General features: G+C 37.9%; 1 pseudogene; it reads right to left on the bottom strand.

Moving 5' to 3' along the window:
• Positions 1–30343: 30343 nt before the first annotated feature.
• Positions 30344–65915, bottom strand: LOC119522496 (annotated as a pseudogene).
• Between the last annotated feature and the right edge of the window lie 6174 nt (positions 65916–72089).

Raw genomic sequence — 72089 nt, 5'->3', positions numbered from 1 at the left:
AAAATTTCCTAGAGGAGTACTGGGAGCGGGCAGAAGAAAGAGTCAGTGAAGTTGAAGATAAGGCAATTGAAATTATTCAGTCTGAAGAGCAGAAAGCGTTAAAAATGAAGAAAAGTGAACAGAGCCTAAGGAACCTGTGGGACACCAAGGGCACCAATATACACATTGTGGGTATACCAAAAGGAGAAGAAAGAGAGAAAGAGGAAGAGCAAATATTCAAGGTTATAATGGCTGAAAACTTCCCAAATTTAACAAAAGACATTAATGTACACATCCAAGATGCTCAGTGAACTCCAAACCAGATAAGCCCACAATGCAACATATTATAAACAAACTGTTGAATGCCAAAGATAAGAGATTTCTGAAAGGTGCAAGAGAGAAGCAACTTGTCACCTATAAGGCATCCTCAGTAAGATTAAGTGTCAATTTCTCATCAGAAACCATGGAAACTAGAAGGCAGTGAGATGAAAAATTTTAAGTGCTGAAAACAAACAAACAACAACAACAACAAATTGCCAAGCATGAATTCTATATTTGGCAAAACTGTCTTTCAAAAATGAGGGAGAGATCAAGACATTCCCAGATAAACAAAAGCTGAGGGAGTCTATCACCTCTAGACTAACCAGCCCCCACAAGATATGCTAAAGAGAGTTATGTAGATTGAAAGAAAAGGACAATAGACAATAGATCAAAACTGCCTGAAGAAATAAAGATCTCCAGTAAGGGTAATGACATGGGTAAATATAAGTACCAGTACTATTTTATTTTTGGTTTGTAACTCCACTTTTTACTTCCTACCCGTAGGAATAGGAAAACGCTTAAAATGTAATGATAAATCAGTAGTTGGGACTCATAATACGTAAACATATAATTTGTGACAAGAACTACGTAAAGGTGTGGGGACAGGAGGATAGAGGAACATGGTTTATATATGCTATTGAAGTGGATATCAAAGCAAATAAGATTGTTATAGATTTAGGATATTAACTCTAAGTCCCATGGTAACTACAAAGAAAATACTGGAGAATATGCAAGCTCATAGAAACAGAAATTAAAGTACAGCTTCCCAGGAGAGGGAGCAGGGAGAATGGGGGAGTTTATGCCTCATGGGTGAAGGGTTTCTATTTGGATAGATGTGAGAGTTTTAGTAATGGAAGGTGGTGAGGGTACTGCAATATTGCAACTGTGATTAACCCAATTGAAGGGTATGTTTGTGAGTGGTTGAAATGGGAAAGTTTATATTGTATATAAGCTCCCACAATTTAAAAACAGAGCAACTAACAAGACAATGACAATTAATTGTAATACATGATGTTGACGGGATCTAACAAGGGAGGAAAAAACCTCAAAAGGACATTATTGGGACATACAAAAATATTGGAATGTAGACTGTAAGCTTTATATCAATGTTCAATTTCTTGAACTTGAAAATTGCATTTATGGTGGTTATGTAAGTGAATATCCATGTTCTTAGGAAACATACATGGCAATATTGAGTGTTCAAAGCATATGAAGTATACAATCTACATGTGAGTGTTCAGAAAATGGATTGATAGACTTATTAAGACATATAGATTAGATAGATAAATATATTATAGATAGGTGGATAGATAGATGGACTGATGGATGGATAGTTAGGATAATAAGGCAAACGTGGCAAAATGTTAAGACTGGTGGATCTGAGTATCTGGTAAGATAGAGGTGTGTTGGAGTTCTCTCTATGGGGTTTGTACTATTTTTGTAACTGTCCTGGAAGTTTGAAAGTATTTCAAAATAAGAAGTTAAAAAAAAAAATCAAGGAGGCAAGAATCGCCAAAGACAAGCATATTGCAAGTCTCTCTCCACTGGTCATGGGCATGCTCAGTGGACTTCACTTAGAAAAACCAAGTTCATGGATAAAATAATTAAGAATTTCAAGATGGTGACAGCAGAGCATTAAACCAAGCATGAGACCTAAATACAAAGTAAGTGTGTTATGGATGCCAGATGGCAGGCATCGCAAATGATAAGTGCAAATGCGACAGCACAGAGCAGCAGCAGACGCATATATTGCGTGTCTCTCCTCTGCACAGGTGTATGTTCCATTTTCTCATAAGACTTACTTACAAAACACAAGCTCAAAGATAAAATTATTAAATATTTCAGGATGTCAACAGCTAGCATTAAACCAAGCATGGGGGACCTTCTGAGTGTGGGGCCCTGTGTGACTACACTGGTCACATGCTCAGGATGCCAGCCTGGCTCAGCCCTATGTTATCCATATGATCTTGGGAAGGGATCTTTGCTAGTGTGGGCCTCGGTTTTCTAATTTGGCATACAGGGATAATATCTACTACTGCATAGTTTTCCTGTGAACATTAAAAGAGATAGTGTACTTGACTTGGTTCCTGCCACATACTAATGCCAATACTAAAATTAATACTAATAATAATAACTACATTTATTGTATGCTTAGGATACTGTCATTATTATGGACACTACTAGAAAGTCTTTATGAGCATTTCAAAACCCAAATCACGTCAGGACCAATGTTATTAACTTCAAATGAACCATCAATGTCACTGTCTTATTAACCTTCATTATCACATCTCTTCAATGCCAAATGGTAAAAGTTGCGTCAAAATTAGACAGAACCATCAAGAAATTCTGATGGGTAAGTTATTCCTGGGGAGGCAGTGCGGTGCCCCCCAAAATGCTGAAAATAAATTTGCCTTCTGAGAATGAACACAAAGGCCAGAACAGGTCCTGAATGAAATAATTAACAATCTCATCTGAAGGCTAGGCAGGATATGGTCCTCAAGTGATATCATGAACAATGATTTCTACAAGTGTTGTTAAAATAAAGAATTAGAATCTAAGATTACTGTTCCTTTTTTTGTTTGTTTAGCTTTGTTTTTATTTCATGCTCTAATTAATGCAATATGAACACAATTATTTTCTAAGACTATAAACTCCTGAGGGAGCATAGACAGTAATCTACTCTTGGCTTTAAAAAATTCACATAAAACATGGTAGTGATGATAGTTTTTATGCACATAGCTTCCTATAGTTTATGGTTCACTTTAATATATATTTATTTGCTTATCCATTTGTTCTAAGCTCAGAAACTAGAGCCACCAGTCAGTTTTCTTACAAAACACCATGAAATGAGTAGGGCAGTATGCCACAGACAGCTAGTTACCTAGTCAATATCCATTTGCCACTTTTTGTTTTTAGTAATAGAATCCTAATTTTAATCAGTGTGCCCATCTAAAAGATTACATTTCCAGCACCCCTTGCAGCTAGTTGTGACCATGTAACTAAGACCATTCTAGTAAGAGATAAGCAGAAGTTGATGGATGAGACTTCTAGGAGGAATCCATAAAAGTGAGACAATTAACTGAGACCCATCCTTTTGCCTCATTCTCCTCCCTGCTTGAAACATAGATGTGATGGCTGGAGCACAAGCAGCCACAAAGATCAGTTTTCAAACACCAAAAAAAAAAAAACCTTTGAATTTATTCTTGGTGATGTAGTGATGTAGTAAAGCTGCTCTAATGGTAATCAGCTTATCTTTCATTCCCTTTGAAAAACATATTCCTTAATGTGGACTTCTCCAATTTTCAAATAATTCTAGAACTAAAGAAGAAATTACAAATGCAATTATAACAAGAATGCTTCAATAAATATTTCAGGAAAAACAGGTTGTGTTCATAATTTTTCAAATCCTTTTGCTGTAAGAGATTTCTGAACAGAAAGGCATTTGCTACACAAGCATTTTAATTCACAACTTTGCTTATTCTCTTTGACCAAATAGTCATAATCTCTAAATTTTTACTATTTCAATGGATATGTGTGTACGTTTGTGTGTGTGTATTCACACACACACACACACACACACACATTGGGAGCAATAATTAATGCCCTCTTCTCAGAGGTCTATGACTGACTAATCCTACTCATGAGCTCTCACAGTATTACTAGTAGAGGTGAGAGTGAATGTTCTTTTTAACTTGCCATGAGTTGATTTCAATCCCCTTGGATTTGAACAATCTATTTAGGGAAACAGTCAATTCAAAATTCAACTTTCTAAAAGGGCTCTCCTCCCCACCACTACCACCCGCCTCAAAATGGTATCCAGGTAAAAGGGAAAGAACTTGTGTGCTCCCACACAATGAGACATGTAGCGTCATGTAGATCCTTGTAAACCACAAGCAGGCCAAGGCGATGAAGGTGTGCTGACTCATGCTTATCTATCCAAACACCTCCCTCTACTGATGCTGCATTATTATTCTTTTCACATCATGTTGGACATGGCACTGAGCCAAAGCTGGACATCTCCAGGATTTCAGCCTCCAGTCCAGATATTTCTACAGTGATGCCCACCCCACTCCACTTTGGGCTTCCATTCTGAAAAGGGCACAAATGAACACATGCTTCCAACATCTTTACCCTACTTGAGATTTTCTTTTCGCTCCTACAATCTTACAGGGTCAGAGGGAAGGGATGTCTTGAGTTCTCTTTATGCTTGGCTTATAATAGTAACCTTCATGTTCAAACAGCCAAGCTTGGTACTTGATTGGAAGGTTTGGGGGCAGATGGAAACCAAAATCAGGAATTACGAAGGATGAAAATATATTGGTTTCATATGCCAAAATAGTATCCTCCTTAAACGTATGTCTTTAAAAAACACAGAGATTTTATATACAAACTTAATCTCATGAAACCTATAAAGGTTTTTAAAACCTTAGCATAGTGCAAATCATAGGCATAAAAATTTGTCAAGCCATTTTAGGGGAGAACATAGAGCAGAAGGAGGTCAGAGAGGTGATAGATGACAAATAATGCAAGATGAGATATGAAAAAGGTGTAAGGCAAGAGTGGGAGTTAGAGCCAGTTAAAGAAATGAAAAAGAAAGTGGGATGAAAAAAAGAAGAGCAAGTAATACATGCAATTTTGAGAATATATAAAGTATCACATTTGTATTAAAATGCACTGGTATGGGCAGTGCTGGATGAAAATATTCAGAGATATGGTCTATAATTTTTGAACTTTGTAATTGAAAGTGTTTAAGCACATGTGCTTCTAATGGGGAAAAGATGTTATATCATGGTTCAAATACATGGGGTACATTTCAGAAATCAAAATGAATTTAATTTGGCAGCACCTAATTACTCATTTAATTCACAGACATGACATTCACTTTTGAGAGAAAGTTAACATTGTTACTTCAATTTGGCAGAATTGCCAATATATTACTATGATATGAGTGACATATTGGATGGCTGGGACTACTTCCCAAATTAGTTTATGTTTTCAAATAAATGACAATCCCAGACCAAAGAATCTTTCCACACTGGGGTATTATTCAAATGAACATTAGCATGGGCAGTCTTTCTTCAAAACAGATGTCCTTTGTTCTTAGTAGTACATCAGTATACCTATTATCATTCTCTTCTGGAAAATGCATCTCTATTATGTATAATTTCAGACACTACAGATAATGCCATTATATTTGTAAAGGACACAGATGTCAGATTCATCAGGTACTTTTAACATGGAATAAATTGGAACTATCTACAGTAATGCCTCACTTAGCCAGGGGTCAGCTACCCAGTAACCTCAACTATGGAGCAAAAACAAAAAAAAAAAAAAACAAGAATGGCTTCTTTGCAAACCAAAAGGTCATCACAATAATTTAGTAAAGAGAGCAATTTGCTAAGGGAAAGGATGATTTTCCTAGTGATAGTATATTGAGACTAGGGAGATGTGGTGGGTTGAAGCTGTATGTACCCCAGAAAACCATGTTCTTAAATCTAATCCATTCCTGTGGTGTCAATCCATTTTAAGTAGGACCTTTTGATGAGGTTACTTCAGTTAAGGTGTGGCCCACTTCAATCAGGATGGGTCTCAATTCTATTACTGGAGTCCTTGATAAGCAAAATGAAAGTCAGAGAGAGAAAGTCACAGGAAGGAAAAAGCTGAACATCAACAGAACCTAGAAAACAAGGGAGAGACTGGGAGATGCCACCATGTGTCTTGCCATATGACAAGCTAAGGACCAAGAATTGCTGGCAGCCAGCCCCAGAATGCCACAGTCTTTAGGAAGAAAGCATTGCCTTGATGATGTCTTTATTTGGATTTTTCCCAGCCTCAAACTGCAAGTGAATAAATTCCCATTGTTTAACCTGACCTATTTCATGGTATTTCCTTCTCAGCAGCAAAGGAAACTAAAACAGGAAATATGACAGGTATGTGAGAGTAGCAAGAAATGCAAAATATAAAAAAAATAAGACAAATAATTCACTATGTATAATTTGGGATATAATCTTCTACATCTATCATTGTGCTTATCTCTGATTGTTTCCTAAAAATGGATTTCTAGAAGTATGTTTATTGGTAATAAAATAAAGTATGTTAATTTGGTAAAAAAATAATAATTTTAAAGAATGTGATACACATTGCAGGATTGTACCTTTCCACCAGCAGCACTGAAAGGACCTATCTCTCTGCACCCACCCTTGCCAGCATGGGTATTTCCACTTATTCTAGCATTTGCACTTTTATTCAGTCTTTTGTAATATAATTTGGAGTTGAAGACAAAGATTATCTTTTGTAAAATTATTATGGTATAGTACACTTTCACATATATTTCTTTTTCAATGACCCTTTTTAACATTTGCATTTAGTTTAATAACCGGTTTACAGCAATTTTAATTGAATTATTAATTGGTTTTGATGTTCATTAATATGTCTTTTTTGTACCATCACGTCCATTTTTGCTGCCTTAATCACTCAGACAACTGAAGAACACCTCTATACAATTTAAAAGAAAAGAACATGTGATTGTGGTTTAATTATGGGGTCCTTTCATCCTTGAAAATATCTTTCCTTTTTGTTTATTTGCAACACACGTTAAGCTGGCTGAAAATAAAATTCTTAAGTCTACTATTTTTCCCGCAATGTAGTTTTTGCTGTTATTTCCTTGGCCTCCTGCATTTTGTGCTGCAGAGGAGAAATCAGAAGTCTAGCTAATGATTATTCCTTTGTACAAGTTAATTAGCATGCTCTTTCTTGATGCCTGCAAAATGGGTCTAATATGGGTCTCCTTTCACTGACTGTGGCTAGAATATAGGAAGTCCTTTCAATCTGCACAATGTGCACATTGTCTCCACAACCACACCCTCACACACACACACATACATACACACACAAACAGCCCTACACACATAATCCTCAGAGAGAACTCTTCAATTAAAACTACAATTACCTCCCCTCTTCCCAATTTTCTCTTACTTTTTTTTTCCCCTCTCCACTTTAGGAACACCTATCTATAATCCTTGCACAGAATCTCATTTCTTTGACCTCTATACCTATGACATTTCAATCTCTCTTTATTTCTATTTCTTTGTATTTTTTACCTAACATTTGGGAGTGGGTACTCAAGTTTTATCTTGCTATCATTGATTTTATTCTTCAGTTTTTCCTTCCCTCCCTATGCTCTTTAAGGACGTTAAAATACCATTGAAGATGATGAGTGGATGGATGAATTGTGATGTATACATACGATGGAATATTGTGCAGCTGTAGGGAAGGAATGAAGTCCTGATGCATGCAACGACGTGGATGAACCCTGAGAACATTATATTGAGCAAAATAAGCCAGAAAATGAACCCTGAGAACATTATATTGAGCAAAATAAGCCAGAAAAAAATGGACAAGTATTGTATGGTCTCACTAATGTGAACTACAATGGGCAAACTCTGGAAGTTAAATTTGAGATTATAGCTTATCAGGAGATAGAAAGAGAGTAGAGATTGGGCAATTGATGCTTAAGGAGTACAGAATGCTTAATAAGGTTGATTGTAAAGATGTGGACATGGATAGCACAATACTGTGTGATGGCAGCACAAAACTATAAGTGTAAGTAACAAAGCTGAGTGTGAGTACAGTTTAAAAAGGAAGGCTAGAGTTGTGTATATTACCAAAAAGCTAAAGGATAAAAACTGCGACCATATAACTTAGCAAAACTTAGAGAGGACAATGACCTTGGTTGGTACAAATATAACAAAATTTTTACATGAACTGAAACAAAGTCTCATCACTATTACAAGGTGTTAATAATAGGGCGGTATATGGGAAAAATGCAATTAATGCACCCTAAGGGCTATAGTTAACAGTAACATTGTAGTATTCTTTCATTAATTGTAACTAAGGCACTATACCAAAGCTAAATGTCAATAAAAGGGGAAATAAGGGGTATGGGATTTTTGTGTTTATTATTTTTTTCAAAAGAAATGAGAATATTCTCATATTGATCATGGTGGTGAATGCATAACTATGTGATTATAGCAAGAGCCATAGATTGTACACTTAGGATGGATTGTATGGTGTGGGAATAAAACTATTTAAATAAAAAATAAAAAAATACCATAGGGGAGGAAAGAGTTTCCCAGTAGCTAGGACTTCTAATAAGGCCACCCTTCCATATATTTTTTAGAGTGGAAGAGGACAGGCTCGAAGCAAATAGATCCAATATTTTTTTGATACTACCGTAATCACCTTTCCTTGAAAATATAGCCACTGGTGCACAAATAAATCAGTTTCCATTAACACTCTGTATCAGAATAGTTTTTGCTGGTGGAGACAGGTGTTTTATAGTTAAGATATTTATTTCCTTATATGCCTCTAATACTTCTATACTACAACCGGCAAACGTTCATTTCAAACACTCAAAAAATTGGCTGGCTATTGCATTTGAATCAGTATTTCTCAAAGTGTGGGCTACAGACCACATGCTTCAGAGTTCTGTTCATGCTTATTAAATATTCAGATTCCTGGGCTCTATCCTATACATACTGATTCTGATTCTCTGGGAGTAAGATCCAGGAACCTGCATTTTAAATAAGCTTTGAAGTTGATGCTAATGCCCACTAAAATTTGAGAACCCCTCTAGACCCTGTAACTTTCTGCCTAGATCTCTGTCCTAAAACCTTGTTCACACAACTGGAGCCATTTGATCACATATATATGTTTGGTCCTTACTCTATGAAACCAATCTTGTCCTTAGTCCTGGGGAGCTTAAAGAGCTCTCATTCTATATTCAAACAACAACGTGTCAAGTCACCTTGCCCTAAGTAATCACCTAAGTGACTGTGATGGTTGGGTTCATGTGTCAACTTGGCTAGGTGGCCCAGCTGTCTGGTCAAGCGGGCACTGGCCTGACGATTGCTGTGAGGATATTTGAGGCTGGTTAATAAACCAACGGGCTGGTTTGTCGGATCATCAGTCAATTGACTGCAGCTGACTGATGACTCATCAAGGGGCGTGCTTCCACAGTGAGAGAATGCAATTGGCTGGATTTGGTCCAGGTGATCAGTTGGAGGCTTATAAGCGGGACGGTTAGAGAACCTTCACTTCTTCAGCTGCTCAGTGAAGCTTTTCCTGGGGAGCTCGTCGAAGTTGCCAGTTCGTTTCCTGAGGAGTTCGTCAAAGTTGTCGGTTCGTTTCCCGAGGAGTTCCTCGGACGTCTTCCTTGGAGTTGACAGCTTGTTGACGGCTCTGCAGAATTTGGACTCGTGCGCTCCCGCAGTTGCGTGAGTCACTTTTACAATTTGATAATAAGAGACATCTCTCATTGATTCTGTTTCCAAGGAGAACCCTAACTAATACAACTTGGTACTGGAAGTGGTTCTTGAGAAACGGAATCTTAAAATGGGCTTTTACAATTTGTTTTCTACTCTGATTAGATTCAGAGGCACTAATGACTCTATTTCCAATAATCAAGAGGGTACTAACAGTCCATGGCAGGAGTTGGCAAAGGAAATATGCAAAATAGCACCATTTGATTCTCCTAATTGATTCAGCCACTAGAGCTGCCCCTGCCTAGCAAAGTAGTGAACCAGAAGCAATACCGGATTCCTGGAGGGATTGCAGAGATTAATGCCACTCTTAAGGACTTGAAGGATGCAGGGGTGGTGATTCCCACCACATCCCCATTCAACTCTCCTATTTGGCCTGTGCAGAAAACAGATGGGTCTTGGAGGATGACTGTGGATTATCGTAAGCTTAACCAGGTGGTGACTCCAATTGCAGCTGCTGTTCCAGATGTGGTATCATTGCTTGAGCAAATCAACACATCCCCTGGTACCTGGTATGCAGCTATTGATCTGGCAAATGCTTTTTTCTCAATTGCTGTCAGCAAGGACCACCAGAAACAGTTTACATTCACTGTGCTACCTCAGGGTTATATCAACTCTCCAGCCCTATGTCATAATATTGTCCGCAGGGATCTTGATCATTTCTCCCTCCCACAAGACATCACACTGGTCCATTATATTGATGATATCATGTTGATTGGACCTAGTGAGCAAGAAGTAGCAACTACTCTAGATTTGTTGGTGAGGTATTTGCGTGGCAGAGGATGGGAGATAAATCCAACAAAAATACAGGGGCCTTCCACCTCAGTAAAATTTCTAGGTGTCCAGTGGTGTGGGGCCTGTCGAGATATTCCTTCTAAGGTGAAGGATAAGCTGCTGCATCTGGCCCCTCCTACAACCAAAAAAGAGGCACAATGCTTAGTTGGCCTCTTTGGGTTTTGGAGACAACATATTCCTCATTTAGGTGTGCTACTCCGGCCCATTTACCGAGTGACTAGAAAAGCTTCTAGTTTTGAGTGGGGACCGGAGCAAGATGAGGCTCTGCAATAGGTCCAGGCTGCTGTGCAAGCTGCTCTGCCGCTTGGACCATATGATCCAGCTGATCCAATGGTGCTGGAAGTGTCAGTGGCAAATAGAGATGCTGTTTGGAGACTTTGGCAGGCTCCTATAGGAGAATCACAACGCAGGCCCTTAGGATTTTGGAGTAAAGCTTTACCATCCTCTGCAGATAACTACTCTCCATTTGAGAAACAACTGTTGGCCTGCTACTGGGCCTTAGTAGAGACAGAACGCTTAATCATGGGCCACCAAGTTACCATGAGACCTGAGTTACCTATCATGAGCTGGGTGTTATCTGACCCACCAAGCCATAAAGTTGGGCGTGCACAGCAGCACTCCATCATAAAATGGAAATGGTATATACGAGATAGAGCTCGAGCAGGTCCTGAAGGTACAAGTAAGTTACATGAGGAAGTGGCCCAAATGCCCATGGCCCCCACTCCTTCCACCTTACCTTCTCTTTCCCAGCCCACAGCTATGGCATCTTGGGGAGTTCCTTACAGTCAGTTGACTGAGGAAGAGAAGACTCGGGCCTGGTTTACAGATGGTTCTGCACGATATGCAGGCACCACCCGAAAGTGGACAGCTGCAGCACTGCAGCCCCTTTCTGGGATATCCCTGATGGACAGTGGTGAGGGGAAATCCTCCCAGTGGGCAGAACTTCGAGCAGTGCACCTGGTTGTTCACTTTGCTTGGAAGGAGAACTGGCCAGAGGTGCGTCTGTATACTGATTCCTGGGCTGTTGCTAATGGTTTGGCTGGATGGTCAGGGACTTGGAAGGAACATGATTGGAAGATTGGTGACAAAGAAGTCTGGGGAAGGGGTATGTGGATAGACCTTTCTGAGTGGGCAAACAACATGAAGATATTTGTGTCCCATGTGAATGCTCACCAGAGGGTGACTTCAGCAGAAGAAGGTTTTAATAACCAAGTGGATAAAATGACCCGTTTGGTGGATACCAATCAGCCTCTTTCCCCAGCAACTCCTGTCATTGCCCAATGGGCTCATGAACAAAGTGGTCATGGTGGTAGGGATGGAGGTTATGCATGGGCTCAGCAACATGGACTTCCACTCACCAAGGCTGACCTGGCCACGGCCACTGCTGAGTGTCCAATCTGCCAGCAGCAGAGACCCACACTCAGTCCCCGATATGGCACCATTCCCCAGGGTGATCAGCCTGCTACCTGGTGGCAGGTTGATTACATTGGACCACTTCCATCATGGAAAGGGCAGCGATTTGTTCTTACTGGAATAGACACATGCTCCGGATATGGGTTTGCCTTCCCTGCACGACATGCTTGTGCCAAAACTACGATCCGTGGACTTACAGAATGCCTCATCCACCGTCATGGTATTCCACACAGCATTGCTTCGGACCAAGGAACCCACTTCACAGCAAATGAAGTGGGGGATGGGCACATGCTCATGGAATTCTGTGGTCTTACCATGTTCCCCATTATCCAGAAGTAGCTGGGTTGATAGAACGGTGGAATGGCCTATTGAAGACTCAATTACGGCGCCAACTAGGTGGCAATACCTTGCAGGGTTGGGGCAGTGTTCTCCAGGAGGCTGTGTATGCTCTGAATCAGTGTCCACTCTATGGTGCTGTTTCTCCCATAGCCAGGATTCATGGGTCCAGGAATCAAGGGGTGGAAACAGGAGTAGCACCACTCACTATCACTCCTAGTGATCCACTAGGGAAATTTTTGCTTCCTGTCCCTGCAAGTTTAAGCTCTGCTGGTCTATAAGTCTTGGTTCCAAAAGCAGGAGTGCTTCCACCAGGAAACACAACAATAATCCCATTGAACTGGAAGTTAAGGCTGCCACCTGGCCACTTTGGGCTTCTTATGCCTCTGAATCAACAGGCAAGTAAGGGGATTACTGTACTGGCTGGGGTGATTGATCCTGACTATCAAGGGGAAATAGCACTGCAACTACACAATGGAAGTAAAGAAGAGTTTTCCTGGCATACAGGAGATCCCCTGGGGCGTCTCTTAGTACTACCATGCCCCGTGATTCAAGTCAATGGAAAACTGCAACAACCCAATCCAGGCAGGACTACCAATGGCCAAGAAACTTCAGGAATGAAGGTTTGGGTCACCCCACCAGGCAAAGAACCACGGCCAGCTGAAGTGCTTGCTGAGGGTAAAGGGAACATGGAATGGGTAGTGGAAGAAGGTCGTGATAAATATGAACTACAGCCACGTGACCAGTTACAGAAACGAGGACTATGATGATATGAATATTTCCTCCTCGTTTTGTTATGATTATGTTTGTATTTGTCTGTAAAGAAAATATTTTTGCTTTCTTCTCTGTCTTATCCCCTTATCATATGGCATAAGCTGTAACGTTCATTTTGAAGATATGGTTTTAGGTGATGTGTACAACTGCCAAGTTGACAAGGGGTGGACTGTGATGGTTGGGTTCATGTGTCAACTTGGCTAGGTGACCCAGCTGTCTGGTCAAGCGGGCACTGGCCTGACGATTGCTGTGAGGATATTTGAGGCTGGTTAATAAACCAACGGGCTGGTTTGTCGGATCATCAGTCAATTGACTGCAGCTGACTGATGACTCATCAAGGGGCATGCTTCCACAGTGAGAGAATGCAATTGGCTGGATTTGGTCCAGGTGATCAGTTGGAGGCTTATAAGCCGGACGGTTAGAGAACCTTCACTTCTTCTTCAGCTGCTCAGTGAAGCATTTCCTGGGGAGCTCGTCGAAGTTGCCAGTTCGTTTCCTGAGGAGTTCGTCAAAGTTGTCGGTTCGTTTCCTGAGGAGTTCGTCAAAGTTGCCGGTTCGTTTCCTGAGGAGTTCGTCAAAGTTGTCGGTTCGTTTCCCGAGGAGTTCGTCGGACGTCTTCCTTGGAGTTGACAGCTTGTTGACGGCTCTGCAGAATTTGGACTCGTGCGCTCCCGCAGTTGTGTGAGTCACTTTTACAATTTGATAATAAGAGACATCTCTCATTGATTCTGTTTCCAAGGAGAACCCTAACTAATACAGTGACTCATGGAGGAGTCTACATTCCTGGCTCAGTGGAAACATTGCCTGCTTTTGCTGCAAAACATAACATCTTAGTGGTGCATTTATTTTACATCAACTGGCATTTGATGACCAAAGGTAAAATAAATTGGAGCGATTTAATTATGCATTCATTGTGATGTCCAAAGCAAAATGAGAAAAGCAAGAGGGAGTAAGATCAAGAGATTGATCCCTCCTTTTCACTGTGAGAAGGTAAAAACACACACTCAGGATACTGGATTAAGCTACTCCTAAAAAGTTAGCAGGACTCTGAAAACCAGAGAAGTAGAGACGTTAGTTATGACCCCACAACACCAAAGCAGATGTTACAAATGAAGGAAGGGAGAGAGAAGATTTGTTACTAGGAATCCTATTCCACTGTGGCACTAACCACCTAAACAATCCAAGCCTCTCTACTCTAAATGGGATCCAGAGCCCAGCAGCAGGGGAATCACTTGAGAGCTTGTTAGAAATGAAGAATCTCAGGCTCTGCCCAAGACCTCTTGAGCCAGAGTCTACCTTTTAACAAGCTCCTCAAGAGATTCACAGACACATTAAAGTTCGAGAAGCACAGCTCTATGAAACTGATTGTTCTAAAAGGCCAGAATTCATAAATTGTTTTCCATAGTCTGGCAGAATAGTGACTTTCAGGTAAAAGACTAAGGTCTTAGAGCTTTAAAATCCACCGAGAACTCTCTCCACCTGGGCTGAGGGGCAGATCAGTAAGGCAGCAATGATTGAAAGTCTTGCCACAGAGTTGCACTGCCATGTTGGAAAAGCAATTATAGTTGGCTCAAGGCCGGACTCTGACATTTATTGGCTCTGTGAGGATGAGATGGTCACTTAACCTCTGTGCATCTCAGTTTCTTCACCTACAAAATAAGACTTTTACATAATATCAAATGAGATAGCATACGTATTAGGACATTGTAAATTCTTATATAAGTATTTTTAGTATGTAAGTGGTTCTCAAAGCTGTGTTCCTGATCTGAACTCCTCCATAAAGTTAAATGATAAATTTACAGCCACAATGAGAGGCTTAACGGGAATCAATTTATAGGCTATGGGAAAGAAAACCAATGAAGCTGTAAGGAAAAAAAATATCGGAAGCAGGGCCCAGAAGACTACATTGGAATTAGAAAGAATGGTAGGAAAGGAAAAAGAACACAGGAGATCAGAGTCACATTTTCATAGAAGAGTAAACAAAATTTTATAAATCAAAATCAAGAACAGCAAAGATAATCCCACTCAGAAGGGAAATGGAATTTAGCATCACAGTGTTTAGTAAACAGTAAATGCTCAATAAATTGAATGTATGAATTCATATATGAGAGATTCTCACTCCTACAGCTAATAGACTTTAACAAGACTGAATTAGAGATACAAATCATGGAAGGCCATAAATGGCTTACTATTCTATAGTCCTGGTTAGCCATAAGACTGGTTAACAGGTTAATGCAAGGGCTATAAATGCTGCCTGAGCATCAGAATCACCTATGGAGCTTTGAAGGTAACAGAAGCATTTATCGTTTCAATGCAGAAAAATGAGCACAAGAGTGCAGTTGCAAAAACGAGCAAGTGTGTGTGGTGGGGGAGAGAAGCTCTTTTGACTAGAGGTGTCAGACTGGCCAATAGTTGAATGAAGTACATCAATATTAAAAGAGTAAATGGAAGGATGGCATTAGGTTCTTGTAAAGAGAATTTTCAACAAGTTGTATACAAGAAGAAGTGAGTAAGAAGTCAAAGTTGACTCAGGTAATTTTCGAAGGTAACGTAACTAATGTGTTAGTAAGCAATTTAAAAAGCTGTACTTAACAGTCATGGCATCTAGAGGGTATAATGACATTGACATCTTCTCAACTGAACTCCAGAGAATAGGGTGAAGCATACAATTCACTAAATAAAAAATGAGCAATGATAATCTATAAAATGTGAAATTTTGGTCCACAAACCATATTTGAGATGTGAATACATAGGAATATAAATTATTTTTACCCAAGAAGTCAAGCAATCACTCCCATGTTAGAGTATGGTTTCAATGATTAGCACAAGAAAATGCCATCATTTTCCTGAACAAGAAAAAATGGATGTGTGCCAAGACCATGAGTTAACTTCCTGTCTCCCTAGCAACTCTCATTTCCTTTGAAAGAGCAAAATATCCAAAGGCCAGAGTTTCTAAAGAGGTAAGATTGACACAACTGGTCAGCTGATTAAATATAATCCCCCCAAAATTACATTTGTGGGCCTGTTATCATGCACTCCCAGGAACAGGAAATTGCAATTGTTTTATGATGAACATAAACCATTTCTGACATATTTATGTGACTGGGCTATCAGGAAGGGGAAGGTCTTTAAAATGTGAACTCATATTCTCCACTTAAATCCTGATAATCAGTCACATCAGGTCATCACTGATCCCAGACTAACATCAGAACTCATGAATGTTAGTACCAGCCGAGTTAGAATCTTCCTAGAGCAAACTGGAGAACCTTTGGAATAAATTAAATAAATGATTACAACTCTTGAATAATAAACTATTCTGTGAATACAGAAAGAATTTTTATTCAGACCTTGGCTTCACAAAGCTAGCAAAACTATATTGAATTATTTACTTCCAATGGGTCCTCCTTTCCATATAATTTATCCATCACAACATGCAATGAAAGGTGATTAAAAGTTTATAACATAGGGCTCTGTCCACCCACAGAAGTTTTGAACAATCAGCAAATACTGGCAGAAACATCTTTCTCAAAGATCCAGAAAATAGTTAAAGAACTTCAGTTACAGAGCAAGCATCAAATCAAGAAAAAGACTACTTAAAAGTGGTAGGATCTCATAGCACCCTGGTTGGCCTGTCCCTCACCCATTGTGAGCTTGGGATGAAGCCAGTCTATGTACCCAGTGCTGATTCCTAACCCAGTGCTGATTCCTAGTCCTGGCTCTGGAGAGAGCATAGTAACCCTCATACACATACTGGCCCAATCTTCCTGAGGGATTCACTGCCCCAGAACTTACCCTGCATGTATAAGGCAGCTCACAGAGCTCTCCTTCAGTACACTCAGGAAGAGTAGCTAAGCTGTGCTGCCTGGGGCAAGAGATTGCTGGCTGAAGACAAACAGTGCAGTGCATGTGACTATAAGGAAACAGTTTTTTAGAGAAAAGGGGACATTCATATCCATGTAAACAGGAGGATTCCTAGGACTACACCCATGTCCAAGAGAAGATGCATGTGCAGAAAAGATCAGGGAGGCCACTACACTTTCACCTCAAGCTATTCTTTAAACTCATTGTAGGGATAAGCTCTGAAGGACAATACTAGCACAGATCAATCTGCAAAGACTGGGAATGATGTTTTCTCTCTTTTTTTTTTAACCTCTTGGCATTCAAGGAAAGCTCTGTCATAACACTAACTGGATTCTACATTAAGGAACAGACACATCAGAGTCAAATTCCAACTATGACACATTGAAGTCTCAGGTTTCAACAAAAGATTACAAAATAGAGAGAGAACTGGGAAACAATTACCCAGGAAAAGGAGAGGATTAAACCATCAGAAATCATCAGTGAGGAGGATCAGGCCTGGGACATTCTAGACAAAGACTTGAAAAATGGTTCTAAATAAGCTCAAAGAGCTAAAGGAAGATATGAACAAAGAACTAAAGGAAATCAGGAAAATGATAGATAAATGCAAACAGAATTTCAATAGACAGATGAAAATTATGGAAATAAACATACAGAGCTCAAGAACACAATATAACAGAAATGAAAAATTCCCTACAGTGGTTCAACAGCAGATTGGAGGTGGCAGAAGAAAGCATCAGTGAGCTTGAGGATAAGACAATTGAAATAAATCAGTCTTAAAAGGAAAAAGAGGAAAGATTAAAGAAATATGAACAGACCCTGAGGAACCTGGGGAATACCATCATGCATACCAATATACACATTGTAGGAATCCCAGAAAGAGAAAAAAAAAAGAGAAAGGAGAAGAGAATATTCAAAGAAATAATGGCTGAAAACTTCCAAAATTTAATGCAAGACATGAATATACACTTCCAAATTGCTCAATGAACTCCAAACAGGATAAACCTAAACAGACCCACTCTGTGCCATTTTATAACTAAACTGTCAAAAGCCAAACATAAAGAAAGAATCCCAAAAGCCTCAAGAGAGAAGCAATGGGGAGATGATGTCATCAACATTTCAATGTTAGACATACCCTGAAAAAGCCTCCACTGAGATTTAACAAATAAAAGGACAAATGTCACTTGTTTAGAACTCTGGAGGATGGTAGAGGCTGGAGAACAACTCCACAAATGCTGAATCAAAAAACAGAGAAATATCAGGTAGGAAAATTCTGTCCCAGAATGCCAGTCTGTTCCCAATCCCCTCCTTTCACACTGACCCACCCAACTTGGGAGTTCCACAGAGGCAGCATGTGCCAGGTCCCTCCCACTACAGACAGAATGCAGAATGACTCAGGGCAGCCAGTTAGAAGTACATGCATATCCAGGCACAGGAATTAAGTCTGTAGGGACCCAGGGCAGAACACAAGCTGCTGCATACAAAAGGACCCCCGGGGAGGGGAAAACACATACACACAGAGAGATACCAAGATAGAAAGGTTGGTAAGAACTATTGGGCCCTCACCCAATACAGTTTAAATTGGCTGGACCATCTCACAAGCTGTTGCATACAAAAGGGCCCCAAGAAGGAAAAAAAAAAAAAAAAAAAACAGAGAGAGAGATACCATGATAGAAAGGCTGGTAAGAACTATTGGGCCCTCACTCAATACATTTTAAGTTGGCTGGACCATCTACAGGCAAAACAGATTTTTTTGAGGTGACCCACCTTTCTGGATTGATCCCATCTGGCACCCTGGGGTGGAATACCATAATGGGGAAGAAACCAGAAGCAGAAAAGCCTCATGAAAGAAGGGTGGAGGGTTATACTGAACTGCTATAAGACAGGAGGACCTCAGAACTGAAAAGTATAAGGAAAATGAGGCACTGAGCGACAGAGAAAATTTAAACAAATCAAAGGATCTGGGGAGAAAAATCTTCACAAAAACAAATAGAACAGATCAAGATTTCTGGTGAAGGAAAACAAGAAAGGAAGCTCTCTCCTGGAGGTGAAACAATTGCACAAAAGTGTAATCTAAAAATTGCACTGCATAACAAGGGCAAGACACAGATGAAGAAGAGGTGAAAAAATCTGAACAGTAAAATATGGTCTTTTCTAAAGGTCTAGAAAAAGTTAGACCTAGCATCAAAGAGCTGTAACACAAAGCAAATCAACCATAAAACCCTACATGAGAGAGAACCAGATCTTCAGAGTTAATTCATCAAGATAATCAGATGCCTAAACATCAGCAAAAAATTATAAGCCATATTAAGAAACAGGAAGATAGGGCTCAGTAAGGAAACAAATTAAAACTCCAGAGGAGACTCAGAAATTGGAACAACCTAGTCAAAAATGTTCAAACAAACCCACTAAATCAATTCAAGGAGATTAAGGAAAATATGTATAAGTAGATAAAGGATACTAAGAAGATGATATGTGAGTATAAAGAAGAATTTGAAAGTATAAAAAGAAAAAAACACAAGTTATGGGGAAGAAAGGCACAATAGTTGAGATTAAAAATATACTAGAGGCATAAAACAGAAGACTTGAATGGGCAGAAGAAAGAATCAGCAAACTAGAAGACAGGATAATGGAAATTATACAGTCAGTAGAACAGACAGAGAAAAGAATAGAAAAAAAATTAAGCAGCATCTCAGGGATTTGAGTGGACAACATGAAGAAAAAACAAACATACATGTCACAGGGTTCCCAAAAGGAAAAGAGAAAGAAAAAGGGGCCGAAAGAATATTTGATGAAATAATGGCCCAAAATTTCCCAACTCTTATGGAACCCATAAATCTACATACCCAAGAAGCACAATGTACTCCAAACAGAATAAATCCTAATAGACTGACTCAGAGAACATACTAATCAGAATATCAATGACGAAGATAGAGAGAGAATTCTGAAAGCAGTAAGAGAAAAGTGATTCATCACTTACAAGGGATCCTCAAGTGCCAATTTCACATCAGAAACCTTTGAGACAAGAAGGCAGTGGTATGATATGTTTAAGGTACTGAAAGAGAAAAAATGCCAGCCCCAAATTCTTTAACCGGTAAAACTACCCCTCAAATAGGAGGGAGAGTTTAAAATAGTCACAGATAAAGAGAAACTGAGAGAGTTCATTAGCAAAAGGCCTACCCTACAAGACTTGCTAAAGGGAATTCTGTAGGGTGAAAGGAAAAGACAGAAGAGAGGGACTTGGAGCAGTGTGAAGAAATGAAGATCAGTAAGGGTGATTAAAGAGTAAATGCAAAACCCAATAGTAATGTGTCCTTAATATACAACTCTACTCTTTAATTCATAGAAGAATCAGAATACAATTGAACAAAAAAAGGCATATTCCCTGATAAGGGACGTGCAAAATATAAAGTGGTAAGGTGGAACAAAAACAACATAAAGAGGCAAAACAGAGGGATATGGGAGAAGAGAATGTGTATGCTATTGAAACTAAGTTGGTATCTTTCAAAATTAGTAGGTTGTGTTGTAGGCTGTGTAATATAAACCCTAAGGTTTATACTATTTAAGAAGCATTTAAAAATATATGAAGAAATAAAAATGATATGGGGATCAATCAGATACATTACAGAACATCAACTATACAAAAAAGGAGGTTTCAATAAAGGAAAGAGAGACAAAAATTATATATGACACACAAAATCCACAAAACAAAATGGCTGAAGTAAGTACTGCCTTTACATGAATAACACTGAAGGTTAAAGGATTATACTCCCCAATTAAAAGACACAGGCTTGGCAGAATGGATTAAAAAGCATGATCTAACTATCTTGTCTACAAGACACTCACCTTAGACCCATAACACAAACAGGTTGAAAGTGAATGGGCAAGAAACAGTATTCCATGCAAATATTAACCAAAAATAGCTGGTGTGGCTGCACTAATATAAGACAAAGTAGCCTTTAAGTGAAAAGCTGCTATAAGAGAAAAATAAGGATACTCTAGATTAATAAAAGGGATAATCAACCTAAAGAAATAACAATAATGAATATTTATGCACCTAACCATGGTACCCCAAAATACATGAGGCAATCACTGCCAAAATGAGAGAAATAGACACCTCTACAATAATAGTTGGAAACTTCAATACAACACTCTCATCAATAGATACAACATCCATACGGAAGATAAATAAGGGAAAAGAGAATTTGAATAATATGATAAATGAACTAGACCTAACAGGCATATACAGAACATTGCACCCAGAACATCAGGATATACATTTTCAAGTTCATGTGGCTTATTCTCCAGTGTAGACCATGTTATGTCACAAAACAAACCTCAATAAATTTTATAAAAATTGAAATCATACAAAGTATCTTCTCTCACCATAATGGAATGAAGTTGGAAATCAATAACAGGTGGAAAACTGGAAAATACACAAAATATGGAAGTCAAATAACACATGGTTCAAAGGAGAAATTACAAGGGAAATCAGTAAATATCTCGAGACAAATGAAAATGAGAGCACAGACTATCAAAACTTATGGGATACAGCGAAGGCAGTGCTGAGAGGAAAATTTATAGCCCTAAATGCTTTCATTACAAAAGAATAAAGACCTAAAATCAAAGACATAACTGAAGACCAGGAGTGACTAGAAAAAGAACAGCAAACTAACCCCAAAGGAGGAAAGAAATAACAAAGATTAGAGCAGAAATAAATGAAATAGACAATAAAAACAATAGAGAGAATTAACAAAACCAAAGTTGGTTTGTTTAAAAGATCAGTAAAATTGAGAACCACATAGCTAGACTGACAAAGAAAAAAGGAGAGAGGATTCGAATAAATAAAATCAGAAATGAGGGGAGGTGTTACTATTGACCTCACAGAAATAAAAAGTTCATCAACTGCATCCCAACAAATTAGACCACCTACATGAAATGGACAAATTCCTAGAAACATGCAAACAAACTGCATTGACTCTCCAAGAAATAGAAGACCTCAAAAGACCAATTACAAGCAAAGAGATTGAAATAGTCATCAAGAACCTTACAACAACAACAAAAAACCAGGACCAGTTGGCCTCACAGATGAATTATACCAATCTTTCCAAGAAAGCTTAACATCAATCCTGCTCAAATTCTTCCAAAAAATTGAAGAGGAGGGAATACTACCGTGCTGGTTTGAATCTGTTATTTACCCCCCAAAAAGCCATGTTCTTTAATGTAATCTTGTGGGGGCAGACCTATTGTGGGTGGGACTGTTTGATTAGGTTATTTCCATGGAGATGTGACCCCACCCATTCAGGGTGGGTGGGTCTTGATTATTTACTGGAGTCCTTAAGAGAGCTAAGAGTTGACACAGACCCAGATGCCTGGAGATGCAGACAGAAAGATGTTTGGAGATGCTAAGCTAAGAGATGAAGTCCAGTGTTTGCCCTGGAGAAGCTAAGAGAAGACTCCCCAGATGTTTAGAGAGAAATGCCCTGGGAGAAAAAGCAAGGATCCACAGGAGCTGAGAGAGAGAGAAGCTAAGAGAGACAGAAGCCCAGAGACATTTTGAAGAAGCCATTTTGAAATCAGAACCTGGGAGCAAAGGACAGGCAGATGCCAGCCATGTGCCTTTCCAGCTGACAGAGGTATTCTGGACACCATCGGCCTTTCTTCAGTGAAGGTATCCTCCTGTTTCTGCCTTAGTTTGGACACTTGTATGGCCTTTGAACTGTAAATTTGAAACCTAGTAAACCCCCTTTATAAAAGCCAATCCATTCCTGATAGTTTGCATAACAGCTGTTTTAGCAAACTGGAACTACCTAACTCATTCTATGAAGCCAACATCACTCTAATACCAAAGCCAGATAAAGAGACTAGGAGGAAAGAAATTTACAGAACAATTTATCTTATGACTATAGATGCAAAAATCCTCAACAGAATACTTGCAAGTTGATTCCAACAGCACATTAAAAGATTTACACACCATGATCAAGAGAGTTTTATCCCAGGCATGCAAGGGTGGTTCAACATAAGAAAAATCAATTAATGTAATACACCACTTTAAGCAAACAAAGGAGGAAAACCATATGATCATCTCCATCAACAAAGAAAAGGCACTTGACAAAGTCTAGCATCCTTTCTTGATAAAAACACTTCTACAGATAGGAATTAAAGAAAACTTCCTCAACATGATAAAGGGCATATATGAAAAACCCACAGCTAACAACACACCCAATTGTGAAAGACTGAACGCTTTCCCTCTAAGATATGGAACAATACAAGGATGCCCACTGTCATCACTGTTACTCAGCATTGTACTGGAAATTCTAGCGAGAACAATTAGAGGAGAAAAAGAAATAAAAGGCATCCAAATTGTAAAGGAAGAATGACCTGATCCTATATGTAGAAAGTCCCAAAATATTGACAAAATGCTAATAGAGATAGTAAACAAATTCAGTAAATTACAGGGGAGGGGGCTACATGACCAACACATAAAATCAGTAGTGTTTGCATACACTAGTAATGAGTAAGCTGAGGAGTAAATTAAGAAAAAATCCCATTTACAATAGCAACTAAAAGACTCAAATATATAGGAATAAATTTAACAAAGGTTATAAAAGACCTGTACATAGAAATCTACAAAATATTGCTAAAAGAAATCAAAGAAGACCTAAACAAATGGAAGGACATTCCATGTTCATTGATTGCAAGACTAAATATCATTAAGATGTCAATTCTATGCAATATGATTTACAGATTCAATGAATTGCAATCAAATTACCAATAGCCTACTTCACAGAAATGAAAAAGCCAACTATCCAATTTATTTGGAAGGGTAAGGGGCTCCAAATAGCTAAAAACATTTAAAATGAAGAACAAAGATGGGGTCTCACACTTCTTGACTTTAAGCATATTACAAAGCTACAGTAGTAAAAACAGTATGGTACTGGCACAAAGATAGATATATCAACCAATGGAATAGAATTGAGACTTCAGAAATAAACCCTCAAAGCAACGCCAACTGATTTTTGACAAGGCTACCAAGTCCACGCAATTGGAAAAGAACAGTCTCTTCAACAAATAGTTCTGGGAGAACTGGATACCCATATGCAAAAAAATGTAAGAGGACCCCTACCTCACACCATATATAAAAATTAACTCGAAATGGATCAAAGGCCTAAATATAAGGGCCAGGACTATAAAACTCCTGGAACAAAAATGTACAGAAGCATCTTCAGGATATTACGTTAGGCAATGGTTACTTAGACTTTGCACCCAAAGCACAAGCAATGAAAGAAAAAATAAATAAATGGGACCTCCTCAAAGTTAAAAACTTTTCTACTCCAAAGACTTTGTCATGAAAGTGAAAGACAACCTACTTAATGGGAGATAATATTTGGAAACCACATATCTGACAAGGGTTTACTATCCAGAATATATAAAAAAACACTACAAATCAACAACAAAAAGACAAACAGACCAATTAAAAATGGGTAAAACTTGTATAGACATTTATTCAAAGAGGATAGACAGATGGCTAAAAAGCACATGAAAAGATACTAAACATCACTAGTTATTAGGGAAATGCAAATCAAAACCACAGTGATATATCATTTCACACCCAGTAGAATGGCTACTATTAAAAGAATAGAAAATTACAAGTTTTGGAGAGAATGTGGAGAGATGGTGCATTCACCATGGAAGATAGTTTTGCAGTTCCTCGGGAAGCTAAATATAGAATTATCTTATGACCTGGAAATCCCACTACTAAGTATATACCCAGAACAATTGAAAGCACAGACTTGAACAGACAGTTGCACACCAGTGTTCATAGTGGCATTATTCAGAATTGCCAAAAGATGGAAGCAACCTGTTCCAGTTTGCTAAAGCTGCAATTTTGCAAAATACCAGAAATGTATTTGCTTTTATGAAGGGGATTTATTAGTTCTAAGGCCATAAAAGTGTCCAAACTAAGGCATCAAGAAGAGGATACCTTCACTGAAGAAAGGTCGATGGCATATTGAACACCTTTGCCAACTGGGAAGGCACATGGCTGGTGTCTGCTGGTCCTCTGCTCCTGGGTTCTGGTTTCAAAATGGCTTTCTCTAAAGTGTCTCTGGGCTTCTGTCTCTCTTAGCTTCTCTCTCTCAGCCTCTGTGCATCCTTGCTTGTTCCCCCAGGGTGTAGCTCTACAAGTGTCTGGGGGTCCTCTCTTAGTTTCTCTGTGGCGAACTCTTAGCATCCCCACATATCCTTATGTCTGCATCTCCCAGCATTTCCAAGTGTCTGCATCTGTGTCAGCTCTTAGCTTCTCCCAGGGGCAAACTATGGATTACATGTCTTTGTTTCTCTCCAAAATGTCTCTCTAAGCTTCTCCGAGCTCCTTGTTTCCATGAGCTCTCTTAAAGGACCCCAGTCATCTGATTAAGACCCACCCAGAATGGGCATGGTCACATCTCCATGGAAATATTTTAATCAAAGGTCTTACCCACAGTTGGATGAGTCACATCTCCATGGAAACTCTCATTCAAAAGGTTCAACCCAACAAGATTGGATTAAAAGATCATGGCTCTTTTGGGGTCCATAACAGCTTCAAACCAGCACACAACCCAAGTGTCCATCAATCAATGAATAGATAAACAAATTATGGTATATAAATATGGTGGAACATTATTCATCTGTAAAAAGGAATGAAGTCCTGATGTATGTGACAACATGGATGAACCTTGAGGACATCCTGAGTGAAATAAGCCAGACCCAAAAGGACAATTATTGTATGATCTCACTGACATGAACTAAGTATAATAAGCAAACTCATATAGTTGGAATCTAGAATATAGGTTACCAGGTTGTAGACTGGGGATAGAGAATGGGGATCTGATGCTTAATTTGTACAGCCTTTCTATTTAGGTCAATTGTAAATGTTTGGAAATGAATAGTGGCGATGGTAGCACATTATTGTGAATGTAATTGATAGCATTAAATTATGTTGTGATTGTGGTTGAAAGGTGAAATTTTAGGTTGTGTATGTTACCAGAAGGAAAGTCAGAAGATAAAACATGTTCTGAATGATGAAATGGGCTTAAAAGAACAAACCTACAAATGTTCTTTCAGGAATTATAACAAATGTACAACACTAATGCAAGGTGTTAATAATACATGGGAAAAATACATTTAATGTAAACTATGGACAAGAGTTAGTACTATTTTAATATTTTTAATATTCTTTCAATTGTAACAAAGGTACCACACTAATTCAAAGTGTCACCAATAGGGGGGTATATGGGAATGCTGTGTTTTTTACATGACTTTTCTATAAGCCTATAACTTCCCTAATTTAAATACAATAATAATTTTGAAAACATTAGGTTAAGTGAAAGAAATCAGACACAAAGTACTACATATTGTATGATTCCACTTATATAAAATACAAAATATAAATAAATCCATAGAGACAGAAATAGATTAGTGGTTATGCAGGGCTGGGGAAGGATAGAGGGATTGAGAGATGACTGCTAGGGCTATGGTGTTTTTCTTTTTGGAGTAATGAAAATGTTCTAAAATTGTGGTGATGAATGCACAACTCCATGATTATACTAAAAGCCATTGAGTGTATACTTTAGATGGATTGTTTGGTATGTGAATATATCTCAATAAAACTGCTTTTTAAAGAAGACAAGACAGAGAGAGGCAACATTGTCATATACAAGTGAGCCTCAATAAAATTAAGTGCCTATTTCTCATTGGAAACCATGGCGGCAAGGCGACAGTGGGAAGACATATTTAAAAGGCTGAAAGTAAAAAAATTGGAACCAAGAATTCTATATCTGGCAAAGCTGTCTTTCAAAAACAAGGAAGGGATTAAGACATTCCCAGATAAACAAAAGCTGAGGGAATTCATCACTACTTAACAGACTCTACAAGAAATGCTAAAGGGATTTCTGCAGGTTGAAAGGAAAGGACACTAGAAATCAGTTGAAGCCTCATGAAGAAATAAATATTTCCAGTAAAGATAATGTGATGGGTAAATATAAATTCCAGTAGTATTATATTTTTATGTCCAACCCCACTTTTTACTTCTTACATGATCTAAAAGTCAAATGTAAAAAATGTTATGATAATTCAATGATATTGGACTCATTATATATATATATACACACACACACACACACATCTGTGTGTGTATGTGTATAACAACAACTAGATAAAGGTGGGGGGATGACAGGGTATAGGAACATAGTTTATGAATGGCTTTGAAGCTAATTTAGTATCAAAGCAAATGAGATTGCTATGGATTTAGGATGTTAAATTTAGGCCCAAGGTAATCAAAAAGAAAGTATCAGAGAGTATGCAAACTCAAAGAGACAGACAGTAGGGTACAGGTTGCTGGGGGCGGGGCAGCGGAATGGGCAGTTAATGCAAAATTAGGGTAGGGTTTCTGTTTGGAGTAATGGGGAAGTTTCAGTAATGGATAATTGTGAGGGTACTGCAGCATTGTGGATGTGATTAACCCCACAGAGAGGCATGCTTGGGAGAAGTTGGGATGGGAAGATTTATGTTGCATATGTTTCCACAATTTAAAAAATAAAGAAAAAAGCTAAAGAGATTATGACAATTAAATGCAATACATAATACTGGATGGGATCTAAGGAAGAGGAGAAAAGGCTCAAAAGGACATTATTGGGACATAAGAAGAAATTGTAATATAGAACGCAAGCCTTAAATTACTTGAACTTGATAACTGCACTTAAGGTGATTACATAAGTGAATATTGCTGTTCATATGCAATGTACATGGAAGCATTATGTGCTCAAGGATTATGGTTATGCTCTCAAAAGTTCAGAAAATAGGTAGAAGATAGACAGATAGATAGATAGAATGACATGCCTAATGTGGCAAAATGTAAAAGTTCATAGATTTGGGTATCTGGGATGGTTGGGGGTATGTTGGATTTCTCTGAATGGGTTTGATTTTTTTCTTCAGTAATTCCTTATTTTTATTCTCCTCTTACAAAAAGACATTTGGAACAAATAAATATAAAATGGTATATGTCTTATTTAGCAATGGGCAAATACAAGTTTTCTTGTATTCTCCACAGTAATACACTAATAAAGTTTTCACAAGCACTCTCATCCTACCTATGTCCCACCCTCTTGAAAAAAAGGTCAATTCTTTTAATCATCTACAATTTTTAACAATGGATTCTCTAAGTAATCTAAGACTGACTCAGGAATTAAGACAACTGAATCAACAAGTTTAGAAAAATTATACACACACACACACACACACACAAGATATGAAGTAAGCCAGAAACTCTGACTAATGAAAATTCTTACAGGTTTTCATTTTTTAAAAACTTGCAAGAATAAAGAGTGTTCTGTCTCTATTCAAATCTTCATGGCAAATAAAATAACACAGAAAGCTGAGTACCATATACATAATTTCCAGTCCTAAGAGAAAATATAGGTATGTTTAATATATACTGAACATGCCATTTTCTTAAAGCCAAGAAAATCCTGATTTAAGATACCTTGAAGGTGATAAAGCAGAAGGCAAATAAATGCCAAAACCATTTATGATCAAATTTAGCTAATTTAGCTGATCACATACACCGTGCCTGTTTGGCTCACAACAGTACACTAGTTTGGGCAGTGACAAATATTCAAGAATTTGTGTTTCATTAAAATTTATCTTCAAGGTAATTCCTGAAGAGCTTGGCTAAAACCTTCAATTAAACATTCCTGTTTAATGATTTACCCATTGAGGGGAATTATGTACAACAGCTATTTCCAACCAGAAAAAAAAGTGTTATGTTTTCCCCTACACTTTATCTGGTGCCTTATAACCACTGTCCACCTTATGAAGACCACATAGAAAGGGAGAAAAGGATATAAAATGTTTAAAGGGTCATCATCAAAATAGCCAAGTGGATTTTAAATTTACTTTTTGTACTTTCTGTAGTATCTGTCTGGGTCTGTGCTAATTAATTACAATTTACTGGGTCCCTGTAATGTTAGAAACATGAATATTAAAAGAAAAACTGGCTTTTATATTTTAAAATAAGTCCTGTTAGGTTCAGAGCCGTTCAAGAATCCACACAAATGCAGCGAGTCATGGTTTAAGTAGAGAATTTAAGGTTTATTAGAGGAAGAAAGCAGAAGAAAGCAGGTGGGAGCCATCAGAAAAGAAAGAAAGGAAAAATGGCTCCGGCCCTCTATCTGAGAGCAGCATTTTTTAAAGGAAAAACCCACGTTGGGTATTGAGGGGGAAGGTCCTGCTGAGTGTGTTCTGGGCCTGGATTGGGTGAGTGCTTATCAGTTTTTGCTGACTGGTTACCAGGGTTTTAACACACTACTCTTCTTTGATGTGCACTATATTATCTATGTGGAGGAAGCAGGCCTTTTGGCTTGTTTGCGGTCATTCATCTTTATGGGGATATCTGATCTTGCCTTGTCTGCCCCCTGGAGTCTAGGTGCCACTGTGACTGGGATTCCTAAAACAGCCTTCAACCCTTAGTTTATGGCACACTTGGTATTTATGAGATAAGCAGCAGGGCCGGTGGATCAGACATTCCTTCTATATGTTAGACTCTTTTTCTGGGGCCTGACAAGTCCCCTCCTCCACACCTACTCCCTAAGTATTTTTAGCAGAAAATCAATCTGGTTGTTCCAGGCGCTGGTGTAATATTTCCTAACAAAAAAAAAAAAAAAAGAAAGAAAAAGAAAAAATCCCTATAAACCTTTCAAAACTTTTAGGACCAGTACCAAATCCAAGGGATTTATTCACTCTGAGGTTTCATGGAAGGTGGGAGTACAGAAATGTCAGTACAAGAGGAACCAAATGTAAGAAAAAGCACCTAAAGGTGGAGGGAAGACAGCTCTGCAGCTGACATCCTGCCTGTCAATGGTAAACCATGCCCATGTGTTTCTACCGACATAAAATCTTAAGTTCTCCAAAAGAACTGGTTATTTTTTGTTCTATATCTAGAACTTGTTTTAATCTTCAAAAGCCAATTAAATTTAAATTTAGGAGCATAAGTATTAAAGAAAATTTGTGGGTGATGATCATTAAATTATGAGATCAGCTTCCTAGGAGGCAAGTCACGACTCTCCAGAAGTAGGAAAAACATCAGAAAGTGCGAGGCAACACAGGAAATTCAATGAAAGCCACAAGGTGTTGCAATTCAGGGATTTAAATTAACTTCCTCATGGTAGAAGATACGGTTTCATGATGGAAGTAGAGTATGCCCACTGCTCATTGAGATATGCACAGATCACTACTGCTTAAGGTACCACTTTAAGACAATAGAGAAATGCAAATTTAACTCCAGGAAATGTAAATCTGGTATATGAATTTGAAGATAGACAGTACAAACAGCAGTTCAGTACAAACAGCAGTAAGTTGAGTAGTGCCTACCAGCAACAACCTTTCATTATTTTTCCTTTAAGGCTAGAAAAAATCCACACATAAACAAGACAATTAATTCTCATAATAAAAATACCTCAGTACTAACAGCTAAGGTCTCCAGTCAGATTCCATGGTGGGTATATGTTGTATCACATTCTATTCCACAAGTGTACTTTTGGTGAGTCTGCAGGGTTAGGATGGATTCTTTCTGGAAATAGCTTCTCACAAACGGCCTCTTTTCTTGGTAAATATTTCGCTATTTCATTAGGTTGCGTGAAGAAGGAAGGTGAAACATGCATTAGATTAGCAATTTTGCTCTCTCGTGGTGTATATTTTGTTAACACTATAGGTCTTGCCCGCCTCATGGTAAAGTCTCATGCCATTCATCCTGATAAGCACCCCATCAATTCTCAAGAAAAACCCTATCAGCAGGAAAAAGCTGGAAGGCATTACTCTAGCTTTCACACTCAGGCTCGAAACTCCATGATCCTGAAGTTCATCCTCCAATAGGAGAACTTCAAAAACTTAATCTATTCTCTGACTTTCAATTTCTCTGTATTTGTATGATCTGTTGTAGGTACAACCTGTAACTTAAGTGATTCTCCAAGTAATGTTCCCTTACAATCGGTTGTATAGGTCCAACTGTATGGTTTAGTAATGTCTTTGGAGTGTTCACCCTCCGTCCTGCTTTCCTGCCACTCTTCAAGCTGAGGCTAGTTTGAATATTCCTTGGTAGTTGTTCACACATCTTAACGCATCTGTAGCTTTGTACTCAAGCCCAAAGCCAGAGCCAGGCCGGATTCTTAAAACGTTGTTTCCAAACATCATTTTAGGGCCCGCGGGGCAGGCCCGTGGGGGCTACGCAGAACCAACTGGAAAGGAAGCAGCGGTGGCGGCTGCGGCTGCAGGCACTGGTTCCTCAGCCTCCCTCAGGCCCAGTCACCGAGGCCCCTGAGCTGTTACCAGGGGTGTCGAGCCTCGCTCCGCCCCCTTCCGGTGGACTTGGATGCGGGGCCCTCCTTCCCGGCTTCTATCCGCCCCTTAGTTTTTGCTTCCGGGAGCAGTTGTGCATTATTTTTGAACCTGTACTGTAAGTTTGAAATAATTTCAAAATTAAAAGTTAAAAAAAAATCAGGTGGCAAAGAGAGGGAATTGACATTGGGCTAGAAAGCTTTGAGACCCTTTTTAAACAAATTCTGTCATCAATGGCCATGCCACAAAGGTATAGTGTGGAAAAGAATCATTGCCTCTGGGGTCAAGGATTTGAATCCTGATGCTGCCTTTAATTAGCTGCATGAATATGGGCAATTCCTTAACCTCTCTGAGCCTTAGTTTAATTGACCTAAAAAATGCAGATGAATACTTCACTTAGTCAAAGGATGTAACAAAAAAATAAGGTAATGAGTCAGTACTCTGATAAACGAAGATGGGGAGGGAGAAAAATTGCCTCTGGATCCTGCTACAACACTTAATGAATGGAGATTAAGTGTCACAACCTCCTGCTGAATACAAAATGCCCTTGAACATGCACAGATTCTTACCTCAAAAGAAACAATGAATTCACATGAGAAATCAGATGATTAAACCCTTCTATTTGCTTCTTCAAGTACATAGCCTATATTTTAGACAGGGTGTCCCACTGTCCCACAGACTCTCCAACATCATGTAGTTCCAAAGTGACTTTTCAGAAACAGAATTAAAAGCAGTATCCCGTTCAATTACATTGTTTCTACCAAAAACCCTTGCTCCTTTTGCAAATCTCTATGTTGCTCCTTTCCAGTTTCTGTGTGAAAATAAATGCTGTTTTATATTGTTAATATGGCTTAATAATACTTGCATCTATATGTTTACATAGCACGTATAATATCAGTATAATCTAACAGTGTATATGTGATTGTCTATGTGTGTACATACACACATTTTTTAGGTAACTCAATAAATCCTTCAGAGTGAACTGAACCAGATAGCAATACACATTATTAATACAGCATATTGTGTCTCAGAAGATATGATCTGAATTCCATTTAGTTAACAGGAAAGCGTTTTTCCCATAAATCATTTTGGATAATCCTTTGTTTGCTCAGAGAGGTCAGAAGGATGGAATGCTTCTATCACCCCTCTATCTTATCATATTCTGCCTTGTGACTCAGAGCTCACAAGTCAAACCTTGTATTAAGGCCTCCACCTTCTATCCTCCAGCAAGATGCTTCCCCGGAGCAAATTAAATCCAGGTGACATGACAGTCCTTGCCACTTCTTGAGGCAATATGTCTTGGAGTTCTTTGGTAATTTAGAAATAAGGCTCAAAAACTTTGGAGGTTACCTTCTTTCAATGAAGTGCTTTTATGTGTAAGACATTCCTCAAACACAACTGCAAAATTTCATCTACATTTGACATTTAAGAAATACTTTTTCTTTGATGGTTTTGTAATGACTTTTTAGCTTCAAAGATGCAGAGCTAGACATAAACATTTCTTCATCATTATCTATTCATCAACAAAGCTGGCATTGCCTTGGCAGAGCTATTGTACCTCACATCAGTACACATGTATACCAGCATACCTCCATAAGACATCCAGAATAGCAAAGTTAACACTAATAGAAGTAACATCAGCAATGCAAATTTATGGAAATATTTGAAATTATGATGAATTCATACAAAGCAATCATAAAATGATTCAGATGCAGGTAAGTTTCAAATAAAACATTAGGAACTCTACTTTCAATTCAATAATCCAAGATATACACTGATGCAGATGGCTGTATTTTATGGCATATAATTGTTTCATACTCAGAGCTAGTTGCAGTGTTTATCACATCAACCAAATAGGCAGAGATGATGCAAATTGTAGGCATTAAAGGAACAGGATTTTGGATTCACTTTCTGAATGAAGGCCTTAGAATCAGGAGTATAGTGTCAGTCAACATTTTACTTTCATATATAGTAATCCCTGGAGTTAGTTACCTGTCCTATCAACGACACAGGTCTTTGTAAAGTTGGTCTGGAGACAGTTATCCAGGGTTCCTGGTAAAGTAACTAGACAATCAGTATTATTTTGGGTGTAGAAAGCTCCATGAGATTTCTAGTTCTTAGATAATCGCCAGTGTCCAACTCACATGGTATCATCCTCACTGAAGGCTACCCAAGAAACAGATATTCAGATGCTAGCTAAAGTTGGCATTATTAATATGACCCCACCTTCCACCCCTGAATTTTAGGAATTTCCTGATGGCAGGAAAATGGCTTTGTCTAATATACTAGAGACATGTTAGAAAGCCTAGAATGAATTTCAATAGCATAAAAATCCAATTGGGGGCAGCCTCTTCAATCTCAAAGGGGATCATGTGCATGAGGTGGCTTAGATGCTTGCTGATAAATGAGGATGATAAGGAGTGGAGTTAAATTGGCAATTTTGTGTCATTAACCTTACATGGCTATGGCTTCCTATTGACAATGTTAAATAATAATGTTAAGAAATACATTATTAATTGTCATAAATTATTACACTGTGGCATTTGGTAGATATTACTTGTGATCATCAAGCACATGGAAGACCACAGCAATCACCTTCCTGTTGCAGTTGGCAGAGTAACATGAATAGTTCTAGCCAATGAAATGTGAGCAGAAGGGGAATGGTTTCCTCTGGATGCAGGCAGTGAAAATACTCCGCCTAGTCCTCTAATCAACTATTCCCCTGCTGCTTCAACTTAAGAGGTCACGTGCTGCAGATGGTGTAACCACTACCAGCTTAGATCATTGAGATACTACACGAGGAAGAGCTGCCCTGAGGAATCATCTGAAATCACAGGGATTCAGGAAAAGTGAAAAATAAACATTTGTGCTAAATCACCGAGATTTGGGGGTTGTTATTTAACCAACCACTCCGAACAGGGAGTGGAAGGAGGAAGACCAGAGATGAGACAGGTAATCACTCTCCATGGATTCAAGGGTCTGTAACCTTGGCTTCTGTGTAGAGGCAAATTTTTGCAGGTAAACCAAGTAAGACCTTGTCACAAAGACAGACTATAAATAAAATTAGTCACTTATACCAAATCGGAAGAAGACTCAAGGGTGACTATCCACAAGAAATGAAAGGTAACCAGACTTCACAGGTGACTGCTGCCCAAATGCTAGCCAAAAGATTCCTAATTCTCAAAAAATAGGAAAAACAGAGTGATTTTTCAGGATCTGTAAATGGTGGTTTAGTAGTGACTTTTGTCTTGGAATATGAATTTGGGTTTCGTAAATTTGAGAAGATTCAGGGTGTTTCGGAAAATCCATACGGACCAGGAGAAGAAGGAATAAATGACAAGATGGAAAGTGGAGATGGAGAGAAAAGAACAAGAAATATCTGTGTCCCATTGGTACCAGACCTTGGTCTCCCAGCAGTAAAAGACAGTAAAAGCGCATGTCAATAAGCATGCCAATGAGCAGAGGCCACCAGTAATTGTCGAGCCTATACCTGCAACTATGAAATGCACTGATGGAGAATCCGGTGACAGTGACTGTTATTGGTAAGAAATTATTGAAAATCTGTTACCAAAAAAAGAGGAAAAGTAAGAACCTCTTCCTCTGTGGTCAGTTTGGGGTCAGAACCCACCAATCAGGATCATTTTTAAAAGAATTTTCTGTACCTGTTTGTCCTCTAAATTCTGAATCAAAATATATTTTCATGGCAAATTAAGAATTCATTTCCTCTACATCAAAAAGCTCATGTCTTTCAAAAAGCTCCCCAGAATGACAAAAATATTTTATGCTTTGTTGTCACTTCACTTTTAATTCAACTTCCTCCCAAGATAGCTTGCAATGTGAATTTTTGCCCCTTAGCATAAAACTAGCAACTGTAGCACTTTATATTTAAAAGCAGTGTATTGTAGTTTCCAAAGTAGTCCTATATCATTACATTTAATACATATAACAACTCTGTGAGGTAGCTAGTAACATTATTTTCACAATGAAGATGAGAAAATAGAGCTCAAAGCAGTGAGCTCTGTTCCATGCACTTGTCCAAGGTAACCCAGTTGGGAATTACAAAATTCAAATTTGAATCCAGGACCCTCTGATTTCAGTAACAATGCCCTTCCCATTGTGTTTTGTCCCTGGATTGTCAAGGTGGGTAGTAAAATCTCCATTTACAGAGAAGAAATCAAGAAATAATGATGACACCGTATCTAGGACAAACAATTTTATCAACTTTATTGAAGTGTGATGTAAATAAAATGCATATGTGTTAAGTTTACAGTTTAACGAATTGTGACAAATGTATACAGCTGGTAACCCACATCTCATCAAATTATAGAGCATATCATCAACATGGAAACTTCTCTTATGCCCCACTGTATTCAATTTCCCCCCACCCCACCCGCATCCCAGACCGTCACTGATAAAATTTCTATCACTATAGATTATTTTTGCTGGTGCTAGAACTTTATATAAATAAAATTATACACCATGTTCTCATTGTGTCTGGCATTCTTTGCTCTTCATACATTTAAAAAATTCATCTATATCATTATGGTGTCAGTAGTTTTTCTATTATCTTAATTGCTGAATAGCATTTAATTGTATGAGTATACCAGAATTTGTTTATCCACATACCTACTGATACATGGTTGGGTAATTCCAGTTTTGGGTTATCATGAATGAAGCTACTATAAACACTCTTGCACAAGTCTCTGTGTAATTATATGAGTTTATATTTCTTGAGTAAATACTTTGGAGTGTGTTCAAGATTAAAACATTCCCCTATAAAAGACATGTTCAATCCCTAACCCCCAGACTATTATATAGGAACCCTTTTGTAAACAGGACCTTTGAAGGTGTCATATAAGTTAAAGTGTGAATTTATTTGGGAACAGGATTTTTGAAGATCCTATTTAGATGAGGCCAAACTGAATCAGGGTGAGGCTTATTCCACATGACTGGAGCCCTTATAAGCAAAGAAAAAAATAGATGCAGAAGTAGAAGCCAGAAGTAGGAGAAGCCAGAGAGAGAGATCACTATGTGATGGAGGATTGCTATCACCAGAATGCTACAGATTTTGGAGAAAGCATGGCTTTGTCGACACCTTGATTTTGGGCTTCCAGCCTCCAAAACTGTAAGCCAATAAATTCCTGTTGTTTAAGCCAACCAGCATGTGGTATTTGTCATAGCGGCCCTGGCAAATTAAGACAAAGTGAAAGCTGAATCACAAGGTAAATTTATGTTCAACTTTACAAGAAACTGATAAAAATGTTTTCCAAAGATGTTGTACAGCTTTCCACTACCACCAGCAAAGGATTAAAGTGCCAGTTACTCCACATCCCTCACCTAGCGATATTAGTCTTTTGAATTTTAGTCATTCCAGAGTATGTATAAAGATATCTCACTGTAATTTTAATTAGTATTTCCTAAGGAATTAAGTATCTTTTAATGTTTTTATTTGCCATCATTGTGTCTCCTTTTGTGAAGCATTTGTTCAAATCATTTGCCCATTTAAAAAAAAATCATATTTTTTGGTCTCCTAGAATTGAGTTTTAAGTTCTCTATATTCCATATACAAGTCCTTTGTCAGACATACAAACTTTGAGAAGTAACTTTTCTCTGTCTGTGGTTGCCTTTTTATTTCCTTAACAATATCTTTTGAGGACCATAGGTTTTAATTTTGATGAAGATATTTGGGGCTTTTCTAGGTATCTTATTTTTAATTGATTTATAATTTAATTATAATTAGGTTAAAGAAAATATATTATTTCATTATTATAAAATGCAATGAGTTATTTTTTGGGACAGCACATGGTTATGTTGGTGAATTTACCATGTCCAATTCAAAAGAATGTGTTCTGCATTTGTTGTTCATAATAATGTCTAAACATTAATTAGATCATGTTGGTTGATAATGGTCTCCAGATATTTTATGTTCTTACTGATTTATGTCTACTTTTATCAATTACTGTGAGAGAGGTGTGCTTGCGATTGTTTGTTGATGCCTGTAGTTCTGTAAGTTTTTGCTTTATGAAGTTTGATGTTCTGTTATTAAGTGCATATATATTTAGAACTTATGAACTTGTATTACTTCCTGATGAACTGCTCCCTTTTTTCCACTATAAAATGCTTCTTTTCATCTCCTGTAATACTATCCTGAAGTTTACTTTGTGTATTCCCTCCAGCTTTCTTGCCCTTACTGTACATATAGTATATCTTTCTATTCCTTTCATTTTCATCCTATTTGTATCCTTAAAGTCTATTTTGCTTCCTGAAATAATGCCCACTTAGGTCTTGATTCTTTTTACCTAATCTGACAATCTTAGCCTTCTAATGTAAATGTTTACCCTATTTACATTTAATGCAGTTATTGAAATGGTTGGCTTTAATTTTATGATTTTGCTGTTTGCTTTCCTTTTGTGCCTTCTGTTTTTGTTCTTCTATTGCACCTTTCTTCGCATCTTTTGTGTTAACTGAACATTTTTTTTGTATTACATTTTATTTTCCGTGTTGGCTTCTTAGATTAATTACTTCCTTGGTGATTGTACTAGGGCGAATCACATGCTATCCTAATTTATCAAAGTCTAATCAATATTGTAATGTGGCACTTCATATTTTATGCCTGCCTTTTCACATTTCACTTTATACTTTCCACTTCTCAATTCACTGCAGATATTTCATACTTCCCATTTCCCACTTCCCATTTTCCACTGCCAAGGATTCATGGAGCACTCTGAAACAGACTTCTGGAGACTCTTATTGTACATCTTCTTCCTCTCTTGGTTCCTAACCTGCAGGATCCAGCAATTTCAGCTGCCCAAAATTCTGACCTCGGTCTCCTCAGCTGAACAGCGCCATCATGCTCTGCTTGGATCCCAGCTCACTACATTGTGTTTGAAAAACTGCCCCAAGCAATGAACTGGGGATGTTGTGGAGCTCATTTCATGTGTTTACCTTCTTTAACAGTCACAGTTCTCTAGCTACCTGTGGTACAATGCCTAAAAAAAATTTTCTCATATAATTTGTCCAGTTTTTGGTGGTTTATGTTGGGAGAGCTATTCCAATATGAGTTATTCCAACATAGCCAGAAGCAAAATTCTATTTATCCAAAGAGTTTTGAAGACCTCTTTTAGAAATATGGCCTTTGTCTACTTTGTATCTGAAAGAGATTGGTCAAAAGGGAGGGCTCTAAATTTCGGCAACAAGAGAAAGATAGAATTTTGTTTTCAAGTCCATAGTCTTCAAAATCACCAGCACCCCACAAAAAGGGAAAATATATTTAGGTTACTTCATAGTTAAAAAATTTTGATGCTGCCCTTTAAAGCCTGCTTCTCATACTGTCTTATGCCCAGATTTTTCTACGCTTTTTCTGGTTAAGAGTTTTAAAAAAATGAGCTCTCTTCCTGGAACTCTGTAATATTAAGCAAAATAACTTCTAAAATTGTCTTCTGAGAGATAATATGAAGAACATTTTTTGCATTGTTACAAGGCTCTCCTATTCATATTACAGATGTATTAGATTCTGGGCTTAAAAACATGATTGAAATGAAATCATTCTCCTATTGTATCAAGCCATTAAGTTTCTTAGTGAATGTCTCTACTAGACAGTCCTGCAAATCTACCATATAATACTTATTATAGAGAGCAACTAGAAAGTCAGATGCTGATCAGTACAGCCTAACTTCCACGAAGCACAAAAAGAGTGAGAAAGGGCTTGTTAACTTCATGTCTTCCTTTGTCGGATACTGAATTTCAATAACAACAGTTCAAGATGACCTTACATTATATAAAATGAGAAGAATTAGAGAACCTGCTTTTGATGTGGCATTAAGATTGGTACTCAGTGTCATAATTGAGTTTTACAAGTACTGATTTGACCAGAAAAGATCACTTCTTCATTATTGCTTTAGAAAAAGCTTTGCCTCAGTTCCACCCTTCCAGCCTCAAGCTACCATTCTAAACTGTTTTCCTAGCACACTGCATAATAGTAGTCATTGTGCTCCAATGCATTAGATTAGAAATACACTGTGCACTCTTTCAGAGCACCATACTACCAAATGATATGAAGATAAGTGGAAGTTCAGGATTTGGAAAATTTCCCCATACAATTGGGAAATGATTGCATATTGGTGTCAGTTTCCATGCTGGTATATCTCTGCACTGGCATGACTTGAGGCTCTGATTACAAGTAATAGTAGTAATAGTTGTTAGCTATTGTTATTGTTACGTTGAGGGACTACTTTCATTTTGTAATATAGTTTGTATTCATTGTGTCACTTAATCACAGACATCATCTTGGAAAATATGTACCATTCAATGTTCACATTACATGTGTGGCAATTGGAGCTTAAAGAGTTTATATGACTTAACAAAATGCACAGAACTAACAAGGAACAGAATCAAAACAGGAACCCAGTACCACCTGACTCCAAAGACTGAGTTTTTGATGAGTTAATTACACTACCATACTTATTTTTATATAGTATTATTGAGCCATTTATATAAGATGTTCACATATATTGCTTTCTATTCCCCTTTTTAATCTTTATGTCAAAGCTCTGAGGTTTTGGAGCAGAAAACTGAGGAATCAAGAGCTGCTTAAGTTATAACAGCAAAGAAGTAGCAGACCCAGAAAATGAACCCAGATTAAATGACAAGCCATGTGCTCTTTTCAGTAATTCACATAGTCTCCCTAACTGGAACCTCTCTAGAACATTTTCCCTTACCTGTAGCTTTCATTAAAATTCATTCTAGCATGTTTGGCCTAGAGTGAATCAGGGATTTTAAGCTCCCAGAATCAAGGAGCTTAAATTAAAGAGGTCCACTCTCTTAAAAATATATCCTTCAAATATAATTTTTTTTTTTTTTTTTTTCAGTGGCAAACAACAGCAAGCTTTTATTTTTATGCTTAAATCTGTGTGTTGACCGAAGTGGTCTGCCCCATATGGGTTCATTCTGGACCCAGTGACCTACATGTATATTTTTCTGGTAAAGGTCGGAAGGTCCCAAAGGAGCAAGAAGAAACACAAAATGTCTCTTTTTTTTTTTTTTTCAGTCATACAAAACAAATTGTACTTTCGATTGTTTACAGTACCATTACATAGTTGTACATTCATCACCTAAATCAATCCCTGACACCTTCATTAGCACACACACAAAAATAACAAGAATAATAATTAGAGTGAAAAAGAGCAATTGAAGTAAAAAAGAACACTAGGTACCTTTGTCTGTTTGTTTGCTTCCCCTACTTTTCTACACATCCATCCATAAACTAGACAAAGTGGAGTTTGGTCCTTATGGCATTCCCAATCCCACTGTCACCCCTCATAAGCTACATTTTTATACAACTGTCTTCGAGATTCATGGGTTCTGGGTTGTAGTTTAATAGTTTCAGGTATCCACCAAATATAATTTTAACTTAATATAAAATTGTTAGCACAATGAAATATAAAGCCAACATGTTATTTGAAGAGACCAACACGAAAGCAAAAAGTTATAGGATGCAATCTCTGATACAATAAATGTATATGAAAAGTACAACAGGAGTGTGAACGAAGGAGTGATTAAATGTAATGGTGGATAGGAATGTAGAGATTCAGAAGGCTTCACAGAAGAGTTGATATTTGAACTTAACTTAAAAGAATGAATTGAATTCCAACAAGTGAAGGGAGTGAGCATGTATTGCAAATAAAGAATAACATTATCAAAGGCTTAGGAAAGGAAAAATCCGTAGTATATTTAGGGAACTTTGTATAATATGGTGTCTGTAGAGTGGAGTGTGTGTGAGAATGTAAGAGATAAAGCTTGCTATATAGTTTGTGACCAGATGGTGAAGGACCTTGAAAGTCATGTTAAGGAGTTTGGATTTTACCTTGACTCTGTCAGGGGAAATGACAGATCTGTGTTTCGGATGGCTCAATTTTATAAGAGGGTGGGGTTCCATCACTGAGGGGAGAAATTTGAGGCAGAGAGAAAACTAGCAGATTATTTCAGTTATCCAAATGGGAAACAATGAAAGCCTGAATTAACAAAGTGGTAGTGGAAGTTTTGAGAGAAGCTAAGGTGGTGAAATAGGCAGCAATCATGATAGACTGAATAAGGGGAGTAACGGGATTCTAGGGTGACTTGCAGTTTTCTAGTTTGGGTGACTGGACAGGTTATTTCCACTCAATGAAGTGAGAAATACCAACTATAGCCTTGTGACCAGTTAAAGTAATTAGATACCCTACTATTTTGTGAGGAGAGTTGGATGTGTGCAGCTTTACAATTTATTTCATAGCTCACCAGACCAAGAGGAGTCACATCTGAATCTGATGAGAGTCTGATGGGGAGAATTCTGTATTATCTAGACTTTGGACTTGAGAGGAACACAATGACTGATGAGCCTTTTTGTTTTCCTTAGTTCAGTAGAGGATGCTAGTGTTGTTTATATTACAGATACTTGCCAATTTGACAGAAGTGTGAAGATGTTTTATATAGGTATACGTGTGAGAATTAACGCTGACTGGTAAAAGTCCTTTGCCAATCCCAAACCTATTTTATTTCATATCCTTTAATCACCCTTACCCTTCTCTGCTACAGATGGCCAGGGAAATGACCTCTGCCGTCATTTCCCTGGCCTGTGTTTCACAGGTTCCATTCATAGCTGACTTCTAATTGAGTTCAACCAATCAGAGGCACTGAGAAAAGATTAGAGGGCAAGAGGAGGAGAACAACCAAAGTATTTATTCCCCCCCCCTCTGTTTCAAACGGCATCTCTCAAGTAGCAATTGATTGTCTTCTGTGGCTTCAGTTCCCTCTGAACAGGTCCCCTGTAGTTCTAGCTTTAGCTGGGTAAGGTCAGCTCTTGGGCATTGGTAACCCAGCATCCACCTTTTGAACTCCAGCTTAGGGCTATGTGATGGTTAATTTCATGTGTCGACATGGTTAGGTTATGGCGCCCAGTTGCTTGGTCAAGTGTTAGCCTGCTTGTTACTGTGAGGGTATTCTGTGGTTGGAATTTGCATCTATAATTAATGGATTCCATCTACATTCAACAAAGGTGATTGCCCTCAACAATGCAGGGAGTCTCCTCATCCAATCTGCTGAAGGTCTTAAAAGCCAGAACTGAGGTTCTGCCTCAACTTCAGCATTGGCCTTTTTAGGTATTTCCAGCCAGCTAGCTTCCCCTGAGGAAGTCAGACTAAAGACTTCAGCATCACCTTTATAAAGTGTCCAGCTTGCAGCCTGCCCCATGGAATTTGGACTTTCCAAGCCCTACATTCACATAAGCAAATTCCTCATAATAAATAAATAAATAAATAAATAAATAAGTAAGTAAGTAAATAAATAATCTTGTTAGTTTTGTTTCTCTGCATAACCCTGACTAATACAGGCTGTCATGGTTTCTTATGTTATCAGTCTTGAGCTACCTCACTGCCTACTCTTCTACTTCTCAGTTCTTTCATTATCTATGTAAACAATTCCCTGCATGAAAGTCTTTGTCTTATTTAGTCAAGTCTTTTCTGTTTTCCTGGGTTAGAACCACACTGACACAAATGCTCAATAGTATCAAATACCGAAGAGAGATTAAAGAGTAAAACAATTGAGAAGAAAGCAATGAGTTTACCAATTGGGTCTTTAGTGACCTTTGGAAAATAAGGTCCAGGAAGAAGCCAGATTGCTTTTGGGATGTGAAATTAATAGGAGGAAAGGCAGTGAAAGCAGCATATACAAGCAGCTTTTCTGAGAAGTTCGGCAACAAAGAAAGAGTTGGCACAGTACCATGACAGGTAGGCAGATTCACTGGAATATTTTCTGTTTTATGTTTTAAGTTATATTTTTTTTATTAAATTCAGTTTTATTGAAATACATTCACACATCATACAATCATCCATGGTATAAAATCCACTGTCCACAGTATGATAACATAGTTATGCGTTCATCACCACAATCTATCTCTGAACATTTTCCTTACATCAGAAAGAACCAGAACAAGAATAAAAAATAAAAGTGCAAAAAGAACACCCAAATCATCCCCCCCATCCCACCCCATTTGTCCTTTAGTTTTTATCCCCATTTTTCTACTCATCCATACACTAGATAAAGGGGGTGTGATCCACAAGGTCTTCACAATCACACTGTCACCGCTTGTAATCTACATTATTATATAATCGTCTTCAGGAGTCCAGACTGCTGGGTTGGAGTTTGGTAGTTTCAGGTATTTACTTCTAGCTATTCCAATACATTAAAACCTAAGAGGTGTTACCTATATAGTGCATAAGAATGTCCACCAGAGTGACCTCTCGACTCCATTTGAAATCTCTCAGCCACTGAAACTATTTTGTCTCATTTTGCATCCCCCTTTTGGTCAAGAAGATACTCTCAGTCCCACGATGCCGGGTCCACATTCATCCCCGGGAGTCATATTCTGCGTTGCCAGGGAGATTTACACCCCTGGGAGTCGGGTCCCACGTAGGGGGGAGGGCAGCGAGTTCACCTGTCGAGATGGCTCAGTTAGAGAGAGAGAGGGCCACATCTGAGCAACAAAGAGGTACTCAGGGGGAGACTCTTAGGCACAATTACATGAAAGTTTAGACTCTCCTTTGTGGTAACGAGCTTCATAAGAGCAAGTCCCATGATCGAGGACTCAGCACATCAAACTGCCAGTCCCAATGTTTGTGACAACATCAACACCAGTCCAGGTGAGGATGTCCAACACATCCGCACCTTCCCCCAGATCCTCGGGGCTGGGGAGAGGGAGGCTGTAAATATATTTTTTATTATCTGCCCAAATTACTCTGGGATGTGTCACTATTTCACTCCAGCCTATACTAGCTATAAGTTATATTTTATGTTCTGTTATTTATTTATTTATTTAGATGAGGGAGAATTAAGCCAAATTTGAGGCTGAAAGGAAAAAGCAAGTGCAATAGAAGAGCAAGTTGCTGAAGAAGAAAGTCAATTAGAGATTTCAAAAGTTGAATTTACTCATTCAGGACTGCCTATTCTCATATCCACTGGGCTCAGAACAGTCACGTATGATCATTTGCTCCAGTGCACTACCTTCAGACAGAGCCAGACTAGAGCATCTCCAAGGAAAACCCAGGTTCTAAAATTTTCTCAGTATTTGCATCAAAAGTAGAATATGCTTGCCAAAAAAGCAATGCAATTGCATAATGTATTAATGTAAGTCTCTTTTCCACGTGGAGAGAGGTCATAATAAGGTCAAAATACTATTTACAGGTGGAATTATATTTAGGATTGTATCTTCCATTCTAAGCAACTTATTTCTTAAGGAATATATTCATATATTTGAGTGTATCTTCGGGAAAGGAAACCATATGGCAGATCATATGAACAAGAGCTAAGGTAACTTACTGGAAGGGGTTGGATTAAAGTGAAGTAGGTTTAAGGTGGTCAACAGAGAAAGGACATAAAGCTATGTCATTCTGTAACTGAAGGTTTGTTAGGTGGAAGAGTTGTAGGGAACTAGCATATGATGAGTACCTGCTAGGCACTAAATACTTTAATAAACATTTAATTGTCACAGAAACTACTTGAGGTAATAACTAATTATCTCCACTTTACAAATGAGGAAACTTAAGGCTCAGAGAGATTAATAAACACACTCAAGATCTCACAACTGTTAAGGATGCCAGATATAAACTCAGTTGTGCATATATTCCTTCTACTAAAGCATACTGCAGATTAAATAAGAGGGCTAAAGTTTTAGGAAATGGATTGAGTTGGTGTTGATATCAAGTGTTGGCTTCAGACTTTGACCTCAAAGGAATATTCAGGACATTAGACAAGGTGATGTTATCAACATGCTAACATAAGACATCCCCTGAAAGAGCCTCCCCAGAAATTTAGCAAATAAAAGGGCAAACTCCACTTGTTTAGAGCTCTGGGGGATGGTGGAGACTGGAGAAGGACACCACAAATGGTTTATCAAAGAAACAGAAAATCTCAGGTAGGAGAAGTCTATCCCAGACACTGGTCAGTACCCATTCCCCAACCCCTCGCTCGGTCTTGCCAGCTTGGGAGTCACACAGGGGCAGCCCAGCCCAGCTCCCTCCCATCATAAACTGAGACAGTAGACTCACAGCAGTGAGTTAGGAGTCCACAGATGTACAGGCACAGGGAACTAAGTCTGCAACAACCCAGGGCAGAACATAAGCCACTACAGAGTGCTGCATACAAAAAAGTGTCTGGGTGGGGGGGCGGTGGAGGAGAAAGAGACCCTGATAGAAAGGCTGGTAAGAACTGTTGTGCCTTCACTCAATCCAGTTTCAGTTGGCTAGACAGCTAAAGGCAAAATGGACTTTTCTGAAGTGACCCACCTTTCTGGATTGACCCCATCTGGCACCCTGGGGTGGGATACCATAATGAGAAAGAAACCAGAGGCAGAAAAGTCTCACAGAAAAAAGGGGGGGGTGGTTTAAACTGAACTTCTATAAGATAATACAGGTCCTAGAACTGAAAAGGGTAAGGAAAGTGGGGCACTGAGTGAAGGAGAGAATTTAAACAAGTCATAGGATCTGGGGATAAAAGCCTGCACAAAAACAAATAGATCAAGATTCCCAGAGAAGGAACAGAGGAAATGAAGCTCTTTCCTAGAGGTGAAACAATTGCACACAAAAAAGTACAATCTTAAAAAGTGTACCATATACATAGGGTAAGAATCAGATGAAGAACAGTTGAGAAAATCTGAACAGTTAAACATGGGCTGTTTTAAAGGTCTCAAATAAGTTAGACCAAGCATCAAAGAAGAGCCTGAACACAAAGCCAATCAACAATAAAACCCTAGACAAGAGAGAGAAATTGACCTTCATAGTTAACTCATCAAGATAATCAGATGCCCAAACATAAGAAAAAATTACAAGTCATACCAAGGAGCATGAAGATATGGCTCAGTCAAGGGAACAAACTAAAACTTCAGAGGAGACTTAGAAATTGGAACAACTAATCAAAGATGTTCAAACAAATCTCCTAAGTCAATTCAATGAGATGAAGGAAAATATGCATACAGAGATAAAGGATATTAAAAAAGACAATGTCTGAGCATAAAGAAGAATTTGAAAGTATAAAAAGAAACATAACAAATTACAGGGATGAAAGATACAATAGTAGAGATTAAAAATACAGAAGCATATAGCAGCAGATTTCTAGGAATAAATCTAAGCAAGGTTGTAAAGAACTTGTACATAGAAAACTGCAAAACATTACTAAAAGAAATCAAAGAAGCTCTAAATAAATGGAAGGACAATCCATATTCATGGATCAGAAGACTAAATATCGTTAAGATGTCAATTCTACCCAGTATCATTTGCAGATTTGACACAATCCCAATCAACATTCCAACAGCCAACCTTGCAGAAATGGAAAAGCTAATTATAAAATTTATTTGGAAGGGTAAGGAGCCCCAAATAGACAAAAACATCTTGAAAAAGAAGAACAAAGTTGGACAACTCATACTTCCTGACTTTTAAAGCATATTACAAAGTGGTCAAAACAGCATCATACTGGCACAAGGATAGATGTATTGACCAATTTATTAGACTTGAGAACTGAGAACTAGGACCTCACACCTATGGTCAACTGACTTTTGACAAGAATGCCAAGTCCACTCAACTGGGAAAGAATAGCCTCTTCAACAAATGGTCCTAGGAGAACTGCATATCCGTATGCAAAAGAATGAAAGAGGACCCCCTATCTCACACCATAAATAAAAAATTAACTCAAATTGGATCAAAGACCAAAATATATGAGCCAGGACTATAAAACTCCTAGAGTAAAATGTAAGGACACATCTTTAGGATCTTGTGTGGAAGTAAATATTATGTTTAGTAATTAAACTGGACTGGGACAAAAGGGGTCTTGGATTCACGTCTTTTTGTATTGCTTTGTATTCCTCCACCCATGGGATAGGTGGTGCAGTATAAACCTTTCCAGCACTGCTCTACCCAACTCCCTTGAAACAAGGGTCAATAAGATCAGTCAGATTGCCTCTGCCCTTGAGCAAAATGAGTCCTCCTGACTCAATTTCATCAAGCCACCTCCCAAAGCCTATCTCTATCCCTCCCTTGAGGCCCACATTCTCTACATTTCATTCCCTCCTTACCAGATTCCTACACATCAAACTTGGCTGGTCTTGTGTCATGGCACCTCAGGGCTTGGTTTTCAGGTTTCTGAAAAAATGGCTCACTAGTAATATAAGCCAAATTATACCCCTTTTCCCTATAAGCCAATCAGTGAATTTCAACTATGGCCTTCCATAGACTATATCTTAACCCATAGTACCTTGCACACAGGGAGCTCTGAGTAAATAAATATTGAATTGACATTAGTGGATGGAATGCTTGGAATCCCAGGCACATTGTCAAGATGTTGGGTCAGATGAACTCTCAAATGGCAACCTATCTTAATGTTTAACAACACACCTTGTCAGAAAATTCCTCCTAGTATTTTGCTTAAATCCCTCACAACACAATTTACACTCCATTCTCCTTGTTTTGTCTTAAGAGAAGATTGAGACCAGCTGGTGAGCATTTTCTGTGTAATAGCTCTTTATACACTTAAAGACCATTATTAAATCCCCTCCTGGCCTTCTATTTTCCAAGCTGAACAATCCCAGTCCCATTAACCTTTCTTCATAGCCCTTATTTTCAAATGATTTAATCATCTTGGTAAAAGTACTCCGAATCCTCTCCCTGGTCCAGAAATCTCTTCATCCATGGAGCACCAAAATGGATAGATTTTTACTAAGGATCAAGAAAATTCTAAACGTCAGAACAAAATTCTTGCAGAATCTTGGGTCATTTAGACACTTACCATTCAGGGATTTAACAATCAACATTTTGCTATTCACAAGCAACTCTGAGCAATTTGCAATCTTACTTAGTCTAGAGTTTAAGAACACTGGCCCTGCAGAGCTTCTTTTGTATAGGATCTCAGGCAGTGAGCAAATCAATCTGGCACCCTTGTATCCACAATTCAACAGGGATAAGTTGTTCTCCATTTATTTCTGCATATGCAGTAACTTCTATGCAGTGTAAAAACTTTTTTGGAAAAAAACTGCCATGAAAAAGAAAATCATGCTAAAATGATATTAGCAAAACTCATGATTTGAGAATATTTAGACCTTGACTTTGATATTCATCAGGTCATTTACAAATAAATATGGCCTATTCAAGGCTTGTGTTTTGTGATTTCATGTTAGCTCCATATCATCTTGTTATTCATTTAACCAGTCCTTCAACAAATGTATCCGGTCTGACCTTTTATCGCCTTCACTGCTGCCATTTTGGTCAAAGCCATACCATTTCTTCCCTGGATTATTACAATTGCTTCCCACCCATCTACCTGCCTCCAATCTTACTGCTCTACAGCATCTTCTCAACACAGCTGCCAGAGTGATCCTGTTAAAATGTAAATCAGCTCTTGTCATTCCCCTGTTCCAACCTTGCCAACAGCTTCCCATTTCTTTCATGGTGTACTCCAACAATTCCAACAATATTCTATTGATCTGTCCTCTTACTACCTCTTTCACATCATTTCTTACTACCTAAATTTCTTCTTCCCTTGTTCCACTACAGACACACTGACCTCCTTGTAGATTTTCAAACCTGTCAGGCATACTTCTCCCTCAGAGCATTTGCTCTTGTTTCCTTATACCTGGAAATCTCTTCTCCCAGTTATCCACATAGCTCATTCCCACATCTAATCTGTTGTTATTCAAATGTGGCCTTTCCAGTGTACCATGCCCTGATCACCCTATTTAAGACTGTAAACTACCGCCAGCACTTTCAATCCCTCTTACTCTACTTAATGTTTTGTTCACATCACTCATCACTTTATACATATTACATAAACTACTAGAAATTTTTCCTGTCCACTTCCCCCACTAGAATCTAGGCTCTGCTGCTAGATCTTCAAGTGGAACACTAAATGGTGCATTTTACATATCCTTTTGAATGAATCAGTGAGTTATACTGATTGACAAACTGTTGAGCAGTGGCTTAAAACACACATAAACATACACATTTCTTTATCTGAAGAGGTAATAGGAATTGAAAGTATAAATTTAATTGTAAAATATGCATTGAGTGTTTTCTACTTAAAACCTCATGCTAGCTGTTTTTCAGGTAGAGAAAAGCCTGAGACCTGTATTTTGGGAACCAAAAACTGAAAAATATCTTAGAGAAAGCAGATCCATAATGGAAGGTGACAGATTTGAGGATTGCTTAGGGGACACAAATAATTTTCTGAAGTTGATGTCACAAAAAATAAATTTGTATATCAAAGATTTGGCCTTCACTGCACTTGGCAGAAAGAGAATACTCAACTTGATGACCAATACACAGGATTCTGCAACTTATTGCTGTATTTCTTCCCAAATAAATAAGACCAACTTCTGCCTCCCTAGCAGTGTATTTATGTATCATTTTCAATACAACTTCACTGTTAGTGGATGTTAGCTTTATTTTTATTTGTTATTGATAATTCAAAAGGTGAAAATGATACTCTGTACTTATTTTCCTCTGCCTTTCTTTTTGTGTTAGCAAGAGTGGCTTTCTTGAGGAACTTCTGGGTAAGATGATGCAGTAGGGAGCTCCAGGACTCAGTGCTTCTACTAAAACAACTATTAATCAGGCAGGAACTGTCTGAAACAACTATTTTGAAACTTCAGAAGCCAGAAGAACACTGAACAACATCCAGGGAAGAGTGGGAAGAAGAGGCTGATAAATTACAGTAGAGAACTCTAAATTGCTCTCTCCGCATGGCAGCTATTGGCACGCATCCCCCACTATCACAGCAGGCTGCCATGGGGTCCAGTCCCTGGCTAGCTGCTGCTGACAGAAAGGGATATAAAAATCCTCTTAACCACATACAAGAGTGTGCACAGCTGATCACTGATTAGCAAATTTGGATAAATGGGTACTGTCTCTGAAGGCAACTGTTGTTTCAACCCCACCCCAGACAAATGCAGTGGCAGCCATTTTTTCAACGTTCCTCAGAAAGGGGCAGCATTGGAGATTTAAAGATGCAGGGCTTCCTCAAGGTTGTGGGGGATAGTAAGCTGAAGGGCTGCTTATGGTGGGAAGGCCAGGAAAGCTCAGCTTTTGGGAGATGGAGAAATTGTTTGTGCCCTTCCTGACCCCCTTCACAGGGCACTAGGGAACCAGTTTGCACCCCCCCCATTGAGGGTCCTTCGCCCTGTTTTGGCTGGAAAAGATGGAATTGGGAAAGTCTTCCATGGGGTGACCCTCCTCCCAGAATATTCCCCCCAGGCAAAAGATACATGAGACAATGAAAGGAGTGTAAAACACTATAGAACCTGAGAGTCTGGGACAAAGGACTGCCAGCTTCAAATACACAGGAGAGGAAGGTTTGTCCCCTGGGAAACAAAGGGAAGAACCAAACTCCTGTAAACAGGGTAACTCCAAAAAAACTAATAAGAAAAAGTTCAGGACAAGCCAGAGGCCCAGTAAGACAGGGAAATTCTTATACAGTGCATTCACCATGGGCAGACCTTCCTGAAAGAGGGCTGAAGCTCAAGAAATTCTCTATCTTATCATCAGCTGCTTAATAAACCAATAAACAGCCATCTAAGGGAGTAAACTAGAGTTAACATTTAAAAATATTAAAATGTACAGGGTGCAAAAAGAGTACAAGACAAAGAAACAGGAAAAATGGCCCATCCAAAGGAAGAGGATAAAAATAAAGAAAGCACCAACACAGAAGATGAGAATGTGAACATAATGAACAAATCCTTTAAAAAATTATCTTAAAAATGCTTAAGGAGATGAAGGAAAGAACAGAGAAAGAACTATAGGTTACAAGGAAAACAATGAATGAACAATATGAGAATCTAAGTAGAGACAGAAATTTTTAAAAGGAACCAAACAGAACTACTGGAGTTGAAGATCACAATAACTGAAATGAAAAAAGCCCAGGAGGGTTTCAACAGCAGATTAGAGCTGGCAGAAGTAAGAATCAGTGAACTTGAAGACAAAACACTTGAAATAAGTCAGTCTGAGGAACAGAAAGTAAAAAGAAATATTAAAAATGAAATAGCCTAAGACAGCTATGGGACACCATCAAATGCACCAATAAATACATTATGGGAGTGCCAGAAAGAGAAGAAAGGGAGAAAGGGACAGAATGAATCATCAAAGAATAATGACAGAGAATTTCCCAAATTTAGCAAAAGACATGAATACACACCATAGAAGGAGCTCAGAGAATACCTAACAGGATAAACATGAAGAAAAATACACCCCATCGTATATTGATTATGCCATCAAATGCAAAAGACAAGGAGAGAGTTCTGAAATTACAAGGCAAAAGCAAATGGTTACATACAAGGAGGTCCCAATTACATTGATTGCCAATTTCTCATCAGAATCCATAGAGGCAAGAAGGCAGTGGGTTAATATACTTAAAGTGCTGAATGAAAACAACTGCTAACCAATAATTTTATATCCAGCACGACTCTCGTTCAAAAATGAGTGAGAGAGTAAGACACTCTCAGATAAACAAAGCTGAGGGAGTACGTCACCACTAGATCTGCTCTACAAGCAATGCTAAAGGGAGTTCTTCAGATTGGTAAGAAAGGACACTAGACAGTGGTTCAAAGCAGCATAAAGTGCAGTAAAGGTAACCACTTGGGTAACTATATTCTTGAATTGTATTCTTGAATTGTATTGCTTGGTATGTAACTCCACTTCTTATATCCTACAGGTGCTGAAATGCAAATGCATGAAAAGTAATGATAAGTTTAGGTTTTTGGACGTAAAATGTACAAAGATATAAATTGTAACAAGTACAAAAAATGCTTGTGGGTCAGAGGGGTATAGGAAAATTATATGCTCATGCTATGTTAAGTTGGTATCAAACCAAATATAATTGTTTTGTATTTAGGATGTTAAATTTTAACCCTATGGTCACTACAAGGAAAACAGATGAAAAATATATCCAGAGAGAAACAAGAAGACACTCAGTATGGTACAACACAAGAAAGCAAATAAATATAAAAGCAGGCCTTAATGGAAGTAAGGGACAAAAATGATATAAGACATACAAAGGCTAAATAGCAAAATGGCAGAAGAAATACCTGTATTATCACTAGAGACTTTAAATGTAAATAAAAAAACTCTCCAGGGACTGGCAGAATGGATAAAAATGCACAGCTCAACTATATGCTGTCTGGAAGAGACTCGCCTTAAAGTCAAAGATACAAATAGGTTCAAAGTGAAGGTGTAGAAAAAAATATACCATGCAAGTAGTAACCAAAAGAGAGCTGGGGTGGCCATACTAACAAAAAAAATCAGATAAATAATAAATAGGTATGAGGGACAAAGGTGGTCATTAAATACTGATAAAAGGGACAAATCAACAGCAAGATGTAACAATTATAAATTTATATTCACCTAACATCAGAGCCTTAAAATATATGAAGCAAATACTGACAGATTTGAAGGGAGAAACTGAGGGTTCCACATTAATAGTAGGAGATTTTAACACATCACCCTCAATAGATAGAACATCTAGTCAGAAGATCATTAAAGAAATACAAGACTTGAAAGATACAATAAACAACTATACCTAGCAGACATATATACAATACTGCACCCAACGAAAACAGAACACACATTCTTCTCAACTGCACATGTATCATTCTCCAGGATGGACCTTATGTTGGGTCACAAAACAAGTCTCAATAAATTTAAAAAATATTGAAATCATTCAATGTATATTTTCTGAACACAATGGAAAGAAGCTAGAAATCAATAACAGAAAAAGAAGTGGAAAATTCACAAATATGTGGAAATGAAAAAACATACTCTTAAACAACTGGTGGGTTAAAGAGGATATCAAAAGCAAAATTAGAAAATATCTTGAAATGAAACAATTGAAAATAAATATACAACATACTAACTTATGGAATCCAGTGAAGGTAGTGCTGAGAGGTAAATTTAAAGCTCTAAATGTTTACATTAAAAAAGAAGAAAGTCTTCAAAAGAGAGACCTAACCTGATAACTGGAAGAACTAAAAACAAACAAACAAACAAACAAACAAAAAAAGAAGCAAAATGACCCAAAGCAAGCAAAAGGAAGAAAATAACAAAGATCAGAGCTGAGTTAAATGAAGTAGAAAACAAAACAAACAAACAAAAAAAAATAGTAAAAATCAACAAAATAGTTGGTTCTTTGAAAATAGCAACAAAATAAACAAACCTTTAGCTAGAATAACAAAAAGGGAGACAGGATAAAACTAAAAATTCCTAATGAAATGGGCGACATTACTACTGACCAGGCTGAAATAAAAAGGACTATAAGTGGATACTATGAATAATGGTATTCCAATAAATTAGATAACCTAGATGGTATAGACTAATTCTTAGAAACACACAAACTACCTACATTGACTCAAGAGGAAATAGAAGATCTCAACAAACCAATTACTAGTAAAGAGACTGAGTCAGTAATCAAAAACTTGTCAACAAAGAAAAGCCTAGGACCAGATGGCTTCACAGGGGAATTCTACCAAATTGCAAGAAAACTTAACTCTAATTCTGTTCAAACTCTTCCAAAAAATTGAAGAGAAGGGAACACTCCCTAGCTCATACTACAAGGCAAACAGCACCCTCATAACAAAGCTGGATAAAGATACAAGAAAACAAAACTACCCCTTTCTAATATGAACAGGTTAGGGTGGTCACTGCCTAGACCCCCATGAAGATTGAGAAAGTGATTAAATGAGAGGAAGGGGTAGCAACAGACAAGAGAGGATTTAGCAAAGGATTACAAATACTGAATCCATATATATATTTAAATGCTAGGGTATTAGAGTAGCTAGAAGGAAAAAAAAAAGGAAAAAAAAAAACTTCAGACCAATATCTCTTATGAATTTAGTTGCAAAAATCCTCAACAAAATAATAGCAAACTGAACCTAACAGCATATTAAAAGAACTACACACCATGATCAAGTGGGATTTGTCTTTGGTATGCAAGGTTGGGTCCACATAAGAAAATCAAATAATATAATACACCACATTAACAGAATGAAGGGGAAAAACCACGTGATAATCTCAATCTATGCACAAAAGACATCTGACAAAACTCAACACCCTTTCTTGACAAAAACAATCAGAACACTATAAATAGAAGGAAACTTCCTTGACATGATTAAGGGCATATATGAAATGCTCACAGCTAACATCCCACTTAATGGTGAAGGACTGAAGGCTTTCCCTCTAGGATCATGAACAACAAAAGGATACCCAGTCTCACCACTGTTACTCAACATTGTACTGGAAGTTCTTGACAGAGCAATTAGGCAAGTAAAGAAATAAAAGGCATAGAAATGGAAAGGAAGAAGGAAAACTTTCCCAATTTGAAGATGACATGATCCTATATACAGAAAATCTTGAAAAATCCACAACAAAGCTAGTGGAGCTAATAAATGACTGCAGCAAAGTGGCAGGGTACAAGCTCAACATGCAAAAATCAGTAGTGTTTCTATACACAAGCAATGAACAGTCAAAAGCAAAAGTCAAGAAAAAAATTCCATTCCCAATAGCAACTAAAGGAATTACTGTCTAGAAATAAATCCAACTAAGAATGTTAAGGACATATACACAGAAAACTACAAAACATTGCTAAAAGAAAACAAAGAAGACCTAAATAAATGGAAAGATATTCCTTTTTCATGGATTGGAAGACTAAATATAGTTAGGATGTCAATACTAAAACAAAGCCATTTATAGATTCAATGCAGTCCCAATCAAAATTCCAACAACCTTCTTTACAGAAATGGAAATGTCATTCCTCAAATTTGTATGGAATGGTAAAGGTCCTATATAGCTAAAGTCATTTTGAAAAAGAATAATTTAGAGGGAGGACACACACTTCCTGATCTTAAAATTTATTACAAAGTCACAGTAATGAAAGCAGCATGGTACTGGCACAAGGACAGTCATATAGACCAGTGGAACAGACTTGAGAGCTCAGAAGTCAACCCTCACATTTATGGCCAACTGATTTTTTACAAGGTGGCAAAGACCACTCATCTGGGAAAGAATACTCTCTTCAACAATTGATGCTGAGAAAATTGGATCTCTGTTTACAACACAAAGAAGGAGGACCCCCTACCTCACACCATAAACAAAAAATCAACCCAAAATAGATTAAAAAACCCTACATATAAGAGCTGGAACTATCAAACCCATAGAAGAAAACATAGGGAAGCATCTTCAGTACTTTGTATTAGGCAATGGTTTCTTACACATTACACCCAAAGCAAAAGCAACAAAAGAAAAATAGATAAATGGGACCTCATCAAAATAAAAAACTTTCTGTTTTCAGAGGACTTTATCATGAAAGTGAAAATACAACCTAAACAATGAGAGAAAATATTTGAAAATTACATATCCAATAAAGGGTTAATATTCAGTAAACAAAGAAGTCCTTCAACTAAACAACAAAAAGACAAACAATACAATTTAAAAATGGCAAAAGGGAGGTAGGGGCAAGATAGTGGTGTAGGGAAGTGTGGGATTTAGTCCATCCTCTAAGGCAGCTGGTAAATAGCCAGGAACTGTCTGGAATAATTGTTTACAGGACTTCGCAGACCAGATGCACATCATACACCAGTCAGGAAGGGCCAAGACTGATATATCACAGCACAGAACTGTAAGTAAATTCTTCCACACTGTGGAGGATGGTGCCCCTCCCCCACTGGCATGGTGGACTGACTCTGAGCGTCTCCCTAGTGGGAAACAGAAGCCCTCTCTACTAGGAGCAAGGGAAGAGGAGTTAACCATGCTCCAACTGCAGATTTGATTACCAAATTGGGACTGCTGAATAACAGCTCTGAGCACAGTTAAATCTACAATGCAAACAAGAAATAAACCAGGAGTTCTGGGGGCTGGGACGGGCTATGAGAAACAGATTTTTTTAAGCAGCCAATGATAGAGAGCAGCAAGTATTCTCCATTTTCAGCCCTGCCCCAGGCAAGGATGGGAGTATGGTGGACTGACAAAGTAATCAGGTAGAGGAAATTCCCAAAAGGGCATATCTTCCCAAACAAAGGGGGGGGGGGTCAGGGGCCAGTGCAAGTGGCATCTCTCATTCAGAGAATTTAGACCCTATGGGCTGGGATATCAGCAGCAGTTTCAACCTAAAACAGCACAGCCCAACCTGCCTCAAACATGGTCCTGGCAGGGGAGAAAGGGAAGCTGCTTAAGAGTTTAGTAATTTTTCTAACCTGAAGTGAACAGGGGGCTGAGACACAGATCCTCCAACACCCCCCCCCCCAAAAAAAAAGGGAGGGGAGAAAGGCCCAGCACAGACAGTGACTGTTATTTAGAGAATCCAGCCAGGGTCTGGAAAACAGAAACAGTTTGACTGTCTTTATCCTCAGCCACTGTCTCAACCAATCCCCTGGCAGAGATGGGGTCTGCTGAGAACGAAAGGCACAGTACCACTTTAGGCCTGTAGGGAGCAGCAAGCTGACAAGTGCCATCTCCTAGGTAGGACAGGAAAAGAACAAAATTAAGAGGCTTCATAGGAAAGACTGGCACCCTGCTAGATCTCATCCCCAGAGAACTTTGATACTGATTACATCCCCTTCATGAGTCCTGGGCCTGCTTGTCTAGGAAAACCTGACTAGGGTCGATCCCTCCTCCCAGAGCTGTACCTAAAAGTAAAAGTTGCTAGAGGTAAAAAAGGGAGTGTTAAAAACATATAGAGGCAAAAATAAATAAATAAATAAAAATAAAACAAACAGCAGATCAACATTCTCTGAGGAGGAAGAGGGATGAGCAAACATTTTCCGGGGGGTGAAACAACTGCACAATAATAGGGTAATCTCAAAAAACTTCCATATAGACAGGGCAAGAATCACAAAAAGAAGAGCTGAAAAGATACAGTCAGTTAAACAGAAGCTATGCTAGAGTATATAGAAGCTAGGTCTAGAATAAGTAGAACTGAATGTCAAAGAATAGTATGAGAACAAAGCCAACCAACAAGAAACCCCTGGGTAAAAGAGAAAAAATGACTACCAAAATAAACTAATCAAGAAAATCAGATGCTTAGACACCAGCAAAAAATCATGAGTCATACTAAGAAGCAAGAAGACATGGCCCAGTAAAAGGAACCAACTAAACTTCAGATGAGGCACAAGAGTTGAAAGGACTAATTAAAGATGTTCAAACAAATCTTCTAAATAAATTAAACAAGTTGAAGGAAACTGTGGCAAAAGAGATGAAGGATATAAAGAAGACACTGTGTGACCATAAAGAAGAACTTGAAAGTTTGCAAAAATAAATGACAGAACTTATAGGAATTAAAGACACAATATAAGAGATGAAAAACAAATGAAGACATACATATAAGAATATAAGAAAAGCACACAGCTAACATCACATTCAATGGGGAAAGCCTGGAAGCTTTCCCTCTAAGATCTGGAACAAGACAAGGATGCCCACTATCACCATTGTTATTTACCATTGTGCTGGAAGTTCTAGCTAGGACAATTAGGCAAGAAAAAGAAATAAAAGTCATCAAAATTGGAAAGGAAGAAGATAACTTTCATTCTTTGCAGATGACATGATCCTGTATGTAGAAAATCCTGAAAATTCTACAGCAAAGCTACTACAACTAATAAACCAGTACAGCAAAGTGGCAGGATACAAGATCAACATGCAAAAATCAGTAGTATTTCTATATGCTATCAAGCAGAAATCTGAGTAGAAAATCAAGAAAAAAAATTCTATTTACATTAGCAAGCAAAAAAAAATACAATGTTTAGTAATAAATTTAAACAAAAACATAAAAGACCTATGCAAAGAAAACACAAAACATTGCTAAAAGAAATTGAGGAAGACCTGAATAAATGGATGGACATATCATGTTCATGGATTGGAAGACTAAATATAGTTAAGATGTCAATTCTACCCAAATTGATTTATAGATTCAATGTGATACCAACCAAAATCCCAACAACTTACTTTTCAGAAATAGAAAAACCAATAATCAAATTTATTTGGAAATGCAGGGTGCCTTGAATAGCTAAAAGTATCTTGAGAAAGAAGAATGAAGTGGGACGTCTCACACTACCTGACTTTAAAGCATACTACAAAGCTACAGTGGTCAAAACAGCATGGTACTGTCATAAAGATAGATATACTGACCAATGGAATCAAATTGAGAGTTCAGAAATAGACCATCACATCTATGGACAAGTCCACTGAACTGGTGCAGAAACAGCCTCTTCAACATATTGTGCTTGGAGAACTGGAAATCCATATCCAGAAGAATGAAAGAGTCCCCCACCTCATAACTTATACAAAAATTTACTCAAAATGGATCAAAGACCTAAACATTAGAGCTAAGACCATAAAACTTTTAGAAGAAAATGTAGGGAAATATCTTAAAGATCTTTGGTAGGAAGTAGTTTCCTAGATCTTACACCCAAAGCACAAGAAATGAAAGAAAAATAGGTAAATGGGATCTTCTCAAAATTGAATACTTTTGGCACCTCAAAGGACTTTGCCAGGAAAATTAAAAGGCAGTCTATTCAATGGGAGACAATATTTGGAAATCACATATCAGATAAGGGTTAATATCCAGAATATACAAAGAGATCCTACAACTCAATAACAAAAAAGACAAACAACCCAATTAAAAATGGGCAAAAGGCATGGATAGACACTTTTCAATAGAGGAAATACAAATGACTCAACAGTGTATGAAAAGGTGATCAACTTTACTAGCTATTAGGGAAATACAAATCAAAACCCCAATGAGACAACATCTCACAACTACTAGAATGGCCATTATCAAAACACTGAAAACTACAAATGCTGAAGAGAATATAGAGAAATAGGTACACTTAGCGTTGGTGGGAATGTAGAATGGTGCAGCCACTCTGGAAGGCAGTTTGGTAGTTCCTCAGGAAGCTAAGTACCTAATTGCCATATGAACCAACAATCCATTGCTAGGTATATTTTTGTTAAGAAGTGAAAGCAGGGAGACTAACAGACATTTGCACACTGATGTTTATGGAAGTATTATTCATGATTACCAATAGATGGAAACAGCCCAAATGTCCATCAACTGATGAGTGGATAAACAATTTTTGGTATATACAACTGGTGGAATATTAGGCAGGTGTAAGACTGAATAAAGTCATGATGCATGCAACAACATGGATGAACCTTGAGGAAATTATGTTGAGCAAAATAAGCCCAAAACAAAAGGACAAATACTCTATGGTCTCACTAACATGAACTAACTATATTGAGCAAACTGAGAGTTAAATTAGAGAAAACAGGTTATCAGGAGATATAAAGATGACAGAGATTGTGCAATTGATGCTTAAGGAGTACCGAATGTTCAACAAGGTTGATTGTAAAGGTTTGGAAATGGAGAAGCACAATACTGTATGATAGTAGCACAATATTGTAAATGTAATTAACAAAGCTGATTGTGAGTATGGTTGAATACATTAAGACTAGAGTTGTATATGTCACCAGAATGCAAACTAGAGGATAAAAACTGGAACTCTATAACTTAACAAAACATACTGTGGACAATGACATTAGTCAATATAAGACATTAAGAAAAATATAAGAAAGTTTTTAAATGAATGAGAACAATGTATATCACTGTTACAAGGTGTTAAAAATGGGAAGATATATGGAAAAATACAATTAATGCAAATTAAGGTCTATAGTTAACAGTAACACTGTAATATTCTTTCATTAATTGTACCAAAGGCAATATACCAAAGCCAAATGTACATAAGAGGGGGATATAAGTGTGGGGTATATGATTTTTTCTTTTATTTTTCCTTCTTTCTTTTCAGAAGAAATGGGAAAGTTCTCACATAGATTGTGGTGGGGAATGCATGGCTATGTGAGTATTCCTGAAGCCATTGATTTTACACTTAGATTGGATTGTATGGTGTGGGAATAATACTGTTTAAAAAATATAAACAGAAAACCACAAGTGTGGGAGGAGATGTGGAGAAAGATGCATACCTATTCACTGTTTGTGGGGAAAAGGAATTGTGCAGCCCTCTGGAGGGCAGTGTGGTGGTTCCTCAGGAAGCTGGATATGGCATTGCCATATTATCTGGCAATTCTGTTATTAGGTATATGCCCAGACAAACTGAAAGAGGGACATGAATAGACATTTGCACACTGGTGTTTATGATGGCATTATTCACGATTGCCAATGGATGGAGGTGGCCCAAGGGTACATTGACTGATGAGCAGATGGGCGAAAAGTGGTGTATACATATTATGGAATATGGTGTGGCTACCGAAAGGAATGAAGTCATGAGGCATGCAACGAGGTGAATGAAACTTGAGGACAATATGTTGCGAGAAATAAACCAGAAACAAAAGGACAGATATTGTATGGTCTATGATATTATGGTCTGTATCTTAAAACTTCTACATCTGTGTGAGACCAAAGGAAGAGATGTTTATTTTGTCCAAAATTTAAATTCCCTGTAGCACACTGTGATGGTTAGGTTCATGTGATAACTTGAGCAGGTAATGGTGCCCAGTTGTCTGGTCAAGTAAGCACTGGCCTAACTGTTACTGCAAGGACATTTCATGGCTGGATAATAAAGAAGAAGGCTGGTTTATTAAATCATCAGTCAGTTGATGGCATCTGTGGCTGATTACATCTATGATCAACTAAGGGAGTATCTTCGGTAATGAGAGAATCTGATCAGTTGGATTTAATCCAGTCAGTTAAAGACTTTAAGGGAGAAGAGAGAACTTTCACTCCTTCAGTCAGCCAGCCTCTCCTAGGGAGTTCACTGAAGACCTTCATTGGAGTTGCCAGCTCGCAGCCTGCCCTGCAGAATTTAGACTCATACATTTCTGCAGGTGCATGAGAAACTTTTATAAACTCTCATATTTACAGATATCTCCTGTTGGTTCTGTTTGCCTAGAGAACCTGAATAATATACACACTAATTTCTCCTGTCTGGTCAGTTTATTTAAACAACTTAATTACATGGAAGCTAGAATAGGGAATGAGATCTTGCTATTCTGTACAGGTTAATGTAATACCCTGATATATTCCAGAATATTGGGGGCAGAAAATAAAAAAAAAAAATATTTGCAAAGTCCCTTGAGGGACTGGAGAAAAAATGTGGAACTATTAAACTCCCCCACCTGGGGAATTTCTGATATTCTCTCAAGCATTAGGGACTCCCAATTTAAGAAGCCAAGCCCTTGATCTTGAAGCTTAACCTTATGAGACTTATTTCTGTAATGGTGAAGCTAAGCCTACTTACAATTATGCCTTAGAGTCACCCCAGAGAACCTCTTTTGTTGCTCAGATGTGGCCTCTCTCTCTCTAAGCCAAACTCTGCAAATAAACTCACTACCGACCCCCTACATGGGACATGACTCCCAGGGGTGTAAGTCTCCCCAGGAACATGGGATGTGACTCCCAGGGATGAACTTGGCCCTGGAATAATGAGATTAATAATTCCTTCTTGACCAAAAAGAGGAAAAGAAATGAAACAAAATAAAGTTTCAGTGGCTAAATATAGGTTTCAAATAGAGTCACAAAGTCATTCTGGAGGTTACTCTTATGCAAGCTTCAGCCAGATATTGCAATTTGCCACTGTATGCCAAGCCTCAACTACCAGTATTCCCGAAAACCCTAAGGAACACCATAGGCTCTATCCAAGACTTTATAAAAAATTTACTTATCAAGTTTATTTTTTCAGAAACTTAAAGCTTCCAGATGCTCCTATGCCAGATAAGCCCTGAAACCCAGAGGTACCAGTCTCTCCAAGAAAATCAACCAGTTTCATTCCTCTACCCCATAATATCAACACTCCTTTTCAGCATGAAGAAGTTAGAAGAGTAATTGCCCAGATATCTCTGAAGACTGAAAGAATGATCAAATCAGAGGGAGGAGTTGTAATGGAGAAATTAAGATTTAACAAATTATTATGACTACTGACTCATTATATAGATATTTCTTTTTAGTTTCTAATGTATTGGAGTAGCCAGAAGGAAATACCTGAAAATGTTGAACTTTAATCCAGTAGCCTTGATCTTTGATAACGATTGTGTAACAGTCTAGTTTTTATCTTGTGATCTTGTGATTGTAAAAATCTTGTGACTGGCACCCCCCTTTATCCAGTGTAGGGGTAGATGAGTAAGAAAATAAAGAGATGCATGAAAAATAAATAAATAATAGGTTGGGAATATGGGGAAAAATACCCCTCCATGAACTATGGACAAGAATTAATAGTACTACTTTAATAATCATTCATCAATTGTAACAAATATAACTACTATTAAAATAGTAGAATTACAAAAAAGTGCTATCATCAATTTTAACAAATTTTCCATACTAATGCAAGTGGTGGTGGTGGGGCGGTAAATAGCAATCCTGTATTTTATGCATGATTGTTCCATAAACCCACAATTTCTCTAATAATTTTTTTTTAAATGGCAATAGACTTGAACAGACATCTCTCCAAAGAAGATATACAAATGGCCAGAAAGCACATGAAAAGATGCTCAACATCATTAGCCGTCAGGGAAACGTACATTAAAACCGCAATGAGGTATCATTTCACATCCATTAGAATGGCTGCTATTTAAAAATGAAAACAATGAGTGTTGGAGAGGATGTGGAGAAATAGGAACACTCATTCATTGCTGGTGGCACTGTAAAATGATGCAGACACTGTGGAAGACAGTTTGGCAGCTCCTCAGAAAGCTAGGTATAGAACTACCATATGACCTGGCAATTCCAGTACTAGGTATATACACAAAAAAAATTGAAAGTAGGGACTAGACCAGATATTTGCATACCAATTTTCACAGCAGCATTATTCAGAGTTGCCAAAAGATGGATGCAATCCAAGTGTGTATCAAGTGATGAATGGGTAAACAAAATGTGGTAATACATACAGTGGAATATTATTCAGCCATATAAAAGAAAGAAGTGCTGATACATGTGACAATATGGATAAACATTGATGACATCATGTTCAGTGAAATAAACCAGGCACAAAAGGACAAATATTGTATGATCTCACTGATTTGATATAATAAGAATGAGCAAACTCATAGAATTAGAATCTAGAATATAGGTTACCAGCTGACAGGATGGGAATAGGGAATGGGAAGTTAAGGCTTAAAATGTACAGGGTTTTTATTTGGGGTGTTGGGAATGTTTTGGTAATGGACGGTGATGATGGTAACACAACATTGTGAATGCTATTAACAGCAATGAAATATTTATCTGAATATGATTAAAAGGGGAAATGTTAGGTTATATATATAGTAACAGAATAAAAATTTTAATGAAATCCATGGAACTACACTACTCAAACAGTGGATCCTAAGTTAAACCATGGATTTTAATTAATAGTACAATTACAAAAATGTGTTATCATCAATTGTAACAAACGTTCCACACTAATGCAAGTTGCTGTTGGTGGGGTGGTATATTGGAATCTTATATTTTATGCGTGATTGTTATGTAAACCCACAACTTCTCTAATAAAGAAATTAAAAGAATTGCTTTCTCTGTGTGTTTATTTACTATTTGTATTTTCTCTTCCATGCAATTCTAAGAGACTTACACCATACTACACTGTTTGAATCTCCTGTAATATACACAAGGCTTGAAGGTAATTTTTCTAAGTTCCTGTGTGTCACAGGAAACTCAGGTTAAAACTTGGTCAGAGTTCAGCAGTAGAGGTAGGCCAAGCTCAAAATCAACTAAGTCATGGCTATTTTTCTTGTTAATGATTTAATTCACGCTAGCTCCTCTATCACATTTACAATGTGCAGTGCAAATCAAGCTTTCTATACTTAGGTGACGTCCAGTAGGTAAACCAACCAGTCTTTCGCCTTTAGGAGGCTGCAAGCATCACTTCTGCAGCACTTCTACCCTCTGCTGGCATGGAAAGCAACACTCATATCAGAATTCTGGAGCTGTATGCTTCTGGCCTCTCAGGTCAACAATCGTCAGAAAATTAGAGCTGAACAGTATATCAAAAGCCCTATTCCAAAGGTGTGAACAGTAATGAAAGCCGGCTAGGAGGAGCCAGATTGCTGGCAATTAATGTCCAACTATTTTTACACCTCCAAGGAAATATTTACCACATAACTGTGTCTCTAAAGTAATACAAATAAAGAATAAAATAATTTACTTGGGACTAAATCATTTAGATTGTTTTCAGTTCAGCAAATTTTAAAGTGTAATTTCTATTGAAAAGCCTCTGCATTTTAGTAAAACATTTTTCATTCGTAACAGTGTAATCAACATTAAAATAATGCCCTTGCACCAATTTCATCTATGGCTACACACATATTAAGCCCTAGCTATAGGGAAGGAATTTGCCTCTCCATCCACCACAGTTGAGCAAGTCCTAGAACCTCAGTCTTCTGTAGCTGAGATCATTCTGCTAGCCAACTCCTTTTAATGAAAGGCAAAGAAAGGTCAGGGGCACAAGAGTGGTGTGGATATGTGTATACATATATAGTTAAACACAAAAATAAACACATATATATATATGTGTGTGTATATATGTACATATCTATATATGTATATATGTGTGTATTTGACATACATACAATATAAATTTCAGCTAGCCTTAACTAGCTTGCCTTAGCTTATTGAGGGTTACATCTTTTCCACTTCTATGTCTCCCCATCTTGGGATGACTCAGAAAATGTACTGAATGAATTATCACATGCCCATGAACTGAAAGTCCATCCCATAAATGTTGCATTTATCTCTGCTTTCCCCTTTAAACTAAAATTGTATTTATGGTCGTCCCTGGTTCTGTCTTTGAAAGACATCTGGTAATAATACACAACATATTTGCTTCTGAAAATTCAATGCCTGACTCATTCTGCTGTCACTCTGACATAATCTTATCTATCATCAGGAAATTCAGTCTCACTCCCTCATCTCTATCCCCCAAGGTTATGCTCCAAGTGCTCCATCAGCCGGGATAAGGACTTTCCTACCTGGTTGTGACCCTATGGCATGGTTACTACCCAGGTTTGCCTCTGCCATGCTTCTTCTTTCCCCTAAAACAACCTCTGATGAAACAGCATCTCCCCTTTGACTTCTTATGCTTTCTAAGGTACTAATACACAATTATAGTCACTGATTATGCTAATAAAAGATACTCAGGAAAATGCGAATTTTGGCAAGAGCCTTTGAAAATGGGGCAGGGCTTCTCAGGTCCCTCCTTCCCTCTCTTAACTAAGTCTACTGATGAGTCTCCTAGGTCATGAAGGGCAGCAAGGACAGCATCCATGAGGGATGCCGTGAGAAGGGAAAGTAGGAAGGAGGATCTTTACATCATCTTGTCAAGATAACTGGGTGCAACCCAGCTGCTGGCTGCGCTGTAGAAACAAAAACCCTCATTTCATTTTACTTGATAAAACTAAGTACCTAGTGCATAGCTAAGTGCATTCATTTGCTAATCATGAAAAGTGATAGCCTTCCAATTCCCCTTCGGGGGCCCCAGTTGAAGCCTGCTGTTGCGAAGCAGTAGAGTAGGCTGCAGTGAGATAACATATGGCTTCTTTCCACAGAAATCGAGATCTCCATCCAGCCCACCTGGGAACAGGCTTGGGCAGCTCTCCAGGCTAGTCGCTGTTCATAGCAGGTGCCTGGCTGTGCTGAAGAAGGTAGGATTAGGATGTTAGGAGGGGTCATTCCAGAGAATTCACTGCTTGAGTTCAGGGGCCCCATCAGGAACAACATAGGTCTGGGAAACAGGAAGGTCCATCAGCAGGAACACACAGAAATCTGACCAATATCCCCAAACCTCCAAAGTAGAGGGGACTGTTTCAGACTGGAGGGAATGGAGCTGAGTAAGACAAAGAAATCCAGGAGTGGGGAACTGGATCTGGGAGGGCAATGGTGATGTCTCAAAGCCTCCATCCAAATGTGATTTTTGGGAGTCATCTAACAAATCACGCTCTTGGCAATTTTTGCTTTGGTGGGACTGGGAGCAGAATGTGGAACAGGGCATAGGACAAGACTGGGCTCACTTCTTATAGCTAGCATTTTGCTGTGCGAGTGATGCAACATGACATGCATTTAGGGCCTGGATTCTGAATATACAAGACAACATTCAGAGTTGTCCCATGATGGACAGGTAAAGATTTTTCTTTTTTGATGGGGAGGCAGGGTGGAGAAGTAGAGGAAGAAAGAGAAAGAGATTGGGGTTGATCCTTATTTTTTCTTGTACTTTATTTCCTGAACCCTCAGAATGTTTTTCAAGAGTGAACAAAGTACCTTTATTTTACTGTATATTGAATACCTAATCATTCTAAAGAAATAGAGAAACTGGACAACATTATCAAACATAGAGAATATTCATTTATTCAGAAGCGAGAGAAAAGGGAGGAGTAAAATCTTGACCAAACATTCCACTGTCTCCTCCTAATTCAGTTGATGCTTTAGGGCCAGATGGACAAGAGCAAACTCTTAGACCTGTTAAATAGATGAGGAATTGCAGGGGAGGGGAGTGGTTAGGCTTGTACTAACATGTTAGATAGAAAAAGCAGGATGTAAAAGCATATAGTTATAATTAGAGACATAATACACTATGCCTATGACAGAAGGCTGCAGGGATAGAGGAATACGATAAAACACTAACAAATGTGGTAAAATCCTGAGGCTATACATTATTTTTCTATTTTCAAATATCCAAATTCACAAATATACACAGTCACCCATATATATATATGTGTGTGTCTGTGTGTATACTTTAAAATGCATTGGAAATGTAGAACATCAATTCTAAAAGAAGAAACAGAGAGGTGAGTAGACAGCGAGGCAGGTGGCCTGAGAAAGAAAGATGTGGGGAGATTCGATCAGCTGGAAGCTTTCCATTCTTCATGTTCCCATAAAACAGATGATCACAAGAGAGGCACTCAAGATGTTTTACCCCTCTCCTTGAGCATCCCCTTACTTTCCTGTGGACACAACTGCCTCTTATTTTGCATGACCAGAGCAGCCTACAGCTGCACTTCCTGGTTCCATAGCTCAAAAGGTAGAAAAGCAGTATTTAGTGGAGGACTGGATCCTCCCAGCACAGTTAAATTTCTCTCCCAACATCCAGTTTAGTTAAAAATAGCCCTTCTACATCAACTAAGAAAAATTGGGCAGCTTGGCTTTACAGTAAGCAGCTGTTAATTTCACAGTCTAACAATAGGGTTTTCTGGTGAACCATATACAGCACATGGATGTACCTCTCAGTTTAGAAGGAAGTTGAAAGAGCCATGTTTTTAAAAGTGATGTTTACTCCAGATCAGTGATCCTGCTGTCAGTCTCAATATTCTTTTTTTGTTTGTTTGTTGTGCATTTGGATCTAGTGTGCATTAGGCAAACAGCTCTAGATATTTTTCCCCTAAACTGATGAAAAGATTTATTTTTTAATTCATTGAAATGTCCCTAATCTTTAAACCCCACATCCTTAAATCTGAACGAAAAAAAATATTACAGTTTCTGGAGTGATGGATGTGATTTTACTCAAAGAACAGCAATGACTCTGGACATTTTTTATCTTCCACTTATGATTAGGGATAACTGAAGAGCAAGGTGTACCCCATAGTGCAAGCAGAGACAGCTGCAGCTGATCCAATAGATTAAAAAGATCTAGCTGGTTTGGGAAATAATAAAATTAGAGCTGCAAATTAAGTTTGAGAACTAAATCAATCTTTTGATTACTGGATTCAATTTAAAGGGCATGAGGAAAAGCTTTATAATCTTCTCGGCATGGTTGGCTTTTTCTAGTCAGGCATGCTGACTGCAGCATAATGCCACACTTCCTTTTATTAAAATGTCAAATTCTATTCAGCTGGAAATTTTCTTAACCGCCAGAGAAGGTTTACACTGAACACACCTGGCTAACTCTTGGGTTTATATCAATTAAATGAAATTTTGACAGGTTGGATCACACTTCCTCTCAAAGTGTAGAAACTTGGTCCCTTTTATATTCTCTTATCTTATACCTGCATGATATAAAAAAAGCCTTTGTACAGACTAGATCTCTACTTCATATTAAGGCTTCTGATTGAAATAAGTGATTTAGACTAAAGCAATGAACACTGAGCAAATGAATAGAAACCATATCATGGTAGTATGGAAGCCTGCCAGAGAAGAGAGCTTAAGGGCTCAGAGTCGTGTTTGCAGAACATGCAACTGATGGTGATGGCCAACACTGTAGAACCAGCTGGTTTGTGTTTGCTTGTTTAATTTTAATGAGAGAAAACAATTCCAAGGAAGAACCAGCAATGACCTTTTCAGAAACTGAATCCAAATTTCAAGAAATGTGAGTCTTCACTGTTTCCATATCTGCATCTTAATCAAGACACCAGTATATTAAATACATCTTCCCAATCAGGAGCAGTAGAACACAGAGAGCTGGTTCCCATGAATTTCACCCATCAGTTTTGCAGAAAAGAAATCAAGACCAAAAGAATCATCTATTAGAAGTTAATATAATCCAGACAAAACCCCTGAATCTCTGACAATTCTCACTTTATGATTATGTAGAAATAAGTTGCTGTATTTCCAGGGCCTATCAACTAAATCTCCCATACTTAGTTTCACTAAAAAAATAAATACCACTTTGATGCGATGATTTCTCTCTCATTTCGGATTCTACAGTAGACTTGCAATTGCATTCATAGTAATTTTTTCTTCACTTTTACTTAATGACAGCCTTATTGAGGCACAATTCACATATCATAAAATTCATCCATTTAAAGTATACAATTCAGTTTATTTTAGTATATTCACAGAGTTGTGTAACCATCACCACTATGTAGTTCCAGAATATAGTCATCATCCAAAATGGGAGCCTGTACTCATTTTCAGTCACTTCCATTACTCCCAGGCCCTGGCCACCAATAATTCCTTCCTGTTTTTCTATTCTGGACATTTAATATAAATGGAATCACACAATATGTGATCTCTTGTGTCTGGCTTCTTTCACTTAGCATGTTTTCAAGGTTCATCCATGGCGTAGCATATATCAGTACCCATTCCATTTTTGTGGCTGAATAATATTCCACTGTATGGATATACAACATTTGTTCATCGATTAATCAGTTTGTGGACCCTTGGGTAGTTTCTACCGTTGGGCTGTTATGAATTATGCTTCCATGAACATTCATATACAAGTTTTTCTGTGGATTTATGTTTTAAATTCTCTTGGATATACACCTACAAGTGGAATTGCTGGATCATACAGTAACTCTATTTTTTATCTTTTTGAGGAGCTGCCAAACTGTTTTCCACAGAGGCTACACCATTTTACATTCCCACCAGCAATTTATTAGGGTTCCAATTTCTCCGCATCCTCATCAACACTTATTATCTTTACTGTTATTATTATTATTGTTATTGTTTTATATAGTGGGCATGAAGTAGTATCTCATAGCAGTTTTGATTTCCATTTCCCTATTGACCAATAATTTTGAGCATCTTTTCATGTGTTTATTGGCCATTTGTACAAATTCTTTGGAGAAATATCCATTCAAATCATTGCCCATTTTTAAATAGGGGTATTTGTTTCTTTGTTGTTGAGTTTTAAGTGTCCTTTATATATTCTGGATATAAGTCCCATATCAGATATATGATTTTCAAATATGCTCTCTCATTCTATGGGTTGTGTGAAGTCAAATTTATCTATTTTTTCTTTGGTTGCGGGTACTTTTTGTGTCTTATCTAAGAAACCATTGCCTAATTCAAGGTCATGAATATTTACTTTGGGCTCCAGGACAATGTTGAATAGAAGTGGTGAGAATGGACATCCTTGTCTTTTTTATGAGCCTAGGGGGAAGACATTCAGTCTTTCACCATTAAATATGATAATAGTTGGCCTTTATCAATTGAAACCAACTTTCTATTCCTAATTTGTTAGGTATTATTATCATGAAAGGTTGTTGGTTTGTGTCAAATGCTTTATCTGTTCTATTAAGAGAGTCATGTTTTTCCCTTCATTCTATTAATATGGTGTATTACATTGATTGATTTTCATATGTTGACTCAAACTTGCATTCCTGGGATAAATCCCAGTTGGTCATGGTGAGTTCATAATTGTTATTATATATTGCTGGAATCGTATTGCTAGTATTTTGTTGAGAATTTTTGTATCTTTATTCACAAGAGATATTGGTCTGTAGTTTTTATTTTTATTTTTGTGATATCATTGTATGGTTTGGTATAAGAGAAATACTGGTCTAGCAGAAAAAGTTTGGAAGTAGTCCTTCTGTTTTTTTTTTGTTTTTTTTTTTTTGTAAGAGTTTGTGAAGGATTGCTGTTAATTCATCATTAAACATTTGGGAGAGTTCACAAGGGAAGCCATCTGGGCTGGTATTTTCTTTTGAGGAAGATTTTTGATTACATTCAATCACTGTACTTTTTATGGGTCGGTTGAAGTGTTCTATTTCTTCATGAACCATTTTTGGTTGTTTTTTAGACATGGTTTCCTTTAGTATTTGAAAATATTTAAAATCTTTGAACATATTTAAGATCTAATTTAAAGTCTTTGTCTAGTAAGTCTAAACTCTGGGTTTCCTCAGAGGCTATTTATATTTATAGATTTTTTTTCCTGTGTATGGATCATGCCTTCTTATTTCTTTGCATGTCTCATAGTTTTTTGTTAAAAACTGGACATTTTAGATAATATAATGTGGCAACTCTGTAAACCAGATTCTCCTTTCTCCCCAAGGTTTGCTGTTATTATTTGTTGTAGTAGCAGTTGTTTGCATAGTGATTTTTCTGAACTAATTCTGTAATGTCTATATTCTTTGTTGCATGTGGCCACTGAAGCCTCTGCCTTGTTAGCCTTAGCATTCACTTCCCGCTTCTTCAGAACCTCAATGTCAATCAGAGTTCAGATACTAGGGCCTTTTCAGGTCTTTCCTGGACATATGCATAGCACTTTATCTTAGATTCCAGGAATATGTTGGAGATTTTTAAATCCCCCTTTGTACATCTCATTCCCCAGTTTTCTTTTATATATTTTTTGTTCAGCTTCTTGTTAATCCCAACTGATATCATCACCTTAGGCAACTGCAATGTTAAACAACTGCCACTTATTATTTTAAAAAAACCTAGGGATATATGGTTATTTGCACAGAGCAAGCTCCAAATCAGATGAAATAAAGAAAAGCTCTGGGAATAGAGTTCTTCAAGGAGCTGCAGACAGGTGAAATAGTTTCAGTCCTCTGGGGATGTGGTTTTTGAGGAGCTCTGAGCCCATTTTGCTCATTTCTACAGCTGTCAAACTTGCAAAGCGTTTGGTTTTCAAGGCTACCCTGGAGCTGGGAGGAGAGGATAAGGATAGGGAAAATTAAAATTCTATGATGTTCACTGTTCTTACCATGATTCAACCATTTTTCTTAAATATATTGTGGAACCAGTCTAAGTGTGGCCTGCTGCCTTTCCCTGAGGCCCATGAATGAACCCAGTGCTTGGGAGCAGATGTGTCAGCTTGGCACCTAGGATGGATGATGAATACGGGCTGACTCCCACCCTGGGGTGCCTTGTTATAAAGACCCTAGATCATGGTCTGTTGGCACATTCCTTCCACTCTTGTCCGGAGAATATGTAAACACTCACAGCATTGCTTGGCTAAGTTTGTGCATTTTATGGTACCTTGGGCAACCCTGCTGCTATATTTTTCCCCAGCAGGAAGGGAATAAGATCTTTCACTTGCAGAACAAAAGGGGTGCTTACATATCATCTACCTGTGATGGCTATGGATCAAGATCTGACACCCACTAGTAAAGCTGATCTTGCTTTGTCTCCTCTCTGTGAGTAAAGCATTGTTCCATCCAGTGCCTGTGCAAGTTATGCGTCTGCTGGTGACCCCAACACCTGAAAACCATTACTGATATTGTCCAT

This window comes from Choloepus didactylus, chromosome X (assembly GCF_015220235.1).
Source record: "Choloepus didactylus isolate mChoDid1 chromosome X, mChoDid1.pri, whole genome shotgun sequence".
NCBI lineage: Eukaryota > Metazoa > Chordata > Mammalia > Pilosa > Megalonychidae > Choloepus > Choloepus didactylus.
The sequence above is the reverse complement of the archived record's forward strand: the minus strand, read 5'-3'. Positions and strand labels throughout refer to the sequence as shown.